This window comes from Triticum dicoccoides, chromosome 5B (genome assembly GCF_002162155.2).
Source record: "Triticum dicoccoides isolate Atlit2015 ecotype Zavitan chromosome 5B, WEW_v2.0, whole genome shotgun sequence".
In the NCBI taxonomy this organism is placed as follows: Eukaryota; Viridiplantae; Streptophyta; class Magnoliopsida; order Poales; family Poaceae; genus Triticum; species Triticum dicoccoides.
Window position 1 is genome coordinate 477,605,592 of NC_041389.1, and position 61,833 is coordinate 477,667,424.

Consider the following 61,833-nt stretch of genomic DNA (forward strand, 5'->3'; position numbering starts at 1 on the left):
TATTCATGCCATGTTTACAATAATTTTATATGTTTTTGGCATGATTTGCATGGAACTAATCCAGACTGACGTTGTTTTCAGCAGAACTACCGTGGTGTTGTTTTTTGTGCAGAAATGAAAGTTCTCCCAACATCGTGAAACTTTTTGTGAATTTTTTATGAACCAGAAGACTACCAATGGGCCAGAGCAGCACCTGGGGGGGGGGGGTGCCCCGAGGGGGGCACAACCCACCAGGGCACGCTCCGATGGGTTGTGCCCACCTCGGTGGCCTCCCGCACCCCCTCTTTGCCCTATAAATTCTCAAATATTCCAAAAACCCTCGGGGAGACCTTAGATCAGAAGTTGCGCCACCGCAAGCCTCTGTAGCCACTGAAAACCAACCGAGAGCCTGTTCCGGCACCCTGCCAGAGGGGGAGATCATCACTGGTGGCCATCTTCATCATCCCGGCGGCCAGCACGATGAGGAGGGAGTAGTCTACCCTCGGGGCTAAGGGTTTGTACCAGTACCTATTCGTTTAATCTCTCTCGTGCGATCTCTTGATGTCACCATCTTGCTATATCATGGGCTTTGTTAACATAGATGGATCATATGATGTTTGTCCCCTCTCTACTCTTGTTGTGATGAATTGAATCTTTACCCTTTGAAGTTTTGTCATGTCAGATTGAATGTTCAGATCTCAGAACACATGATGTATCTCTTGCGGTATGAATACTTGAGGTGACAATGGGGTATCATGTTGATTCACTTGATGTATGTTATGGCACTCAACTTGCGGATTCTCGTGGTGACATTGGGGTAATCCATGCATGGGGGTTGATGCATGTTTTTTATCTTTTCTTCGATAGAAACTTTGGGGGTCTTGTCGTGGAAATATCACATCAGATGTCCTTGTGTAAGGACTTAGTCGTGGAGCCATCGCGACGGGTTAGCTTAAAGGGGTTAAACCGGACTAAGGACACGAGGGATTTTATACTAGTTCGGCCCCTTCGATGAAGGTGAAAGCCTACGTCTAGTTGTGATGGGATTATTAGGGTCTCGCTAACCAGGGAGCTAAACAAGCTATGCCTGGCTATCGAGTTGTGTTTCTTATCCTTGAACCGCCGCTGGGTCGTCCCCTTATATACACGGGTTGACGCCCGGCCGGTCTACAGAGTCCCGAGGCCGACTCATACAAGTGTTTAGCTCGGTCTCTCCCTTCCTTATCTTACAACATAAGTTTACATGACTATGGCGGTTTACCACTATGGGTCCTAATCCGCCTTTGGGCTCCGGGCCTCTAAGTTTCATAGTAAAACGCCATCTTCTGAGTCTTCGTGGGCTTCAATACGGTTGAGTGTAAACCGGCCCCTCCTGGGCGGTTTATACTCAATAGTTATATCCCCAACATTAGGCCCCAGAATGATTTGAATTTATTCATGTCAATCTTTAGTACTTAGGAAAGTCCCATGAACATCTTCCCTTGTTTCCCGTAAACCACCATGACATCTTCTTCATAAACTTTGTTAAACCGCCGTGACGTCATCCTCTGGATATAGCAATGGATCATCATGACGTCATCTCTGTAAAAAATGAATAAAAAAGATTCCTCTTATTAATATCATCCCGGAAATCGAGGCGATAGCTGCGCCACTCGCCGCTTTTTGACTCCTTGATTTTCGCGCCGGTCCTTATCCATTTTCCTTATAAATAGACCCGGGGTCCCTTTCCTTTCTTCCCCTTCCGCACTTCTTCTTCTTCCTCGCGACGCCCCAGCTCTGAAGCTCCGCCGCCGTCCTCGACCTTCGAACGCTGCATCAACAGAGGCCGCTGCATCAACCTGGTTGTACCAGAGAATTTCGGCGTTCCTCCGCTGTCCTGCGCATCCGGTAAACCTTCTCCCTCATAACCCTAGATCTTTCCCTTAGGGTTCCTGTTTGCATCTGCGTTCATAGGTACTCATCCTAGTCTCTTCGTATTCACTTCCGCCATAGTTTTTTGACTCAACCGTAGCATAAATCCCGTGCGGTAGTTGCTCCGCATCCAATTTAGTACTTAGTAGGTCTTCCTCTTTGTATGGACTCTCTTGATAGAACGCATGAACTTCTCTGCTCTGTTTAACACCTTTATAAATCGCAGAATTTTTTTTACCGAACCTTTGGTAGATCCGAATTAATTCCATCACCGTGCGAAACCTGTTTCTGTCAACACTTAGCAGATTTCAAACCCAAGCCCTTCTGCCTATGGGCGGTTTAACCTTTGATGACCAATCCGCCATATACCATTAGCCCTCTCTTAAACCGCCAACCAAACTTGATCAGCAATTCGCCGGTTTAACACTCGAAAATACACTTAAACTGCTTAATTTGTAAACCGACATTTTTTCTTTCAGCTTTCCTTTCCGAGATGACGAAACAATTTGCTGCTTGCAACTGGGTTCCATCCCGGATTACGGAGACACAAATCAATGGATATGTCACCACTGGCGCTTTAGCTTCTAAAAGGATCCTGCAATGGTGTGTTCCGGATTCTGAATGCCCTCCTGAACCTCAAGATGGAGAAGTGATTGTTTTTATGCAACACTTAGACCGGGGATTCAGCCCGCCCGGATCAAAAATTTTCCGGGATGTCCTCGCAAGCTTCCAGCTCCATCCACAAGACATTGGACCGAATTCCGTGTCCAATATATGCAACTTTTAGGTCTTCTGCAAAGTTTACCTCCAAGAAGAGCCATCTGTGGAGTTGTTCTGGGATTTCTTCCACTTGAACCATCGCACAGAGTTCTCTGATGGTCCCAACAGAGAGTTTGGTGGCGTTTCAATTCAGAAATAGAAAGAAGTTGACTTCCCACATGCAAAACATCATAGCCATCCTAAGGATTGGAACCAGACTTGGTTTTACTACCGGAACACTACCCCTGACGGAGAAAATCCTCTACCGGGCTATCGTCCACACCGGCTTAGCAACAACCATCCATTACCATCACGCTTATCCGCCACAGAGTGAAGGGCTTTTGCTCCTCAAATCACCAAGGTCCGGGCCCTTATGGCCAACGGTTTAACTGGCATTGACCTCGTCTGCTGCTGGGTATCGTGGGGTATTTTGCCTTTAAGCCGCCGTCCCGGATTGATGCATGAATACACTGGCAATGTAAAAGACCCTCAACGCTATCATGAAGTGGAAATGACAGAGCTTGAAGTTACTGAATCTACAAAGAAGATGCTTGATGAGACAATCTCTGCATGTAGTCAAACCGGACTGGCACCTTTTTGCGTCTCCAATCCTCCACCAGCGGTAAAATTTATCTTATTATTCACTGATTCGCCTCCGTTTTAACTGTGTGTTTGATATTGCTTTGCCTTACTGTTACAGGCCAACAGCTCCTTCTGGAAACGTACTAAACCGGCCAAGTCTTGTCCAAAGACCAAAGTTACCAAGAAGGTTTCCAAGAAGAAAACCGCTGAGTCTTCTGATCCGCCAGAAGATGAGGAATCAGATGCAGAGGTAAAGTTGACTAACTTGATTCCTTATTTGTTCATTATATTGACAATGATTGTTTCCCAGGAGGAGGCTGAGGCGAGCCACGCAGATAATGCTGAGGTAATCACTCTTTCTTCCGATTCTGATCTTGTGCCGGTTCAAAAAGTTCGCCGCACAATCCGGAAAGTAAAACTATCTCACCCTCTTGCTCATTTGGATCCAAAATTTTCTGTGAAGTCACAGCAAGCTGCAAAACGTCATACAACCCGGCATAGCGGTCAGCAAATCACATCATCCGGTTTACTAGATACACCAAACTGGAAACGTCGTCCAGAGGTGACTTATTCTCCTGAAAAGCTTTATCCTTTGAAGGGTTTCTTCTGATGCCCACTCAATCCATCTGATCCAAATTATCAGGCATCCTCCAACTCGTCTGGCGGTTCATCAACCACTCAGCTGCTTCCCCTGAAGAACGTTGCTGGGTAAGTACATTTTTGCATTGTTTCTTTCCGGAACATGCGTAGGTTTATTATATTCTAACTTTGAATGTTGTAGCGCCAAGGCCCGACTGAGTAAAAAGGCCAAGACCAGCGGCCATGCTGACGAAGTTGATCCAGAGAAGAGCCCTGAAGACGAGGGCGAAAATCTTGAGACTGCCACAGACCACTCTGCTTCGGAAAATCCAGGTGCTGATGCTAATCCGCCAGAGGCTGAACCGGAGATACAGGTCGATACATCAACTGATGCCACCCCTCCAAATCAAACTGCTGATCCGCCGAGCCCTACTACCAAAGCGCCAAGCCCGACTAAGGAGAATATCAATCCGTCAAGCCCCGCCAAGAATGATGACGTTGTTGTTACTGGCACGGCATATACCGCCCCAGGCAATCCAGTTGTTTTATCCAAGCATACCGCCAAGGATGAATTTGCCTTTATGAATAAGGGGAAGAGCAAAACTGATTTGTCAGACTATGCCGATTTATCTACCCAAGACCTTCATTCCGGCTTCTTGAACCGTCTCTTCACCAGCCGAGACTATGAGGCCGGTTTGGTAAATTTAATGAAAGAGCGCTATGAGGTAAACCGTTGGGTCCTTTACTCTACCTTCATTGCATTGTAGCCCCCAAGGGCCGGTTTGGCTTGAGAAAATCAAACCGGGACTTTGCATATTTCAGACTGTACTTGTTGATTTTCCTTGTGCATTTCTGATCAAACACACATTAGCCCCCAAGTGCCATGATTAATACTTGTATTAATCCGTGGGACTTCAATAATAATAAGAAAAAAGTAATCCTCATTAGCCCCCAAGTGTCAACTGTATAACTGGTTATATGCTTGGGACTTTGAAAGAAATCATTGATATGCACTTCTTGCTGTGGCAGAATGAAATAAATCAACATGTCTCTCAGATTGCCGATCTTCAAGAAAATGTGAAAACCCAACAAGCAGAAACCACCAAGGCCAGGGATGAATTGAAAACTGCCTTAACCACCATGGAACAGCTCAAGGAGTGGTTCAATTCTGAGCGGACCAACTGGGATACTGAAAAAGCTGGGTTGCTGAAGCGGGCGAAGGACGCTGAAGCAGCTCTTAAACCGGTGACAGAAGAACTTACTGGATTAAAGCGCCAAATCAATGCCATGACTTCTGCAATATTTGGTAAGTATTGTTTGCCAATGCTTTATGAACATTCCGCTTTAGAATGTTGCCGATTTAACTTGAAATCCGTAAACCGCTGTAGGTGGCCGCATTGCTCAGTTGGGCTCTGATATGCGGAAGAAGCTCAAGGCCGCCTATACACTGATTGAGCAGTTGTATACCGGTGCCCAACGGGTTATCTGCGCAACTTCTTATGACAATGCAGCCCCAACATTGATCAAGGACACTCTGGCCAAGTTATCTACAACGCCAACAGAGATAGAAGAGGTGAAGCGGTCCGCTGCCAGAGTTGGCGCTTTGTTAGCACTGACCCGAGCCAAGGCATGGATAGCTGACCTTGATCCGGTAGATATCGCCAAGGGCTTTCCTAGTGAACAGGAAAATGGGGCAGTGTTTGACAATGATACCCTCAAACGTGTGACAAGAGAGATGCGTCCTCTGGCGAGTTAACTGGCAGAAGAAGCAAACTTGACGGTTCACCGGTCCTTCTATGATGTTGACAACAAACGGGTTGAGGCTGTTATTCCGGAAGTGCAAAATCTTATTCCGCCAATCCGTAAGCATACTTACGCCCCTGACGTTGATCCGACTGATCTTATAAGTGAAGAGGCTGTCTTTCAGGCCTTAACCCGGATTGACTGGACCACCGCTGGTTTCCAACCATTGGAGGAGGATGAGGAAGTTGAACCGACGCCAGATGATCCATCTACCTCACGTCAACATGGTGATGATGCTTGATCCGGCAAATCCGGTTGATTTTGCACAAAAACTATTCCATATTTTGGGCTGTTTAAGTGCCTTGTAATAGGGTAGCAAAAATACTTTGATCTGCTGCCATCGTGTAGTGGGAAATACTTTATGTGATCCGTCATTTAAAATTTCAATGTTGGCTCATATATCATAAGATGCAATCCCTATGTCTGCATAAAAAGAATTGTCCTAGCGGCTTACCGCCGGACGGGTCATAATGCCCAAGGCAAAGCCTGATTGATAATCAAACTTGACAAAATATGAAATAACTCATACCTGTGATGTGATATCACGTTAGTTGGTTTACCAACTTTTGACTGTAATAAGGATGAAGACCCAAATCTTGAAGTTTTTTTGTACAACTTCACCTTGTACTGATGGTGTATAAGAAGTCATGCCGGGCTACGATGAACACCAGATGATCAAAAACTGGCGACAAGTAGTCAAAGCCAGGCCGGGTTAATAAACTCTGGTTTAATAAGGTTCGTCAACTTTTAGTTGAGACCCAAGCCGGGTTAACAAACACCGGGTTGAAATGATGACTTGAAAAGCCGTACTAGATCAAAGATGCCGGTTTAACATAAAAGTTAGCAAAAAGAAACAAGTGCAAATAAGACCATGTAGTCGAGGCTTTTCAAGGGCCGCCAGGCCCAAATTTGAGGCTTTTCATGGGCTGCCAGGTCACTGAGTTAAACCATTTGACAAAGCCTTTTAAGATGGCCCTCCAACTAACCAATCACCGTTTTAACTTTGACAAGTGCAGGGTCTCAATGAGAGTAACTGTCAAACGTTCGGAGGGTCGTGCCTGGATGACCTGGATAGGAGTGGCTTACTTGATGAAGGCAGGTTAACCCGGGGTTTTAGGTAAATATACCAGGCTTCCAAGCCGTGGGGCGATACCCAGCTACAAGGGTCCATTCAAACTCCTGAGTATTTGACACAAGGAGCCCCCAAGTAACGTGATGAGCTGTGCTCATTAGGTGCCCATGTTTGAGCTGTGCATAGCATCCAGACTCTCTTTGGCCCTTCGGGTGTGAAGCTCCCGAGCTGTATTGTGGCATAATAGCCGGTTTAATAGGTAGTACTCCACTTTGACAGCTGAAGCCCCCATGCAACTCAAAAGATATTTTGAGAGAAAAACAGCAGAGACCCTGCTTATAGCAAGGATGCTAGTTTATTTTATTGATCATAATAAATACATTGTCGAAATATGTACATAAGAAAAGCCTATGTCTCAAGTATAGTAAGGCCGCAGGAGATCTATGTTCCACGGCCGCCGGGTCTCCTCCTCAGAAGTACGTGAGTTGTCTCGAACGTCAATGAGGTAGTATGATCCGTTGTGCAGATTTTTGCTGACCACAAAGGGTCCTTCCCAAGGTGGGGATAACTTGTGCATGTCGGTCTGATCCTAGATGAGCCGGAGCACCAAATCGCCTTCTTGAAAGGTTCTTGTTCTAACCCGACGGCTATGATAACGCCGCAAGTCTTGCTGGTAAACCGCCGAACGGGCTAAAGCCATATCTCGTTTTTCATCCAATAGGTCCAACGCCTCCTGGCGTGCTTGCTTATTGTCCGCTTCAACATAATTAGCAACCCAGGGTGAATCATGACGAATATCACTTGGTAAGACCGCCTCTGCCCCGTACACCATGAAGAAAGGCATGTAACCCGTCGATCTGTTGGGAGTGGTGTTGATGCTCCATAACACAGAAGGTAATTGTTCCACCCAACAACCTGGCGTCCGCTTTAAAGGAACCATAAGCCGGGGTTTAATACCCTTCAAGATTTCTTGATTAGCTCTCTCTGCTTGACATTTGGTCTGGGGGTGCGCCACAGATGCTAAGTCAAGCCGGATGTGTTCTCTTTGACAAAAATCTTCCATCTCACCTTTAGAGAGGTTTGTGCCATTATCCGTGATGATGTTGTGTGGGAAACCAAAGCGGAAGATAATCTTTTTGAGAAATTGAACCGCCGTAGTCGCATCACACTTGCTGACAGGCTCCGCTTCAACCCACTTGGTAAATTTGTCAACTGCCACCAGCAGGTGAGTCTTCTTATCCTTGGAGCGTTTAAAGGGTCCCACCATGTCAAGCCCCCATGTGGCAAATGGCCAAGTGATGGGAATCATTCGTAACTCTTGAGCCGGAACATGAGCCGTGCGTGAAAACTTTTGACAAGCATCACACCGCTTTACCAGATCCTCCGCATTAGCATGAGCTGTCAACCAGTAGAACCCATGACGGAAAGCCTTTGCAACCAAGGACTTTGAACCGGCATGATGACCACAATCCCCTTCATGAATTTCCCGTAGGATTTCTTGGCCTTCTTCAGGGGAAACACAACACTGAAATATGCCTGAAACGCTGCAGCGGTGTAACTCGCCATTGTGAATAACCATGGATTTGGACCGCCGAACAATCTGCCGAGCCAGGACTTCATCATCTGGTAACTCACCCCGGTTCATATACGCCAGATACGGAACTGTCCAATCCGGCACAACGTGCAAGGCGGCCACTAATTGAGCCTCCGGATCAGGAACAGCCAAATCCTCCTCTGTAGGCAGCTTAACAGACAGGTTATGCAAGATATCTAGAAAGGTATTGGGAGGTACCGGTTTACACCGTGCTGCTTCATTTTTGCGCCGGTCGATATGCTCAACCTGGTACCCTTTGAAGTAACCCACCACAATATCCACCTCACGTCTGTAAGCCGCCATGAGTGGATCCTTAGAATACCAAGTACCAGAAACTTGCTGAGCCACCAGATCAGAGTCTCCAAAGCATTGCACCCGGCTTAAGTTCATCTCCTTGGCCACGTGGAGTCCATGAAGCAGAGCCTCGTACTCAGCTGCATTGTTAGTACAAGGGAACATTAAACGGAGGACATAACGAATCTTATCACCTTGAGGGGAAGTAAGAACAACACCAGCCCCCGAGCCCTCCAATTGCCTGGACCCATCAAAGTGAATAGTCCAGTATGTATTATCCGGTTTGTCCTCCGGCGCCTGCAACTCGAATCATTGATAAAATCCACAAGTGCCTGAGATTTTATAGCTGTTCGAGGCACATACTTTAGACCATGTGGACCAAGCTCAATTGCCCATTTTGCAACCCGGCCAGTTGCCTCCCTGTTCTGAATTATATCACCCAATGGAGCTGAACTGACCAATGTAATGGGATGGCCTTGGAAATATTGCTTGAGCTTCCGGCTTGCCATAAAAACCCCATATACAAGCTTCTGCCAATGCGGATATCGCTGCTTTGACTCAATAAGCACCTCACTAATATAGTAAACCGGCCGTTGAACCGGGTACTCCTTACCAGCCTCTTTGCGCTCCACCACCATTGCCACACTGACAGCACGAGCATTAGCAGCCACGTACAACAATAAGGGCTCCTTGTCGACCGGAGTAGCAAGGACTGGCGTTTCAGCCAACTGGCACTTCAAGTCTTCAAACGCCGCATTAGCCGCATCACTCCAGACAAAGGTGTCTGTTTTCTTCAACATCTGATACAGCGGGATCGCCTTCTCTCCCAAACGGCTGATAAACCGGCTTAGTGCTGCAATCCGACCTGCTAAACGTTGAACATCATTGATGCATGCTGGCTTAGCCAAAGATGTAATCGCTTTGATCTTCTCCGGATTAGCCTCTATCCCCCTGTTGGACACCAGAAAACCTAGAAGCTTGTCCGCCGGAACACCGAAGACACATTTATCCGGATTGAGCATCATCTTGTAGACCCATAGATTATCAAAGGTCTCCTTGAGATCATCTATCAATGTCTCCTTTTTCCTGGACTTTACCACAATGTCATCAACATTGGCATGAACGTTGCGCCCAATCTGAGTGTGAAGACAATTTTGCACATAGCGCTGGTAAGTCGCCTGGGCACTCTTGAGCCCAAAGGGCATAGAAACATAGCAAAAGGCTCCAAAAGGAGTGATGAAGGCGGTCTTCTGTTGGTCCTTAACTGCCATTTTGATTTGATGATAGCCTGAGTAAGCATCCAAGAAACTCAAACGCTCACATCCCGCCGTCGCATCAATGATCTGATCAATACGTGGGAGAGCAAAAGGATCGGCCGAACAAGCCTTGTTTAAATCGGTGTAATCCACACACATGCGCCAAGTGCCGTTTTTCTTAAGAACAAGCACCAGATTAGCCAACCACTCAGGGTGAAACACTTCAACGATAAACCCAGCAGCCAACAACCGGGCTACCTCTTCACGAATTGCCTTGCGTCTTTCCTCGCTAAAGCGACGAAGAAATTACTTGACCGGTTTAAACTTGGGATCAATATTGAGAGTGTGCTCAGCAAGTTCCCTCGGTACACCTGGCATGTCAGAAGGCTTCCATGCAAAAATGTCCCGGTTCTCACGGATGAACTTGATGAGCGCGTTTTCCTATTTCGGATCCAGATTTGTGCTGATGCTGAACTGCTTGGATGAATCGCTAGGAACAAACTCAATAAGTTTGGTCTCATCAGCCGGTTTGAAATGCAGGGTTGGGTCGTGCTCAGTGGTGGGCTTCTTCAGAGGCGTCATGTCTGCCGGATCAACATTTTCCTTATAAAATTTTAACTCCTCTGTAGCACAAACCGACTCAGCATAGGCCGCATCACCTTCCTCGCAATCCAAAGCAATTTTATGACTTCCGTGAACCGTAATGGTCCCTTTATGACCCGACATCTTGAGCTGCAAGTAAATATAACAAGGCCTTGCCATGAACTTTGCATAAGCTGGTCGCCCAAACAGTGCGTGGTACGGGCTCTGGATCCTCACCACCTCAAGGGTTAATGTCTCAGACCGGGAATCGTGTTCATCACCAAACACAACTTCCAAAGCGATCTTGCCAACAGGATATGCCGATTTTTACCTGGTACCACACCATGGAAAACAGTGTTGGACGGTTTAAGACTCTTGTCTGTCAACCCCATGCAACGGAAGGTTTCATAATACAGAATGTTGATACTGCTCCCTCCATCCATGAGTACCTTGGTGAACTTATAACCTCCCACCTGAGGTTCCACCACCAACGCCAGGTGACCCGGATTGTCAACCTGGGGCGGATGATCCTCTCTGCTCCATACAATAGGTTGCTCAGACCACCGCAGGTAACGTGGCACCGCCGGTTCAACAACATTAACATCCCTCTTGTGAAGCTTCTGATCGCGTTTGCACAAACTAGTGGTGAACACGTGATACTGCCCACCATTCAACTGCTTTGGGTGACTCTGATAACCCGACTGCTGCTGATTTCCTTGATTACTCTGCTGGTTATTACCACTTTGATTGTTCTGGTTGCCCTGGTTATTCTGAAATCCGGAGTTTGAACCGCCACCGCCATGAAAGCCTGGACCTGACCTGATCATACCGGAAAAGATCAGAGTTTTTGAACTCCTTCATAATATTACAATCTTTCCAAAGATGTGTCGCAGGAACCTCCTTGGTCCCATGCTTTGGACAAGGTTGATTCAACAAACGTTCCAGATTCATTGCGCCGCCACACTGGGGCGGGTTACCCTTTCGGCGCTGCACATTATCATTAGCTACAAAATCTGAATCTGCTTTACGCTTACCATTATTCCCATGACCTCCTTGGTTGTGCTGCTGTCCCTTTGCACCATCATTCTTCTTTCCCTTCTCCGGTTTCTCCTCATCAGAATCGGGATCCTTGGTATTATCAGAATCGGCATACTTAACCAAAGCGGCCATGAGGGTACCTATGTCGTTGCAGTGACGCTTGAGACGTCCCAACTTCATCTTCAGTGACTTAAACCGACAATTACGCTCCAAGGTGATGATTGCTGAGCTGGCATTAATATAGTCCGATGAGTGCAAGATTTCTGAAGCCCGGTGCACCCAATGAGTTGTTGATTCATTATCCCCTTGTACACATGCGTCAAGATCCACTATAGACATAGGCTGCTTACATGTGTCCTTGAAATTGGCTACAAACCGGGCCTTCAACTGGTCCCATGACTCGATGGAGTTAGGTGGTAAGTTCTTCAACCAAGTCCAAGCTGTTCCCTCCAACATCATCGTGAAGTATTTTGCATATGCTGCTTCATCAACGTCTAGCATTTCCATTGCCATTTCATAGCTTTCCACCCACGCCTCGGGTGGCTGATCAGCAGTGTAATTCAGCACCTTGCGCGGACCCTTGAAGTCCTTAGGCAGTCACATGTTACGGAGAGCCGGAATAAGGCACGACACTCCCCACGAGCTGAAAGCAACTCCGACACCTCGGTCTATTGATGCTGCTGGCTGAACCGGGGCGGGTTGATATCGACCCGTATGTTGCGCTGCTAAAGCGGCCTCCCTTCATGCCCTGCCATTATCCACCACGTCCTAACCGTTCAAATCACCATGCACCAGATTAGGCCCTTGAGGGACAATGCGGCGCCGCGGACTGCTAGACACCTCCGGTTCATTGATATGCCTGCTATAGCTTTTGCTTGGTCGTGGGGTTGAGTGAACCCTGTCTCGGCTGTACGAGTAAGCTTGTTGCTGTGTCAAAGCTGTTTGAAGAAGATCCCTGGCCCGCCGTGTCTCAACCGCTGCCGGCGATTCACCTTCGATCGGAATAGCAGCCAACCGGGATGCTGCTGCTATCATATTATCCAATGGGGTAGAAAAGTGACCCAGCGGTGGTGTGGTGTACCGCGGCGGGTTGTCCGTACGCTGAGGTGGCCCCATCATCTGAGGTTGATCCGGAGCCCCGATCCTTGGATCGGTATTCCGGTTTACTGCTGGCGGGTCACTAGTTCCTGCCCCCGGCGTCCCAAAGAGATTCATTGCATTATAATCCGCTGGCAAGCGAGATTGATGTTTCCTCCTAGACACTTGATTTAAAGCGTTCTGATCCATCAAAAGATGATAATTCTCAGCTTGAATTCTTTGCGCCCGGGCGTCTAAGGCGGCCCGCAGCCATCCTGGTTTCCTCAGCTGCTAAGTCCGCTTTGGCTTGTGTTATCTGATCCTTCAGGCTAGCAATGTCCGCATTTTGCTGATCCCGCGTTGCTGGTGTAACTGTAGTGGTTAGCAAGACCGCCCAGGCATCCATCAAACCGGAGAGAACTTGAGCCGGCCGGCGCACGGAGCCTCCTGCCCCTGCTACCGGTCCAGACGCCGCTGCAGTAGAGTTTTGCAAAGTTGGTTGTGTTCCAGCCATGAAGATTCCAACGTGGTTCGGCGTTTCAAGGAACTCCGGAATACTGGTGCCATCGGAATACCCTTCAAACACGCCATCCTGAACTTGGTACAAGGATTCGGTTTCACCAGATGATTCACCGTCGGAATAAGTGATCGTGTCACCCTCAGACACCGGTTCAGATCCGATCCCATGGACACATCCTACGAACGCACGCTTCACGGGAGTCTGAACCCGGGCGGGACTTGCACGCTGAGCCGTCTCGACGAGGTCGGTGCAGATGTCCGGCTCAGGGCCCGATTCGCCGATCTTGCCGATGAAGACGTGAATTCCACCGAAGGGGACCCAGTACCCGCACTCGATTGAGCCGGCCTCGGGGCCCCAGCCTGCATCGTCGATGTAGAGCTTGCCGCGACGACTTTTGGTCATCCGTCCCGTCACATATCCCTTGAGTCCTTCAAAGCTGCCCTTCAAGAACTCGAAACCATCGTGCGATAGCCCCACGATGGGCGCCAACTGTCGTGGAAATATCACGTCAGATGTCCTCGTGTAAGGACTTAGTCGTGGAGCCATCACGATGGGTTAGCTTAAAGGGGTTAAACCGGACTAAGGACACGAGGGATTTTATACTAGTTCGGCCCCTTCGATGAAGGTGAAAGCCTACGTCTAGTTGTGATGGGATTATTAGGGTCTCCCTAACCAGGAAGCTAAACAAGCTATGCATGGCTATCAAGTTGTGTTTCTTGTCCCTGAACCGCCGCCGGGTTGTCCCCTTATATACACGGGTTGACGCCCGGCCGGTCTACAGAGTCCCGAGGCCGACTCATACAAGTGTTTAGCTCGGTCTCTCCCTTCCTTATCTTACGACATACGTTTACATGAATATGGCGGTTTACTACTATGGGTCCTAATCCGCCTTTGGGCTCCGGGCCTCTAAGCTTCATAGTAAAACGCCATCTTCTGAGTCTTCGTGGGCTTCAATACGGTTGAGTGTAAACCGGCCCCTCCTGAGCGGTTTATACTCAATAGTTATATCCCCAACAGGTCTCCTTGTAGTTCTTTGTGTGGATTGAATATAATGATCATGAAGTTGTTTGATGCATATCGTAGAATTAACTCACAGATTCTTGTGGTGACATTGAAGTATCTAGGTGACATTAGAGTTGGTTGATGTGTGTCATATGGTGTTATTTTAGTATGAACTCTTGGTTAGATTGATCAAAAAGAATAGCTTTGAGGTGGTTTCGTACCCTACAAACAATTTAAATCTTTTGTTCTGTGCTAACACTACAAAAAAACACTTCCATGATGATACGTGTTTGTCACAGTAGGTCACATTTTCTGTGATGCATGTACATCCATGACGATTTTATGACAAAATCAAGATAATCATAGCTGTGTTGTCGTAGAAGTGTTCCATGACATTACCAAAATTATCATCACGGAAGTGTCCACTTCCAGGACGATAAATCACGCGTCATAGAAGTGCTTTCATCAAGGGTGACCGACACGTGGCATCCACCGTAACGGAACACCGTTAAGCTATCGGGTCTGGTTTTGGATCCGATAACCCGTTAACGGCCCCGACCAATGGGGATTTTCCACGTGTAAAATCATCATTGGCTGGAGGAAACACGTGTCGCTCACCGTTGGGACAGATGTCATCCACTCATTGGACAAAAGGCGCCTATGATACATCGACACGTGGCATGGCCCAACAGAGGCCCATTCCTGTGAAAAGGCCGGCCCGTTTGACTTGGTCAAAAGGTGGCGGGCCGGCCCACGGAAAGCCTGTTAACGGCCTATTAGCATGTAGCCCATTTACAAACCGCTAACCCAGGGCCCGTTACGGCCTATCCGAATTAGGCCCATTAGCGTCATCTAGGCCGTCCAATATGATTCCAACCCGTTTTAACTTCCATCCCATGTATGGCCCATGACGTCTTTCGGCCCATATGAGGCCCTTTGTAACTCTTGGCCCATTAACGGCCCATGGTGAAATTGGCCCAGAATGAACAGTGTATCACTTTATACCCATTAACGACCCATTATTCCATTGGACCGTTTCCAGCCCATATTATATTTCGGCCTTCTCAGGGCCCATTTATTCTTGGGCTCATTTCCAACATTCGGTTACTTACGACCCGTTACTGTCATTTTCAGCTTGTGGGCCAAATTCAGCCCGTTGTTATAGTCGGCCCATTTGTGGCCCGTTAATACGTTGGGACGCTTTCATAGCATCATCAAATACAGCCTATTAATGACGGCCCGTTATGGTTGGCCCATGAACGAATGATTCCAACTCTAGCCCATTTACGACCATAATGCGGTCTGTTATTAGCCCATGTTTGGCCAATCCATCCTACGGCCCATATAAGGCCCTGATACGTTTCCGTCATATCTACTTTTCCAAACACTTTTGCCCTTGTTTTGGACTCTAATTTGCATGATTTGAATGGAACTAACCCGGACTGACACTGTTTTCAGCAGAACCGCCATGGTGTTATTTTTGTGCAGAAATAAAAGTTCTCAGAATGTCCTAGAAATCCACGGAGCAACTTTTCAGAATTAATAAAAAATATTGGTGAAAGAAATAGCGTCAAGGGGCCCACACACTGTCCACGAGGGTGGGGGGTGCGCCCCCTCCCCCTGGGCATGCCCCCTGTCTCGTGGGCCCCCTGGACATCCACCGACCTCAACTCCAACTCCATATATTCTCTTTCATGGAGAAAAAAAATCAGAGAGAAAGTTTCATCGCGTTTTATGATACGGAGCCACCGCCAACCCCTAATCTCTCTCGGGAGGGCTGATCTGGAGTCCGTTCGGGGCTCCGGAGAGGGGGATTCGTCACCGTCATCATCATCAACCATCCTCCATCACTAATTTCATGATGCTCACCTCCGTGCGTGAGTAATCCCATTGTAGGCTTGCTGGACGGTGATGGTGGATGAGATCTACCATGTAATCAAGTTAGTTTTGTTAGGGTTTGATCCCTAGTATCCACTATGTTCTGAGATTGATGTTGCTATGACTTTGCTATGCTTAATGCTTGTCACTAGGGCCCGAGTGCCATGATTTCAGATATGAACCTATTATGTTTTTATGAATATATGTGAGTTCTTGATCCTATCTTGCAAGTCTATTGTCACCTATTATGTGTTATGATCCGACAACTCCGAATTGACAACAATCGGGATACTTCTCGGTGATGATCGTAGTTTGAGGAGTTCATGTATTCACTATGTGTTAATGCTTTGGTCCGGTACTCTATTAAAAGGAGGCCTTAATATCCCTTAGTTTCCATAAGGACCCCGCTGCCACGGGTGGGTAGGACAAAAGATGTCATGCAAGTTCTTTTCCATAAGCACGTATGACTATATTCATAATACATGCCTACATTACATTGATGAACTAGAGCTAGTTCTATGTCACCCTATGTTATAACTATTACATGATGAATTGCATCCGACATAATTATCCATCACTGATCCAATGCCTACGAGCTTTTCACATATTGTGCTTTGCTTATTTACTTTTCCATTGCTACTGTTACAATTACTACAAAACTGCTATCGTTACTTTTGCCACTGTTACCATTACTATCATACTACTTTGCTACTAAATACTTTGCTGCAGATACTAAGTTATCCAGGTGTGGTTGAGTTGACAACTCAACTGCTAATACTTGAGAATATTCTTTGGCTCCCCTTGTGTCGAATCAATAAATTTGGGTTGGATACTCTACCCTCGAAAACGGTTGCGATCCCCTATACTTGTGGGTTATCAAGACTATTTTCTAGCACCGTTGCCGGGGAGCATAACTCTATTCTTTGAGTCACTTGGGATTTATATCTACTGATCACTATGAGGAACTTGAAAGACGAAAGAACTAAGATTTTCCCTCAACTACGAGGGGAGGTAAGGAACTGCCATCTAGCTCTGCACTAGACTCTCCTTCCATTTTGAGTAAGCTTGCGACACCTAAACCCGCTACTGCTATGAATTCTGATATGTCGCATGTTATTGATGATGCCACTTCTGCTATGCATGATACTTATGATGAAACTACTTCTATGCTTGATACTACTGTGCCATTAGGTGAATATCTTGATGAACAACTTGCTAGGGTTAGAGAGAATGAAATTATTGAAGATGAAATCATTGATGATAGTGATTATGAAGGTTCTCCCCCTAAGTATGAATTGCCTGTTGTTCCTGACGGTTATGTCATGGATGAAGAAAATACTAGAGATCTTTTTGCTTGCAATGATAGATCTGATCTTAAGAAATTACTAGATAAACTTAAACAGAAAACTCTGAATGCTAGAATGAAATATGACCCTACTTTTGCTAATTCACCTATCTTTGTTACTGATAAGGATTATGAATTCTCTGTTGATCTTGAGATAATTACTTTGGTTGAATGTGATCCTTTTTATGGCAATGAATCTGAAACTGTTGTGGCACATCTTACCAAGTTGAATGATATAGCCACCCTGTTTACTAATGATGAGAAATCTCGCTATTATTATATCCTTAAGATATTTCCGTTCTTATTAAAGGGTGATGCTAATACTTGGTTTAATTCTCTTGATCCTGGTTGTGTGCGTAGTCCCCAGGGTATGATCTATTACTTCTCTACTAAATATTTCCCTGCTTATAAGAAACAAGCTGCCTTGTGGGAAATATATAATTTTGTGCAAATCGAAGAAGAGAGTCTCCCACAAGCTTGAGGGAGGCTCCTCCGATTACTTAATGCTTTGCCTGATCATCCTCTTAAGAAAAATGGAATACTTGATATCTTTTATAATGGACTAACCGATGCTTCCAAGGACCACTTGGATAGTTGTGCTGGTTGTCTTTTAAGGGAAAGAACAGTCGACCAAGCTGAATTGTTATTGAATAATATGTTGACTAATGAAAATAATTGGACTCTTCCTGAGCCAATTGAGCCAACTCCCGAGCCTATTCCTAAACCAACTCCAAAGAAGAGGGGTGTTCTATTTCTCAGTCCTGAAGATATGCAAGAGGCAAAGAAATCAATGAAAGAAAAAGGTATTAAGGCTTAAGATGTTAAGAATTTACCTCCTATTGAAGAAATACACGGTCTTAATATACCGCCTGCTGAAGAAACACATTGTCTTGATAACCCAATACAGGTAGTGAAGGTAAATTCTCTCTATAGATGTGATAAAGTTGAAATCCCGTCTACTAAGTTTCATAGCCAATGTTTGGATGAATTTGATGACTTTATGGCTAGGCAAGAAAGTTTTAATGCTTATATTGGAAGAGAATTAAAGAGTAATGCTTTCATGATAGAACACCTAAGTGATTATATGGCTAGAGTTAAAGGTGAACTTAAACTCATTAGCAAATATGCTTCTATGGTTACTGATACATCTCCAATGTATCTATAATGTTTGATTGTTCCATGCTATTATATTACCTGTTTTGGATGTTTATGGGCTTTATTTTACACATTTATATCATTTTTGGGACTAACCTACTAACCGGAGGCCCAGCCCATATTGCTGTTTTTTTGCCTATTTCAGTATTTCAAAGAAAAGGAATATCAAACGGAGTCCAAACGGAATGAAACCTTCGGGAGCGTGATTTTTGGAATAAACGTGATGCAGAGGACTTGGAGTGCAATCCAAGAAGCAGCCAAGGCGGCCACGAGAGTGGAGGGCGCGCCCACCCCTACAGGGCACGCCCCTATCTCGTGGGCCCCTCGGGTGGCCACCGACGTACTTCTTCCTCCTATATATACCCATGTACCCCGAAAACATCCAGGGAGCCACCGAAGAAATATTTCCACCATCGTAGCCTTCTGTATTCGCGAGATCCCATCTTGAAGCCTTCGCCGACGCTCCGCCGGAGGGGGAATCGACCACGGAGGGCTTCTACATCAACACCATAGCCCTTCCGATGAGTTGTGAGTAGTTTACCACAGACCTTCGGGTCCATAGTTATTAGCTAGATGGCTTCTTCTCTCTTTTTGGATCTCAATACCATGTTCCCCCCCTCTCTTGTGGAGATCTATTCGATGTAACTCTTTTTGCGGTGTGTTTGTCGAGATCCGATGAATTGTGGGTTTATGATCAAGTTTATCTATGAGAAATATTTGAATCTCCTCTGAATTCTTTTATGTATGATTGAGTTATCTTTGCAAGTCTCTTCGAATTATCGGTTTGGTTTGGCCTACTAGATTGATCTTTCTTGCCATGGGAGAAGTGCTTAGCTTTGGGTTCAATCTTGCGGTGTCCTTTCCCAGTGACAGCAGGGGCAGCAAGGCATGTATTGTATTGTTGCCATCGAGGATAAAAAGATGGGGTTTATATCATATTGCATGAGTTTATCCCTCTACATCATGTCATCTTTCTTAATGTGTTACCCTGTTCTTATGAACTTAATACTCTAGATGCATGCTGGATAGCGGTCGATGTGTGGAGTAATAGTAGTAGATGCAGGCAGGAGTCCGTCTACTTGTCACGGACGTGATGCCTATATACATGATCATGACTAGATAATCTCATAATTATTCGCTTTTCTACCAATTGCTCGACAGTAATTTGTTCACCCACCGTAATACTTATGCTATCTTGAGAGAAGCCTCTAGTGAAACCTATGGCCCGCGGGTATATCTTTTATCATATAAGCTTTCAATCTACTTTTATTTGCATCTTTACTTTTCCAATCTATATCATAAAATACCAAAAATATAATTATCTTAGCATATTATCTCTATCAGATCTCATTGTCGCAAGTGGCCGTGAAGGGATTGACAACCCCTTTATCGCGTTGGTTGCGAGTTCTTCGTTTGTTTGTGTAGGTACGTGGGACTTTTGAGGAGCCTCCTACTGGATTGATACCTTGGTTCTCAAAAACCGAGGGAAATACTTACGCTACTATGCTGCATCACCCTTTCCTCTTCAAGGAAAACCAACGCAAGCTTAAGACGTAGCAAGAAGGATTTCTAGCGTCGTTGCCAGGGAGGTCTTCGCTCAAGTCAAGACATACCAAGTACCCATCACAAACTCATCTCCCTCGCATTTACATTATTTGCCATTTGCCTCTCGTTTTCCTCTCCCCCACTTCACCCTTGCCGTTTTATTCGCCCTCTTTTTCCCAATCTCCTCTCTTTTCCGCTTGCCTTCTTCTTCCTCCCTCTTTTGCTTGCCTTTTTCTATTTGCTTGTGTGTTAGATCGTTTATCTTGTCGTTATGGCTAGTCCCATTTCCGCTCCTATGTCTCTAGAGTTTGAAGTTCTTCACTTCAAGCAAAGGAAAGGAGAAAACTTAAAAGATGCTTGGTATAGGATGATGGGATCTTATCGAAATTGCACTTTAGAGGTGAATTTTAGAATTCTACTTCGCAATTTTTATGTTGGGTTAAATATCCCCCATAGACAACTCTTGGATTGCATTGCTAAAGGAAATTTATTGAAATTGATCCCAGTATTGTGCATGAGATTATAGAGGGAATAGTGGGAACACTACCTCAAAAAGGGGGATCAAATCCTACCCAAGAAGAAACTCAAGTGTTTGAAAAGATTTGTGAAGTAACAAAAATATTACAAAAGTCCCTTGAACCTCTTAAGAGTGTTAGCGGAAATCTTCACCGCATGAATATGTTGATTACTCTTTGCAATAAGCGGTTGGATTCTTTAGATCTAAAAATTTCAGAGTATGAAGGGAAATGCAAAGAGCCTCCCGGATTTGAGCATGATTCCGCTAAAAAAAACTGAAAATCAAAGATGACACTACTTAGATCTATCTTTGCTTTTATGCCTAGCCAGGGGCGTTAAACGATAGCGCTAGTTGGGAGGCAACCCAATTTTCTTTACGTTCTTTATTTTTGTTCCTGTTTAGTAAATAATTTTGCATCTACTTTCTGTTTAGATGTGTTTTCATGTTTTATTTAGTGTTTGTGCCAAGTAGAACCTATAGGATAACCTATGGTATGAGTTAATTTGATTCTGCTGAAAAACAGAAACTTTGTGCTCACAAGAAAAAATTCAATAAATCACAGAAACGTGATTTTGCATTGATTCTTTTTGCTTATGATCAATAGACAAATTTATTAGGACGTCCTATTTTGGTAGGATTTTGGAAGTTCCATAAGTAACCGAAAGTTACAGATTTCTACAGACTGTTCTGTTTTTGACAGATTCTGCCTTCAGTGTGTTGTTTGCTTATTTTGATGCATCTATGGCTAGTATTAAGTGGTATGAACCATAGAAAACTTGGAATATAGTAGGTTTAACACCAATATAAACAAAGAATGAGTTAATTACAGTACCTTATGTTCTGGTTTTTCTTTCTTGCACTAACAAAGCTTATGAGATTTCCTGTTGAGTTTTGTGTTGTGAAGTTTTCAAGTTTTGGATAAAGATTTGATGGACTACGGAATAAGGAGTGGCAAAAGCCTAAGCTTGGGGATGCCCATGGTACCCCAGGATATTCAAGAATAGCCAAAAGCCTAAGCTTGGGGATGCCCCGGGAAGGCATCCCCTCTTTCGTCTTCGTTCATTGGTAACTTTACTTGGAGCTATATTTTTATTCGCCACATGATATGTGTTTTGCTTGGAGCGTCTTGTATGATATTAGTCTTTGCTTTTTAGTTTACCACAATCATCCTTTCTGTACACACCTTTTGGGATAAGCCTACTTGATTGAAATTTATTAGAATACTCTATGTGCTTCACTTATATCTTTTGAGCTAGATAATTTTTGCTCTAGTGCTTCACTTATATCTTTTAGAGCACGGCGGTGGATTAATTTTGAAGAAATTGTTGATCTCTCATGATTCACTTATATTATTTTGAGAGTCTCTTAGAACAGCATGGTATTTGCTATGGTTATAAAATTGGTCCTAGAATGGTAGGCATCCAAGTTGGGTATAATAAAAACTATCATAGGAAGTGAATTGGATGCTATGATCAATTTGATACTTGATAATTGTTTTCAGATATGGAGGTAGTGATATTAAAGTCATGCTAGTTGGGTGATTATGGATTTAAAGAATACTTGTGTTGAAGTTAGCAAGTCCCGTAGCATGCACGTATGGTTAAAGTTGTGTAACAAATTTGAAACATGAAGTGTCCTTGGATTGTGCATCCTTATGAGTGGCGGTCGGGGACGAGCGATGGTCTTTTCCTACCAATCTATCCCTCTAGGAGCATGCGCGTAGTGCTTGGTTTTTGATGACTTCTAAATTTTTGCAATAAGTATATGAGTTCTTTTGACTAATGTTGAGTCCATGGATTGTACGCACTTTTACCTTTCCATCATTGCTAGCCTCTTCGGTACCGTGCATTGCCCTTTCTCACCTTGAGAGTTGGTGCAAACTTCGCCGGTGCATCCAAACCCCGTGATATGATACTCTCTATCACACATAAACCTCCTTATATCTTCCTCAAAACAGCCACCATACCTACCTATTTATGGCATTTCCATAGCCATTCCAAGATATATTGCCATGCAACTTTCCACCATTCCGTTTATCATTGTGACATGCATTACTTTTGTCATATTGCCATTGCATGATCATGTAGTTGACATCGTATTTGTGGCAAAGCTACCATGCGTAATTTTTCATACATGTCACTCTTGATTCATTGCACCATCCCGGTACACCGCCGGAGGCATTCATATAGTCATATCTTGTTCTAGTTTCGAGTTGTAATTCATGTGTTGTAATCAATAAAAGTGTGATGATCATCATTATTAGAGCATTGTCCCCAAAGAAAAAAAAGAAAGGCCAAAGAAAAAAAAAGAATGGCCAAAAAAAGAAAGGCTAAAGAAACAAAAGAAAGGCCAAAGAAAAAAAGAAAAAAATGAAAAAAAAAGAAAAAATAAAAAAAGGAATAAAAGAAAAAGGGGGCAATGTTACTATCTCTTTTCCACACTTGTGCTTCAAAGTAGCACCATGTTCTTCATATAGCGAGTCTCATATTTTGTGCTTCAAAGTAGCACCATGTTCTTCATATAGTGAGTCTCATATTTTGTGCTTCAAAGTAGCACCATGTTCTTCATATAGCGAGTCTCATATTTTGTGCTTCAAAGTAGCACCATGTGTTCATATAGAGAGTCTCATATGTTGTCACTTTCATATACTAGTGGGAATTTTTCATTATAAAACTTGGCTTGTATATTCCTACGATGGGCTTCCTCAAATTCCCTAGGTCTTCGTGAGCAAGCAAGTTGGATGCACACCCACTAGTTTTCTTTTCTTGAGCTTTCATTCATTTATAGCTCTAGTGCATCCGTTGCATGGTAATCCCTACTCCTCATGTTGACATCAATTGATGGGCATCTCCATAGCCCGTTGATTATCCTTGTCAATGTGAGACTTTCTCTTTTTTTGTCTTCTCCACACAATCCCCATCAATATTCTATTCCACCTATAGTGCTATATCCATGGCTCACTCTCATGTATTGCGTGAAGGTTGAAAAAGTTTGAGATTATTTAAGTACGAAACAATTGCTTGGCTTGTCATCGGGGGTGTAGAATTTGGGAACATTTTTGTGTGACGAAAATGAAGCATAGCCTAACTATATGATTTTGTAGGGATGAACTTTCGTTAGCAATGTTATTTTGAGAAGACATGATTACTTTTATTAGTATGCTTGAAGTATTACTATTTCTTATGTCAATATGAACTTTTATTTTGAATCATTTGGATCTGAACATTCAAGCCACAATAAAGAGAAATACATTGAGAATTATGCTAGCTAGCATTCCACATCAAAAATTCGATTTTTATCATTTACCTACTCGAGGACGAGCAGGAATTAAGCTTGGGGATGCTTGATACATCTCCAATGTATCTATGATTTTTGATTGTTCCATGCTATTACATTACCTGTTTTGGATGTTTATGGGCTTATTTTACACATTTATATCATTTTTGGGACTAACCTACTAACCGGAGGCCCAGCGCGTATTGCTGTTTTTTTGCCTATTTCAGTATTTCGAAGAAAAGGAATATCAAACGGAGTCCAAACGGAATGAAACCTTCGGGAGCATGATTTTTGGAACAAACGTGATCCAGAGGACTTGGAGTGCAAGCCAATAAGCAACCGAGGCGGCCACGAGGGTGGAGGGCGCGCCCACCCCTACAGGGTGCGCCCACCCCTACAGGGTGCGCCCCCTATCTCGTGGGCCCCTCGGGCAGCCACCGTCGTACTTCTTCCTCCTATATATACCCACGTACCCCGAAAACATCCAGGGAGCCACCAAAGAAATATTTCCGCCACCGTAACCTTCTGTATCCGCGAGATCCCATCTTGGAGCCTTCGCCGGTGCTCCGCAGAGGTGGAATCGACCATGGAGGGCTTCTACATCAACACCATAGCCCTTCCGATGAGTTGTGAGTAGTTTACCACAGACCTTCGGGTCCATAGTTATTAGGTAGATGGCTTCTTCTCTCTTTTTGGATCTCAATACCATGTTCTCCCCCTCTCTTGTGGATATCTATTCGATGTAACTCTTTTTGTAGTGTGTTTGTCGAGATCCGATGAATTGTGGGTTTATGATCAAGTTTATATATGAGAAATATTTGAATCTCCTCTGAATTCTTTTATGTATGATTGAGTTATCTTTGCAAGTCTCTTCGAATTATCGGTTTGGTTTGGCCTACTAGATTGATCTTTCTTGCCATGGAAGAAGTGCTTAGCTTTGGGTTCAATCTTGCGGTGTCCTTTCCTAGTGAAAACAGGGGCAGCAAGGCATGTATTGTATTGTTGCCATCGAGGATAAAAAGATGGGATTTATATCATATTGCATGAGTTTATCCCTCTACATCATGTCATCTTTCTTAATGCGTTACTCTGTTCTTATGAACTTAATACTCTAGATGCATGCTGGATAGCGGTCGATGTGTGGAGTAATAGTAGTAGATGCAGGCAGGAGTCGGTCTACTTGTCACGGACGTGATGCCTATATACATGATCATGCCTAGATAATCTCATAATTATTCCCTTTTCTATCAATTGCTCAACTGTAATTTGTTCACACACCGTAATACTTATGCTATCTTGAGAGAAGCATCTAGTGAAACCTATGGCCCGCGGGTATATCTTTTATCATATAAGCTTTCAATCTACTTTTATTTGCATCTTTACTTTTCCATTCTATATCATAAAATACCAAAAATATATTTATGTTATCATATTATCTCTATTGGATCTCACTTTCGCAAGTGGTCGTGAAGGGATTGACAACCCCTTTATCGCATTGGTTGCGAGTTCTTTGTTTGTTTGTGTAGGTACGTGGGACTTTTGAGGAGCCTCCTACTGGATTGATACCTTGGTTCTCAAAAACTGAGGGAAATACTTACGCTACTGTGCTGCATCACCCTTTCTTCTTCAAGGAAAACCAACGCAAGCTCAAGACGTAGCAGTTACCACTCAAGCAGAGCAAGTACTGAAAGCTCAGAATGAATTGCTTGATGAATTAAATAATAAACATGATTTTGCTGTTAGAGTGGCTACTAGAACTGGTAAAATGAATTAGGAACCTATGTATCCTGAAGGCCACCATAAGAGAATTGAACAACATTCTCAGAAAAATAATTTAGATGCTCCTAGTCCTTCTAAAAAGAAGAAAAAGAAAAATAATAGGACTTTGCATGCTTCTAATGAACCTAATGTAGAAACACCCAAGAATCCTAATGATACTTCTATCTCTGATGCTGAAACACAATCTGGAGACGAACATGAACCTAATGATAATGCTAATAATGATGTTCATGTAGATGCTCAACCTAGCAATAACAACGATATAGAAATTGAACCTACTGTTGATCTTGATAACCCACAATCAAGAAATCAATGTTATGATAAGAGAGACTTTGTTGCTAGGAAACATGGTAGGGAAAGAGAACCATGGGTTCAGAAACCCATGCCTTTTCCTCCTAAACTATCTAAGAAAAAGGATGATGAGGACTTTGAGCGCTTTGCTGAAATGATTAGACCTATTTTCTTACGCATGCGCTTAACCGATATGCTTAAAACAAATCCTTATGCTAAATACATGAAATATATCATTACAAATAAAAGAAAAATACCTGAAGCTGAAATCTCCACCATGCTTGCAAACTATACCTTTAAGGGTGGAATACCTAAGAAACTTGGTGATCCCGGAGTACCCACTATACCATGCTCCATAAAAAGAAATTATGTTAAAACTGCCTTATGTGATCTAGGAGCCGGTGTCAGTGTTATGTCTCTTTCCTTATACCATAGACTTGAATTAAGTAAGTTGACACCTACTGAGATATCCTTGCAAATGGCTGATAAATCAACTGCTATACCTGTCGGCATTTGTGAGGACGTGCCTGTTGTTGTTGCGAATGTTACTATCTTAACAAACTTTGTCATTCTTGATATTCCTGAGGACGATAGTATGTCGATTATCCTTGGCAGACCCTTTTTAAATACTGCAGGTACTGTTATTGATTGCAACAAATGCAATGTCACCTTTCATGTTAATGGCAATGAGCATACGGTACACTTTCCGAGAAAACAACCTCAAGTTCACAGCATAAATTCTATTGGGAAAATTCCATCAATTATATTTGGAGGTTTTGAATTTCCTCTTCCTACTGTAAAGAAAAAGTATGATACTCTTATTATTGGGGATGTTCATATCCCCGTTGAGGTAACCTAGTGTCAATTCGAAATTTCTCCGGTTCCATGTTATTCGGAATGGGTTTGTTAACAAGACTTGATCAACCTTGTTAGTAGATTCCTTTTGATGATCATGAGATGGATGAAACTAGAAGGCACCACCTTCTGTACCCTTCTTTTAGTTCCTGTTACTTAGAATAAATAAAGTAGAAATAGTATATTTTGTCTGTTTTCTGAATTATCTATGCAATAAAAAATATCCCGAAAATAAAAGTTCTCCAAATGCCATGCCAATTTAATATGATTTTTTCTGGAATATTTGAGAATATTTGGCACTGAGAACACATCAGGGGAACAAGCACCTGGCCTCGAGGGTCTAGGGCGCGCCCACCCCTACAGGGCACGCCCCCTGCTCCATGCCTTACTCGGTGATAACACTTTTAGTATGGGTGCCGTTATTGCTAAACCGTTAAGCCTAAACCGTACAAAGGGCCCCCTCTTTGGAGGTATCTATGTTGCACGCCTTGCTAAACATTTCAAGGTACCTATTAGGCATGATGAGAAAGAGGAGACACTGCTGCCCCTTACCTTTTTAGATTACAGGAGCATGGTACCGCATGAGTTTATTGTTGGCAATGATGATAAGATGCTTCAGTATAACCTGAGATTTAATAAGAAACACAATGAGATTATTACCCTGCCTGCACCTTCATTGTTTGATTTAACCGCAGGCTATTACCTTGTTTTGCCGGAGGCCGTTTACCGCACCGAGGCCAGACATCATCTCCAGAGCCTGAGCCGGAATCACCACTGGACCCCTATCGTCCATCATCTTATCAGTGGGATCCGGAGGAGATCGCCAACCAGTGGCAGTACGATGAAACTCCTCAGTACACTGGGGAGAGTAGCCGCTATCCTTGGGCATAGACCAACTTAGGCCAAAATCCTAAGCTTGGGGGAGTACATATTCCTCACCAACTTTACATTCATGTTCACACACTCATTCTAGTGTCAGTGCTCATACTCTTTCATTGTACTATCCATGCTAGTTTAATTTCTTTTTCTAGTTTTCTTCCTGTGTGTTTGATAAACCCTAAAGAAAACCCAAAAAAATTAGTTAGTTTAATTTCCATGCCTATGGTAGTAATAATTAAAAGAAAACCCAAAAAGATTTCTTGTTCTTCTTTTGCTTGTTGGGAGCTTTCCCTTGTAAATAGTTTCATTTCCGTTCTTTCCTTTGGGGGTCAAGAGTAGAAGACCATAATGAAAATGTTTAGTGGCTCTGATACGCATGATTGTTGATTTAACAAAGAGCCCATATTACCTTGTCTTCTCCCTTGAGTTGAATGCTTGTAGATTCCAGCTTAGTCCAATGCACATGCACTATTATTATTATACACACTGTTCGTCGTGCAAGTGAAAGGCAATAATGATGATATATGATGGACTGATTGAGATGAGAGAAGCTGGTATGAACTCGACCTCTCTTGTTTTTGTAAATATGATGAGTTCATCGTTCCTGATTCAGCCTATTATAAATAAACATGTTTGCAATGCCAATTAGAGATTATAGTTACTTATGCCATGCTTAATTAGCTAGGAGCTTATAATGGTTTACCTTGCATGCCAACATGCTATTAAAATGGTTGTGATGTGGTATGATAGGGTGGTATCCTCCTTTGAATGAATTGAGTGACTCGACTTGGCACATGTTCACGCATGTAGTTGAAACAAAAATCAACATAGCCTTCACGATATTTATGTTCATGGTGGATTATATCCTACTCATGCTTGCACTCGGTGTTGATTAATTTTAATGCATGTTCATGACTGTTGTCGCTCTCTCGGTTGGTTGCTTCCTAGTCTTTTGCTAGCATTCACGTGTACTAAGCCGGAATACTGCTTGTGCATCCAAACTCCATAAACCCCAAAGTTATTCCATATGAGTCAACCATACCTTCCTATATGCGGTATTTACCTGCCGTTCCAAGTAAATTTATATGTGTCAAACTCCAAAACTTCAAATGAAATTCTGTTTTGTATGCTCGAGCAGCTCATGTTTCAACTAGGGCTGTCTGTATCTTCCATGCTAGGTGGGTTATTCTCAAGAGGAGTGGACTCCGCTCCTCATTCACGAGAAAATGGCTGGTAACTGGGATGCCCAGTCCCATGATCAAAAAGATCAAAGCAAATCAAAATAATTAAACAAAACTCCCCCAGGATTGTTGTTAGTTGGAGGCACCCGTTGTTTCGGGTAAGCCATGGATTGATGATTGTTGGTGGAGGGGAGTATAAATTTTACCATTCTGTTTGGGAACCGGCTATAATGTGTGTAGCAATTAAGATACCGAGATCTCATAGTTGTTATGTTGACAATGAAAGTATACCGCTCAAAATGTTATTTATCTCTCTATTTCACAATTGAGCTCTGTTACCTCTACAAATCTCTGCTTCCCTCTGCGAAGGGCCTATCTATTTACTTTTATGTTGAGTCATCACCCTCTTATCAAAAAGCACCCGCTGGAGAGCACACTGTCATTTGCATGCATTACTATTAGTTTATATCGGGTATGACTTGACTGGATCTCTTTTACCATGAATTACAATGTTTAGTCAGTCCTTGATCTTTAAAGGTTCTCTGCATTTATGTTTTGCGGTCTTAGAAAGGGCTAGCGAGATACCATCTTGTTATATCATATTATGATTGTTTTGAGAAAGTGTTGTCATCCGAGATTTATTATTATTTGCTCGCTAGCTGATTATGCCATTGATATGAGTAAATATGAGACCTAAGTGTTATTGTGAATATGGTTAGTTCATAATTGAAAACTTGAATGCTGGCTTTACATATTTACAACAACAAGAGCAAATAGAGTTTGTAAAAGTTTTTCTTTATCACTTTCAGTTTGTCAACAGAATTGCTTGAGGACAAGCAAATGTTTAAGCTTGGGGGAGTTGATACGTCTCCGTCGTATCTACTTTCTAAACACTTTTGCCCATGTTTTGGACTCTAATTTGCATGATTTGAATGGAATTAACCCGGACTGACGCTGTTTTCAGCAGAACTGCCATGGTGTTATTTTTGTGCAGAAATAAAAGTTCTCGGAATGTCTTGGAAATCCATGAAGCAACTTTTCAGAATTAATAAAAAATATTGGCAAAAGAAATAGCGTCAAGGGGCCCACACCCTGTCCACGAGGGTGGGGGGCGCGCCCCCTCCCCTTGGGCGTGCCCCCCTGTCTCGTGGGCCCCCTGGACATCCACCAACCTCAACTCCAACACCATATATTCTCTTTCGTGGAGAAAAAAATCAGAGAGAAAGTTTCATCGCGTTTTACGATATGGAGCCGCCGCCAAGCCCTAATCTCTCTCACGAGGGCTGATCTGGAGTCCGTTCAGGGCTCTAGAGAGGGGGATTCGTCGCCATCGTCATCATCAACCATCCTCCATCACCGATTTCATGATGCTCACCGCTGTGCGTGAGTAATTCCATCGTAGGCTTGCTGGACGGTGATGGGTTGGATGAGATTTACCATGTAATCAAGTTAGTTTTGTTAGGGTTTGGTCCCTAGTATCCACTATGTTCTGAGATTGACTTTGCTATGCTTAATGCTTGTCACTAGGGCCCGAGTGCCATGATTTCAGATCTGAACCTATTATGTTTTCATGAATATATGTGAGTTCTTGATCCTATCTTGCAAGTATATAGTCACCTATTATGTGTTATGATCTGACAACCCCGAAGTGACAATAATCGGGATACTTCTCGGTGATGACCGTAGTTTGAGGAGTTCATGTATTCACTATGTGTTAATGCTTTGGTCTGGTACTCTATGAAAAGGAGGCCTTAATAGCCCTTAGTTTCCATAAGGACCCCGCTACCACGGGAGGGTAGGACAAAAGATGTCATGCAAGTTCTTTTCCATAAGCACGTATGACTATATTCGGAATACATGCCTACATTACATTGATGAACTGGAGCTAGTTCTATGTCACCCTATGTTATAACTATTACATGATGAATTGCATCCGACATAATTATCCATCACTGATCCAATGCCTACGAGCTTTTCACATATTGTGCTTTGCTTATTTACTTTCCCGTTGCTATTGTTACAATTACTACAAAACTGCTATCGTTACTTTTGCCACCGTTACCATTACTATCATACTACTTTGTTACTAAATATTTTGTTGCAGATACTATGTTATCCAGGTGTGGTTGAATTGAAAACTCAACTGCTAATACTTGAGAATATTCTTTGTCTCCCCTTGTGTCGCATCAATAAATTTGGGTTGAATACTCTACCCTCAAAAACTGTTGCGATCCCCTCTACTTGTGGGTTATCAGGCCCATTGATGATACGGCCCGTAGAAGGCCCATTGTGTCTACGACTCGTAGAAGGCCCAAGGTTTGTACTACCTATAGAAGGCCCATTGTTTCTACGGCTGGTAGGAGGCCCAGTGTCACTACAGTAAATATGTAGCCCATGGTTATAGTGGCCTAGTTTAAAAAACAGGTTATTGCGGCCACTAGCAAACCGCGGAAAAAGAACTGCACTGACTACAAGAAAACAAATAAACAAGATAACAATGAAATAAATAAGCAAGCAACTTACGCTAGACTATCACAGCTATTACACATATTACATCAAGTGGGCATCAAAGTTCGCCACCAATGCAAATATAGGGAACAAAGTAGCATATAAATGCCACAACAAAACAAGTCCAGAACTGAAACTACTTCAGAAGAGCTCAAGAAACAATATCCTGGGTACCCATAATGCTGACAAGATGCTTAGCAAGGTTATTAACTTTCTCTTGTTTGACGGTTAAATCCTCCAGCGCTTGCTGTTGCACAAGAAAGTATGCATCTGAATTTTGCAGGGACTTCCTCAGTCCTTCGGCTTCTTTCTGCAGCACAACTGACTGATGCCTTTCAGGTTGTAGCTAAGACTGAAGAAGCCGAAGTGATTCAGGCAACGAGTTCGAAGAGCTTGTGCCAGCGGTACTGGCCAGTAACTCGAACACTACATCAACGCAGGACTGTGGGGTTTTCTCACTGTCTACAAGATCATTTTTATCACCTCTCTTGGAGACCAACAGGGTTGTCTCACTATCTTGAACCTTATCTGCATTACTTTCTCTACCATTGCATAGTGGGGTGCTCTTCTCCAATATTTTGTTTGCATACTACAAGAGAAACAAGCAGACACATCACAGGTTTAGCATGTAGTATACGAAACTCATTTTGGTAAAATGGTTCAGTAGTAAGGTGGACATGATAACAGCATGAAACAAATATATATCTATGTACTATGGTCACTATATTGTCCATATCATTCTAGTTTATGTTGCCTAATCAAGATAGAGACACAGTTCAACTCATATATTTTTAAGACACAACATCATAGACATAATATAAGTGTGAGAAACTACACAACATTGGCAACACTTGTAATGTGCATCATAAGAGAACATAACTGTTTATACAACTTAAACTAAAATCAACATAGAGCAAGAAGTTAGAACATCAATCCAGTTAAAGAAATAGGTTTAAAACATACTTGTTGCGCCATTGGAGTTTCAATTGGATCCTTCAAATTCGAAAGTAGTTGGTATGAGTAAATATAGTGATGCAACAACAAAGGAGTATGGACCATAGCTACGGAATCTGACCTGAGAACAATTGCTCTTCTACTTTAAATGTGGAGTTTGGGTTAGCTGTGGTGGCCTTCATGCTCTGGGCACTGCAGTTGCTTTACAAACTGCTTGTGTGGGGGTACTCTGTGGTGGACATGGTGCTTTGTTAACTAGAAGTTGGTTACTATCTGCTGGGGTTGCGGTTAGATGGGTTGTAGCTGGTTCTCTGCCCAACGGTGTAAGTGTGCAATCTGTAAGAGTCTCGATTATGTGTGGTGGGGCTAGTTTGTGGGCCAGTACAACCATGGTTCTATCTGCATCGACGGGTAGCATTATCTTTTGTGAAGAATGGGTTTTTGCTCCCTTAGATACTACCATCACCCCCTCCAATTCAAATGGCTGATAAACAAGAAAAGAAATTGAACGTACAGACATTGTATGATAGACAGATGTGGTAATTCACATATATGTTGTCTAACCAAATAGGACAACATGACATAATTTCACATATATGATGCCTAACTAAACAGGATAGCATGACGCAGTTTCAGATATATGATGGATAACTTAACAGGATATAATGGCATAATCTAACATATGATGAGTATCTAAACAGGATGACATGACAAAACTATATGATGTCTTTCTAAAATAGGTTGGGATGAAATAATTCACATACATGTTGTCTAAATATACAGGATGGCATGATGTAATTGACATAATTGATTTATAGACTAAGCAACTGGCACTCGCATGTATGATCTCTAAACTAAGCAGATGGAACTCAATATTGTGCATATGATGTCTAAACTAAGCAATGCAAGACACCATATGCATGATATGAGAAATATAAACATTGCAACTTAGAGCATACACCTCAGGTGGGATATAGGACTGGTCATCCGTCTCTGAATCCTCCTCTGAGGAGCTCCCTGTAACCATTGAGATATATGCTTCAACAGGTACCATTACCTGCTCTGAAGACCTTGTTTTCGCTCCAGATTTTTGCATAACCGGCTCAAATGGCTGATACACATGAAGAGTAGTTCAATATACACAGATTGTTGACAAATGGAATACGTAATGAAAAAAAGATGGCATGAGATAATTCACATATATGATGCCTGGCTACATGGCGGTGCATAATTCACATATATGATAACTGGCTGAAAAACATGACATTGCATAATTCACATATCTAATATAGAAAGCAAAACATGAGGCATTCACACAAAGTATGTATAATCTAAGCAAATGGCATGGCAATGCAAGACACCATACACATGATATGAGCAATATAACCTTGCCAAGTTAGAGCATGCACCTTAGGGGGGGATACGACTGGTCATCTGTTCTGAATCCTCATCTGAGGAGCTATCTGTAACTAGCAAGAAATCTACATCGACAGGTAGCACTGACTGCTCAGAAGACCTTGTTTTCACTCTTTCCCATGACCGACTCAAATAGCTGATGCACAGGAAGATTAGATGAATGTATAAACATTGCTCACAAATGGAATGCATTATGAAAAAAATGGCACGATACAATTCACATATATGATGACTGGCTAAACAGGATGTCATTGCATGATTCACATATATGATGCTTGTCTAAAGAGGATGTCATTGCATAATTCCCATATACTCCCTCCGTTCCTAAATATTTGTCTTTTTAGAGATTTCAAATGGACTACCACATACAGATGTATATAGACATATTTTAGAGTGTAGATTCACTCATTTTGCTCCATATGTAGTCACTTGTTGAAATCTCTAAAATGACAAATATTTAGGAACGATAGGAGTATGATATAGAAACCAAACAGGTGGCATTCACACAAAGCAAATCTAAACTAAGCTGATGACATATAAGATGTATAATGTAAGCAATGCGAGGCGCCATATGCATGATATGACCAACATCAGCATGCCAGGTTAGAGCAAACACCTCAGGTGGTAAACAGGAGTGGTTGGCTCCTTCTGAATCCCCATCTGACGAGTTATCTTCCTCTGGAATACAATCTGGAATGGCGGGAGGGGGGGGGTGCACTTCGCCCACCATGGTGCGGCGTCTGCATGACATTATAATCCCACGCAACGGTCTTCTATTTTTATCTACATGTTCAGTATGATTGTGTACAATATCTGACATGCATAATAATAAAAATAGTTAGATTTTGTAAGGCCTAAGGGGTGCATGCAAAAATCAAGACCGATGGTAGCAAATGAGTGGATGGATCCAAAACTAAAGATAGCAGATAGATTATAGCTCCAGTTTAAAAAGATAGACAATGGATCATCTATTGTTTGTTGCCGACCCAACATGAACCACATAGAAGACCCCAGATGAACCAGATAGTAGACATGTACTATTCGTTGCTGCCTCAATATGAGACCCACGAGCATTTTAAAACTCAAGTTTGAATGATAAATTAGCAGGTAATAATAACCGATGTATAACGTAAGCAAACACGAAAGACTGCAACCTCTCTTCCGGAGCTGTGTAGTCCTCAGGTTCATCTGCTCAGTCGATGATGGTAATGAAGTTGGCGTGGCTGCCGGCAATGGGAAATGATCTGAGGCGGCGAAAGAAAGTCTGCAGGGGGGATCTCTGTTGCAGTGAACGCTTCTGTCGATGGTGCACCTCAGGTGGGGTGGATGACGACACCGCAGGAGCAGGACATAACACACAAAGTTTTCTTTAATGCCTATCTGAAAATGAAGTAAATCTGTAAGGGATCCTTAGAATTGGAGGATTCTATAAATGCAGGGACAGGGAAAACACAGGAATAGTATAGGAATGCACGTGCAAAACAGAGCATTTGGAAACATAGGATTTCAGTCAACCTGGGTGTTTGGTTCACATGAATTGGAAGCACACACGAATGGAGAAACATGGTCAAATTAAAGTAAAACCACGTGAACATGAAAAAATAAGAATCTTATTATGCAAGTAATGCAATTAGTTCTGTTCTTCATGCATATTAATTTGAAAAGGACGTCCAAGTGAATATTAAAATTCCTACGTTTTTTCTTTGAAAGAGACACCAAAGGAAAAAATCCTCCACTTTTGCTTTGCTCCACTCCTTCTAACCAAATGCACGAATAGTAGTACCATAGTAGTTCCATAGCAAAGGATCCCTGAGGGATCAACATGAATGCAGAGTAACAAAGTGACGCGATGAGTGTACAACCTCTTTGGCATAGCCTTGTGGACCTCAGCATCATTGGGTTGGACGTGGAGGATGGTGATGCTGGTGTGACTATCGGAGGCAGGGAAGAAGATCTGAGGCCTCTAGAAACGGTGCCGAGGGTACTGCTCTACTGTAATGGACGGTTCCGTTGCTGGAGCAGCTCCAATGAGGTGTATGGCGGCGAGGCTAAAGCAGGACAAGACATACAACGTTAATCTGAAGTGGGACTCTAATATCATCTGCAATAGATGATGTAAAATACATCACCAAAAAGTGCTAGATGTAAAACGTATCATCTGCGCCACATCGCTCGGACATATGCTGTAAGTACTGTTCACTCTGAATTTAACTGAAGAAACTAAACTTTACACTCAAAACTGAATTTTACTGTCGAAACTGATTGAACTAGTAGCAGCTCATTACAATAGATGTTTAGGGCGTTCGAGCACTAGTAGCAGAGAAGCAGTGATCTAAATCAACAGATGTTCGAGCAGGGAATGCACTAGCAGAGAGCAAGTCATGCAGTAGCACCGCGAGCGAGTGCTAAAGTAGCAACTCCTGTAGTTGCCGGAGGTCGTGCAACAGCAGCAGCAGCGCGAGCAAGAGCAAGAGCAGAGCACCAGCATGAACTAGAGGAAGAGCGGAGCAGTAGTGCAATCAACAGCAATAGCAGAGCAGAGCATCAACACGAATGAAAGCAAGAGCAGTTCAGCAGCGCCATCGACAGCAAGAATAGAGCCGCATCGCGACAGAGAGCCGGAGCAGCTGTATCTAGTGCCAGTGTGGAAGTCGCCATCGAGGAAGCAACGACATGGGGGAGAGACACCATGGATGAAGTTGCCGGCGACAACGCCGTCGATGGAGACCCGCCATGGCTGCGTTATCGAGCACCGGCAGCCCCGTGAGATCGAATAAAAGATAAAATGCAGCGGGGAGTGCAGAACCTCCTTGGTGGCGCCGAGTTGGCCTCGGCTTCATCAGAGGAATTGGTGAGGCTGCTACGGTTCCAGTGGGGCAGGTCAAGACGACGCTGTGGGGATGGAGGTGGCACGATAGACGAGGCGAACATCGGGGCAGCTCCTTGGAGGTGGAGGACGGGGCGGTTGATCCGGCGGAATGACGAGATTGATGATGGATCCTCATCCGGTGTGGTGGATGAGGGACGACGAGCTGTTGCGGTGGACGATGTAGTCGGGCAAGAGTCTCCGGCTGGGCGACGGTCGGGAGGCCGTCGGAGGAGCGTGAGGTTTCACGGGTTTTGGCGGCCTCGGTGTATGAATGGGGGGAACGAAGGGGAAGGGAGGGGGAAGCCATGGCTTAGGGACGCGTGATACATCCATTTTGCATCATGCTTTTATATCAATATTTATTGCATTATGGGCTGTTATTACACGTTATGTCACAATACTTATGGCTATTCTCTCTTATTTTACAAGGTTTACCATGAAGAGGGGGAATGCTGGTAGCTCGGATTCTGGCTGGAAAAGGAGCAAATATTGGAAACTTATTCTGCACAGCTCCAAAAGTCCCGCAACTCCACGAAAGTCATTTTTGGATTTAATAAGAACTTATGAGCAAAGAAAGTACCTGAGGGGGCCCACACCCTGGCCAGGAGGGTGGGGGGCGCGCCCCCCTATTGGGCGCACCCCTGTCTCCTGGGCCCCCTGGTGGCCCTCCGGTGCCCATCTTCTGCTATATGAGGTATTTTACCCTGGAAAAAATCAGAAGGAAGCTCACGGGACGAAACTCTGCCGCCATGAGGTGGAACCTTGGTGGGACCAATCTAGGGCTCCAGCAGAGCTGTTCTGCCGGGGAAACTTCCCTCAGGGAGGGGGAAATCATCACCAACGATCCTCTCATTGGGAGGGGGTCAACCTCCATCAACATCTTCACCAGCACCATCTCCTCTCCAAACCCTAGTTCATCTCTTGTATCCAATCTTGTATCAAAACCACAAATTGGTACCTGTGGGTTGCTAGTAGTGTTGATTACTCCTTGTAGTTGATGCTAATTGGTTTACTTGGTGGAAGATCATATGTTCAGATCCTTTATGCATATTAATACCCCTCTGATTATGAACATGAATATGCTTTGTGAGTAGTTCCGTTTGTTCCTGAGGACATGGGTGAAGTCTTGCTATTAGTAGTCATGTGAATTTGGTATTCGTTCGATATTTTGATGAGATGTATGTTGTCTCTCCTCTAGTGGTGTTATGTGAACATCGACTACATGACACTTCACCATTATTTGGGCCTAGAGGAAGGCATTGGGAAGTAATAAGTAGATGATGGGTTGCTAGAGTGACAAAAGCTTAAACCCTAGTTTATGCGTTGCTTCGTAAGGGGCTGATTTGGATCCATATGTTTCATGCTATGGTTAGGTTTACCTTAATACTTGTTTTGTAGTTTAGGATGCTTGCAATAGGGGTTAATCATAAGTGGGATTCTTGTCCAAGTAAGGGTAGTACCCAAGCTATAGGATCGGAAGTATGTCTAGAGGGGGGGGGGTGATTAGACTACTTAACCAAATAAAAACTTATCCTTTTCCCAATTTTAGTTCTTGCCAGATTTTAGCTAACTTAGCACAAGTCAAGCAATCTTAACACAATTCAAGCAAGCATGCAAAGAGTATATGAGCAGCGGAAAGTAAAGCATGAAACTTGCAAGAATGTAAAGGGAAGGGTTTGGAGAATTCAAACGCAATTGGAGACACAGATGTTTTTGTCGTGGTTCTGATAGGTGGTGCTATCGTACATCCACGTTGACGGAGACTTGAACGCACGAAGGGTAACGGCTGCACGAGTCCACGGAGGGCTCCACCCAAAAAGGGTCCACGAAGAAGCAACCTTGTCTATCCCACCATGGCCGTCACCCAAGAAGGACTTCCCTCACTAGCGGTAGATCTTCACGAATTAGGCAATCTCCTTGCCCTGACAAACTCCTTGGTTCAACTCCACAATCTTGTCGGAGGCTCCCAAGTGACACCTAGCTAATCTAGGAGACACCCTCTACAAGAAGTAACAAATGGTGTGTTGATGATGAACTCCTTGCTCTTGTGCTTCAAATGATAGTCTCCCCAACACTCAACTCTCTCTCACAGGATTTGGATTTGGTGGAAAGAAGATTTGAGTGGAAAGCAACTTGGGGAAGGCTAGATATCAAGATTCATATGGTAGGAATGGAATATCTTGGTCTCAACACATGAGTAGGTGGTTCTCTCTCAGAAAATATAAGTTGGAAGTGTAGGTTCGTTCTGATGGCTCTCTCCACGAATGAAGAGGAGGTGGAGGGGTATATATAGCCTCCACACAAAAACTAACCGTTACACACAACTTGCCAATCTTGGTGGGACCGAATTGAGAAACTCGGTCGGACCAATTCAACAAATCTAGTGACCGTTAGGATTTTCGGTGGGACCGACATGCAACTCGATAGGACCGATATGGTTAGGGTTAGGGTATAACGTAATCTCGATGAGACCGATTACACAAACTCGGTGAGCCCGATTTTGGTAATAAGCTAACCAGAGAGTTGGTTAGGTAAACTCGGTGGGACTGGTTCGCTCATTTCGGTGAGACTGAAATGTTACAAAAGCGAAACAGTGAGTTTACATTGCAATCTCGGTGGGACCGATCGCTCATCTCGGTGGAACCGAAACGTTATGAAGGGAAACAGAGAGATTACAATCCCATCTCAATGAGACCGAGATCCCTATCGGTGAGACCGATTTGCCTAGGGTTTGTGGCAGTGGCTATGACATCTGAACTCGGTGGCACCGGATAGAAAGAATCGGTGGGGACGAGTTTGACTTTTGGTTTAGGTCATATGTGGATGTGAGAAAGTAGTTGAGGGTTTTGGAGCATATCACTAAGCACTTTGAGTAAGAACCTCATTAAGCAACACCTCATCCCTCCTTGATAGTATTGGCTTTTCCTATAGACTCAATGTGATCTTGGATCACTAAAATATAAAATGTAGAGTCTTGAGCTTTGAGCTTGAGCCAATCCTTTTATCCTTAGCATTTTGAGGGGTCCACTTTTCTCATCCATGCCATGCCATTCATTGAGCTTTTTCTAAAATATTTATCTTGAAATAGTGTTAGCTCAATGAGCTATATGTTGTTAGGAATTACCAAAACCACCTAGGGATAGTTGCGCTTTCAATCTCCCCCTTTTGGTAATTGATGACTACATACAGATCAAAGCTTCGACAAATGATAATAAGATTGAAAAACGTTGTCGCTTTGAGAAGTATGTGAAATGTGAGAGCTCCCCCTAAATTTGTGCATAGTTTAAGATTTGCTTTGGACTGCAAATCCACAATGAGTTAGGATCATGAGTTACTCTCCCATGTCACATACATCCTGGTGGAGCGCTCAAAATGATAATAATTAAAATACATGCACTCATCACCAAGCAAAGTGAATGATCATATAGAGATAAAAGTATAATGTCATCCAACAAGCATTAATGTAGCATATGATCAAACACATGATCATCCAAGTATCACACATGCATAAAGTATATCAAACAAGCAAACAAAGTTCAACCACCAAAACAAGAGAGAATAAAAAGACAACGCTCTCTCTCGAAGCCTATGATCTATACATTTTTCTCCCCCTTTGGCAACAAGTTACCAAAAAGTTCATAGAAAATGCATAGTTCTAAATCGACTCTCAGGCTTGGTCTTCAGCTGGTGGTGTAGAGATAACGCCAAGGACGAAAGCATCGGTTGATGAAGTTGGAGCTAGTGGAGTAGGTGTTGGAGCTGGTGTCACTAAAGCTGTAGCTGGTGCAGATGAAGTTGCTCTTGTGTCTGTAGTAGGCACTGCAGCTGATCTCTGAGCTCTGGGCACTCTAGCAAACACATCAGTGGTTGTCTTGCCCTTCCTCTCCTGCATGTCATCTCAGTGACCTTCACATCCAAGTCATAGAACTTCTGCTCCATGATCCTCTCCAGGCTCTCCTGGTTTTGAGTCAGGGTGGCCAAACCCTTCTCAATCCTTAGAGTGGAGGCAATCAAGTAGCAAAGATGATCTTGCTTGCTCTTCAGGAAATACTGAGATGCTTCATCAATGGTTGGCATCTTGGCAGCCTTTTCAGTCCTTGCCTTCTCCTTCTTTGCTTGTGCTTGCACCAAAGATGGTTCATCTTCATCCATAACCACTGTGTTGTCCTCAAAATCTGGATAGATAGGCATGTGATCCTTGTCCAATAGGTATGTGCTAGTGCCCATCTTGGAGTTAATTAGCTCCTGGATCTGTGGGGCATACCCACAACTTCTCTTCTGGTCAGCAGCTGTCCTCTTGATAGTTTTTACTATGAGGCTCATGACCTTGAATTTTTGAGGCACATCAAATATGTGAAGCAGATTGATAGCATGAGCTCTGATCATCTTGTGATCACCTGACTTAGGCAAAAGAGTGTGCCTGAGGATCCAGTTGATGGTTGGCAGTCCTGACAGAAGGTAATGTATTGATCCAAACTTGTGTGTTTCAACAGCAGCATCTGGGATCTCCTTGTACATATGTGCCATAGAGTTGTGATCCTTCTTCTTCTTGGCATAGACATCCAAGTCATCCTGTTTCTCCTTAGGTGCATTGATCAGATTAGCCCATTCTTCAATAGTTGATTGGTACCTAGTACCTTCAGACATCCATACTATCCTTCCATCTGGATAGAAGTGTGCTCTGGAGTAGAACTACATTATAAGTTCATCATTCCACTTTGTAAGCTTCTGCCCAACAAAGTCATCCACTCCACAAGCATTGGAACTGTCATACACACCAGGATAGTGCTCTTCATTCTCCTTGATATATTTCTAGTCCACCCATCTCATGTCACAGACAATTGGCTTCTTGTCAAGCAACACTGTCTCATAGAAATCCTGTTGTTCCTTTGTATGGAACATGTAGTCCACAGCAGTTCTCCTCTTGACTGCATAGGGATCAGTCAACCTCCACTGTCTGAGTCCTACATCCTTTCTCAGCTTCATATCCTTAGCTACAGGAGGAGCATCATTATGATCTGGAATTTTGGGCTTCAACTTTCTCAAGACATGTTCCTCATCACCTTCTTCTTCAACAACAACTTAAGGCACTGGGGCCTTGTTCTTCTCTCCAGCAGGATTGTTCCTAGTATTCCTCTTGGGTGCAATTTTAGGCTTTGGAGCAGCTGCCTTGGGTGCTTCTTTGGGCTTTGATGAAGCAGCCCCTGACCTAATGGCATCAACCATAAGCTTCTGAGCTTTAGGTGTTGGTGCAGCAACCTCTTCTTCTTCATCTTCAGAGTCTCTCCTCATAGAGGGTTTGCCAAGTACCTTGGCAGTAGTGGTTCTGACTCTCTTCTTCTTCTTTTCTTGGCCAGCAGCTTCATCATCAGACTCAATGGTGAACTTCATGGTTTCAACAGTGGCAACCTTCCTAGGTTTGGAAGTGGGAACTCTCTTAGCAGGTGCTTTGGTCCTCATTCCAGGCTTAGTGGCAGCAGCTGTGCCATATTCCTTCTTGAGCACCTTCTTCTTGGAAGTGGCCTCATCCTCTACAACCACATAGTCTTCATCTTAAGACTCTGAGGTTTTCTTCTTTCTAGCCCTGGTGGCTGCCTTAGGCAAGTTGCTGGGCGTGCTTCTGCTACCATCATAGCTGCTAGAGGGACTAGTGCCCTCACTCATGTGAACCTGCTCCTCAGACTTGTTATGACTGTCACTTTGATCAGACATGTTGCAAACACTGACAACAGACCCTGTGAATAGATATAGATGAGGTAGATAGGATAAGCATCACAAAATACAGAGGTTTTTGCAAGAGAATGAGTTAAAAACTTAGTTTTAGTTTTCCATAGAAAGCATTTCGGATCTACCAATTTGTAAACTCGGTGATACCGAAGCAGCTGTAGGAACCTAAACTTGTGAACTCGATCAGACCGAGTCACAGCTCGGTGGCACCAAGACTGCTAGGGTTTCACAAAGTCCTAAACTCGGTCACACCGATTTGCAATTCTCGGTCGGACCGGGAATCACATGTGCAATGGCCTTGGCCAAATCGGTGGAACCGATTTCTAAAACTCGATCGGTCCGAGATGGTTTTGGCGGAAACCTAACCCTAAATTTTCAATCCAAACCTAATCTATGGAGCATTTTTACTGGATAAAGTGATCTCAATCGTGGCAAGATACATGGCGAAAACAATGTGCTAGGAATCGAAGTGAGATTAGCACAAGGATCAAGTCCATACCCTAGTACGGCGATGGACTTGCACTACAAGAAATATGTCAACTAGTGACCTTCTGTCAGTGACGCTGGAATAATTGGTCATCGATCTATGACCATTTTAGACCAATTGGTCAAAAGCTGTTCGGGGGCTCCAAAACCCTAAACCATTGCGACCATTTTGGTCAGCAAGGTCATAATTTCCTTCCATGAAATGGTCACAAAGCAAACAGTGCTAGTCCGCTGCCTTATTTCTAGTTGTTAACGACCAATATAGATGGTCATAGCCTTGTAGATTGTGGTGGGTTGTGATGACTAGGCGCCATCTCATCAGTTTTGCCTATGTGTCATGTCCATGTGGCAGTTTTTGCCCTAGGTTGTGAAGCAACCTATATTTCTGTTATTCCAAAAATTCCCAAAAAATTCTCATAAATGTTTTGGATCATGTCTTCATCAAATATGTCAAAAACATTCCTTGCCTAGTTCAAAAATAATTCGAAAATATTCATTTTCCTATTCTGTTCAAAGCAGCACTTTGTGAAGGAAGTACCACTTTGGCATGTCCAAATGGTATCCATTTTCTACAGTGCTTTCCTATGCCCAAATAACCATCCTCCACCAAATGCCAGCTCAATCCATTCATTATTTTGAGCCCAGCTTCAACATTCGTATTTATGTCTAGTGTGGTACTTTGTAAAGCAAGTACCACCTAGGCTCCTCCTTTTGAGGTGAAAATTTGTGAAGACGGTCTTCTTAGTAACTGATCATCCTCAGCCAAAACTCACGCCCATTAGCCATGTGCATTTCCCGTACCGCAAATCAAACACTTGGCTGCTTATTCATGTTTGAGCATCAATCGGTCTCCTCGTGAGAATCTTATGTTGTGATTTTCTTCCTAGCACCTACCTGGGGAGTGCCCAACCCACTAGACATGCCTAGGCCGCCCAGAACACATGGCAATGCCACGGTCACGCGGTGACCACGCGGCGGGCATGCGAGCTTACGCGCTCTAGAGTTGGGGCCCTCGGCCACCGTCCAAACCTCGATGTCTCGCCATCAAACCATTGATTTCTGATTAAATAGATACTTATTTACCTAGAAATGATTTTTGGAAAAAATAAAGAGCAAACTATGAGGCAGTTGCAGTTCAAATTTGACCCGCTTCGAGCTGAATCGACGGGAATTTGTCTTTTTCACCAGAGGTGGATCAAAAATTTTGACACCCAACCATTTTGTCAATTGTGCATTAAATATGGCCTAGTATTTTATAAAATTTATTAGGTCCAATTTTGCAATAAATATATGGTAGGTCCTTCACAAAAAAAAACTCATTTCAAGCACTCGGAAAATGGAAAATGGTTTTTTCGTCCAAAGAAAATGAAAACCTCCTTAGGCAACATTGTTTGCCATTCCAATATGCACCCTTGTGCACAATATGAGATCGTTTGAACAAACTATGCCATGAATGTGGCCATAAGATTGATTATTTGGCTTGAAAGCCATGAATCTTCACACTTGATAGCTCATTTATGAGAACACTTTTTAAAAATAATTACCATATTACAAGTTTATTATTTTTTCTGGAAACTTGGTCACATATAATGACACAATGCGAAGGTTTTCCAATTTTTTGATTTTTTTGAATATTTTATGCCGGTTTCAAAATGCGGTCAAAACAGTGGGCTTGACCGTTCCTAGCTAGTGGTTGAATCTTGGAAAACTTTTGATGTTTCTTTGATTAAATAGATACTTATGTACCTAAAATGTTTTTTGGCAAAAATAAATAGCAAACCATGAGGTAGCTGCAGTTCAAATTTGACCCGCTTCCAGCTGAATCGGCGGGAATTTGTCTTTTTCATCAGAGGTGGATCAAAAGTTTTGACACCCAACCATTTTGTCAATTGTGCATTAAATATGTCCTAGTATTTTATAAAGATTATTTGGTACAATTTTGCAACAAATATATGGTAGGTCCTTCACAAAAATACCTCATTTTGGGCACTCGGAAAATGGAAAATGATTTTTTTGTCCAAAGAAATTGAAAACTTCCTTAGGCAACATTGTTTGACATTCCAATATGCACCCTTGTGCACAATATTAGATTATTTGAACAAACTATGCTATGAATGTGGCCATAAGATTGATCATTTGACTTGAAAGCCATTGATCTCCACACATGATAGCTTGTTTCTGAGAACACTTTTAACAATAATAATGCAAAACTCTTGGTTTGTCCATGATGAAATAGCTACTTTTGTAACTAAAAATATTTTTTTGAAAAAAATAAATAGAACACTATAAGACACATGTAGTTCAAATTTGACCTGCTTCTTGCCGAATTGGCTGTTTCGCAAAATAGCTAGAAAGATCGGAAATGCAATAGAATTGGTAATCATCCATGAAAGGTGGTCTAACTTAAGTGAAAATCTTAGTGATGCCATTTTGCAAAATATTTTGGGTAGCTGCTTCAGCCCCCTGTTTTTAGCACCAAGAAGAGTAATTTTTAATAGTTCATTTTTCGAACCAATCAGGACACAGCCCACGGATCACCCCCTTTATTCGATCTGAGCCGTCCTTCCTGCTTGTCCAGCGTCTCTCAATCCCCTCCTTCCTGAGAAACCCTAGGGCACTGCTGCCTCTCTCTCCCCGAGCCAAATCCCTCCTCCGCCGCACCTCCTCCCCCATCCATATCCAGATCCCTCCCCCACCCCTCCTGTCCACTCCCGCAGCCGACGCCCCACCCTCACCGTCGACGACCCATGCCGCCGCCGCACACCACCGCGCCCTCCCCTCACCTTGGCCCAATTTAATCCAACCCTGCACGCACACCGCTGCCGCCGCCGTCTACCCCTTCCTCCCTCCCCTCCCTCACACCCATGGCATTCGCGCTCAAGTCCTCCACCACCCCCGCCATCGCCACTCCCTCCTCGGTGGCGTTTCCCTCCTTCTCAGCCGCCTTCGCGGCGCCGAGGGGCCGCGCCGGCGTGGCCAAGAGAGTCTCTCTCTGCGGGGCCACTCCCGCGACCTGCTACCCCGCGCCTACGTCAACTCCGGTGCTGCTCCACCCGCGCCCGTGCGACCCGCCGCTCCCGCCCCGGCGCCGACGCCGAGGCTGTCCCCGCCCACCATGACTTGGATGCCAAGTGGAATGCCTGCCTCGACCTCTCCATCCGTCGCATTGCCTACGCCCCTCGTGGTGAAGCTGGATCTGGGCGATGGAGGGGCGCTGCAGCAGTGGTTCGGCGTCGTAGTAGCTTTGTGGCGGATCTGCGGCGATGCCGTCGGGCCTTCGTGTGTGTCCTGGTCGCGCTCCTCTGCCTCTTCTATGACGCCGCCTTCGGCCTTCGGCTCCGGGCTTCGCAGGCCGAGGCGCCCGTCCCCGCCGACCTCGCGCTCTCCTCCCTCCCGATCTGCATACCCCAGCTAGTGTCGCTTCGTGCTAATGGTGCCTGGTTCGATTTGCTGACTCGGTATGCTGTGTGTGCAGGTGTGAGACGCGAGGCACTCAGAGCTGATCTCGTGCCTGGAACGGGGCCTCCAGCACCAGCCCGCCCACGCCCCGCCGCCTCAACTGCCTCATCCCCCTGCCCGCTGGCTACCTGGTGAGACGCGACGACTATCGATGAACCCCCCTTCATTTGTTTTTCGTTGCTGCAGATTGTTGCTCTATTCTGTACTCCTACTGTCAGTAGCTTCATTTACTGATGAGAAAGTCAACAGGCAGGTGATAATCTTGCCAGATTTGAAGTACTGTTACTGTCAGTAGCTTGTGTTAATTTTGGAGTGGTAGCTTCAGTAGCTTACTCTAGTACTGTTAATGGAGTATTGTGAATGGAATAATGAAGCTGCTGCTGATTGTTAAGTTGAATATTCTTTGTTGCTGCTGATTGTTAAGTTGAATATTCTTTGCTGCTGATGATGATTGTTGCTGCTGATGGAGTACTCCAGCACAATGAACTGGAGTAATTTTTTCAACCACTATCTTTGTTTTCTTTTGGCTCCCATGATGTTTCATTACCTACAACTGAGGACATCTCTTATAATACTCTCCGCTGGAGTACAACTGATGAGTAATCTTAGGTTATCTTGCATTTTCTGTTAATTTTCTTGTGATTGGATGTTTCTGACTTCTTAGAATTATCTCTCTTGCAACACACTGTTTAAAGAATGAAATTGGCAGTGTAATTGAAGAACCATAAAGAAAAACCAACCATATTTTTTCTTTTAATTAACTTCAAATCATTTTTATAATTTTAACTACAACATTTTCTATTAATTAAGATAAATTGAAACCTTTTCTTTTAATTAACTTAAACCTTTTCAGTAAAATTAAGATAAACTGAAACCTTTTCTTTCAATTAACTTAAAATTATCTGAACCATTTGTCCTCTCTTACTCCCTTCTTTTTTCGTAAAGTGTAGGAGTGAAATAAACCGAAACCTTTTCCTTTAATTAACTTAAATCTTTTCAATAAAATATTTGTTGGCTATGATATGAAATTTAATCTGTACTAAAACTTTTTTAATTACAATATACTGCAGGACTTGCAAGAAGTAGTGCTTGCTAGCAGTTTAGTGTAGGAGTAGTGAAGGGGTAGTGTAGGAAAGTTTCCATTAAATTAGATTGCTGATACATATTGCTGTCAAAATATTCAGACTAAACTTCAGCAGTAAATTAGGAGTACTACAGATTGCTATCAAAATAAGTATAAATTCAGTCAGATGTGTGCACAGATTGCTGCTACATGTTCATTTTGGTTATTTAGTGAGATAATGGTCATTTTGGAGATGCCATATGAACATTTTAGGGTCATTTTGGAGTAACAGTAATTTATTAATGCTAAACTTTGACTATTACTTTGTCAAGACTCCCTGTGTTTATGTTGGAAGTTTATGATGAAATTGTGTTTATGGTCATTTAGTAATTTAGTTAGATACTGTGTCAAATCTGTGGAGTACTGGAACTGGGGCTGGTAGTATTGTGTCATCCTCTTCTCTTCTCTAAAACTGTAGCATTTCTGTTTAAGTGCATCTCTATGAAACTACAGTTTACTTTCAGAGGAGCACTACAGTTTCTTCTCTTCTCTTGTCATGAAATTGTGTTTATGTTGGCAGTTTATGATAATGAAATTGTTTTATGTTTGCAGTGTTTCAAGCGACTTCATAGCGAGTACCAGGAGAGGAGATGAATCTGAGGTGAGCAAAATTGAAAGTTGTGCAGCAAGTACTCCTGCGGGCAAGCAAAATCTGTTTTAGCCTGATGCACGGGCTTTTTATCGCATGCAGTCTTAAAACTCTTTTATTTCTGTACTGATGCAAATACTGCTTGTGTAGCTGTACTAGTGCTAGTTTTTGAAAACCACAAACTTGCCTATAGTTTGCTAATATGTGCTAGTGTAGCTGTACTGATGCAAATTTACAACAATATTTGTCGAAGGTGTACCAGAATGTTGTGCATTTTTATTGAGAATATGTTTTTTTGTCTTGTGTATATTAACTGTCTATATGTGCTCGTATATTAGGGCGATGTCACAGCAGGATATATCTCGTGCAAGGCTCTGGTTCTTTGAGGGCCAGAAGAAGATCTTTCTTTGTAGTGAGATCTCACTTCTTCCACGGATACAAGGTCATAGCATCTAAAAGGCCCTCCCTTGAGTACCTCCCTTGAGCACTTTTTATGATGTGTGCTCTTGCTGCCGTTCATGAGCATGCACCTGAGTGTTCCTTTGTGTAATGTTTAAACTCGTGCTTTTTAAATATGCAGATCAGGGGAGGACATCATTTGGTCGTCCACTCATTGCCAGGGAGAAAAGATTTATCTGTCTTGACCCTGGGGTTTTCTTTTCTTTCAGCTTGTAAATATGCTCGGTGAATTAGCAAATCCCATGTGTAATGTGTTTTTTTCTTGTCTAAACCTCCTTAGATATGACCTACTGCTGAACTTAGTGCTAGATGAAGCAGTCGAGTCTAAAAGAGTAGGCTTTCTATTTTTTCTAATGATTGATAGTTTCTACAGTTAGAGCTTAGGATGAGAGTTATGACTTATTTGTTCAGCATAGAACATTTTGTTCTCCTAAATTTTTGTCAAGGCTAACTTTGTACTAGAGCACTGCATGGAGTACTAGATTATGAAAAATGCAGATTTTATGTTTTCTTTAAACAGCATGATCAATGTGGCTCTTTTGCATTTATAAAGAGATAATGTCCCTCCTTTTTTCTACAGTGTCGTGTGTAATAATCCTCATCTTGCAATTTCTACAGTGGCGTTTATCTAATGCATGTACTTGTACTGTCTCTCTGGACTGCTACTTAGCTTTGTTTCCCCAAGTGAAAGCAAGTCTTCATGCAGTCCTTTTGACATGAAAGAATAGTGTTACAAATCAAATTTTGTTTTGCTTATTCTGCTAAGGTTGTTTGCAATGGTTATACATATGTTACACAATTTTTGCTGCTGGCTAATCAACTTTAGAGATGGTAACATGGTGCTGCACTCTGAGGATCATCTTATGACACACAATCAATTTTTGGTGTGCTCAAATTTTTAATTTTAGTGATAAGGAAAGATCCCACCTAGTTTGCTGGCTCTCTCACTTGAGTGGGTATAATAGTAGTGGCCTCCTGACTTGTAGTTGGGTAGGTAGCTAGGAAGACTCATGGTGCTGGATGGGAGCAAAAGTTTATATGCATGGATAATGAACTTGCACTAAATGGACACAAATAAAGAGCTGAGTATTAAATTAACTTGTACTAACTGGAAACAATATTCTGTATGGTGTACATAAATATCGAGTTGATAGCTGATCTGTAGTGACCCCTTTATCTACACACATGTTTGGTTTATAGCAGTGTAGGGGTTATGCTACTACTGATGTGGTTTATGTGCCTGCTTTTAACTTTGCTAATTGAAATGGGCTGCTTTGTTTCAGAGGAGCGCTGCTGATCTGATGCTACGGGTTCTGCAAAACAACCCTGACATGTGGCTGCAAGTGGTGCACATCCTACAGAAACCAAAACCTCAACACGATGTTCCCTCGAAGTAAGTCTCTGCTCCTGAATGCCTTGTTGCAAATGTTTAGAAGGTAGTTTGCAACTGAATGAAGATTGATTGATGTCTTGGCTGCAGCTGGTCTTGGATTAGCATGCATGTTTACATTCAGTACTGCCAGCACTGGCCATTAAAAACACTTGCTATGTGGTTCACCTATTATATTAGGAAATGCAGCTGGTCTTGACTCTGTTCATTCTCTGCTTGCCAGCCCTCGTAGACTCCATTTGTTCTGTAATAATGATATTGTGGTAGCTTAACATGTTAGAAACTGGGTGGTTTATTATTCTGCACTGAAATTATATATGATGATTTATTGTAACTTCTGTGTGTAATTGGGCTCGGTTTGTGACCTGTGTTGTTGGGTGTAATGAGCAGGGGAGGTTTCCCATGCCGAAATTGATTGGCAGTGGATGACTAGTCATTTTTTTGCCACGACATAGTATTCAGATATTTGCATATGTTCAACCACAATTATTTCGTTTTCTCGTTGGATCCAATGAGAGAGAACAAGATTAGATTAAGATTTATGTCCTTCCTTTCATGTGCTGCTTGTGCCTATCTTGACCTTGTCACGTTATTATGTTTCTAACTTCCCATGACTTATTATTTGTAGATATTGGCCTTCATTCTTCATAAGTTGGGTGCACAGGAGCTCTAGGAAGAAGAATCCTAAAGAAAAACCACACCCAGCAATGCGTTTTAGCTCGCTGGAGCTAGTTATGTGTTGTGTATGTTTAGTTGTATTTTATAGCTGAATACCAGATCTGTACTATGTATGATTGTAATGTACTTTGCTTGGCTGTTGTATGAAATATTATGCCTTATTGGCTCTTTGAATCAAATTATCTAATTGCACAAATATAGAACTGACGTGTGGTTCCCAAACAACAATTCTTGTAATTGGTTCCCATTTGACTATTGGGACCTACTTTAAAATGGAAAAGAAACAAAAGAAAACTAACAAGTGGGCTAGAAAAGGCCGAGGCCCAAAAAACATGAACTGTAAAAGATTGTGGCCCAAAAAATGAAAGTCTGTTGGGCTTGGCCCATGAAGCTAACAAAAATATGCAGAAAAAATTCACTAAATTGGCTGAATTAATGGGCTCGGCCCATATAAACACCCAATTGGACCAGGCCGATTCTAATTTTTGACCTTTTGAATTGGTCGTAATTTTGCCACGTCAGATTGCCATGTCGGATCCGACGTGGCTTGGGCAGACAGCTAGTGACCAAAACAAAAGGTCATGGGTTCAACAACCTTCTATTTTGGTCGTAAACGTCTACGACCTTCTCACAGAGAAGGTTGCTATAGTCAGTTTACGACCGCCAGCTTTTGACCTTCTGTTTTTGGTCACAAAAAGGTCACAAATGAAAAACCATGACCTTTCAGTGACCAATAGTGGTGGTCACAAGTTGACATATTTCTTGTAGTGTTGCTATGGCGGCAACGGCGGAGATGATTCCCGTTGACGGCGGCGGAGACCAGCGGCGGGAGGCAGTTGGCGATGAGGAGGATGATCCGGAGACCCAGGAGGCAGAGCGGGCTGAGCGCGGGCGAAACAGTTTGGAGAAATTTCCAATTTTTTTGCCCGTGGATATATATAGCCCGACCCTGTCGGTGTGACCAAGTGGAACAAATCGGTGGCACCGAGATGCATTACTGCAAGCAGTTACTGCAACTTGGTGTGACCGAAATGTTCAAATCGGTTTCACCGAGATTGAAAACCTAGATCGACTTAGTGATCTCGGTATGACTGAAATGGAAGAATCGGTCAGACCGAAACGCACAAATAAGTTTTGGAAGTTTTAAGTCCATGACGAATCGGGGACTCCGAGTGCTCCTCACACAGAGTGGTTCGAATCTTACTTGATCAAACTTTGTGATGTAGCAAGAATAGAGTTTGAGACAAGGAAAGCACACATAGCTAGAGAAGGTTCTTAGGCATTCTTGTCCATCCACTTGGCAAAAGAAAAGAAACCAAACAGTCAAAACAACAAGTGGATGTCCTCGAATGAGTGAAATATGCAACCAACATGCTCACACAACAAAATGACAAATGAAATATGTGGCAAAGCATGCACAACCATTCTAGCATATATCAAGCAATTGGCAATGACTAGGTCATCTATATATGAGTATATTGACTTAGGAGTCAAATGTGAACATTTGATCATAGGTCATACTCATCGTTTAAGCTCAAGTGGGGTTACCACTTTTACATAATGCATTGATGTGTTCACACCATTAGAGTTGCTTTAACTCAATTCTTAGAGTAAAGCTCCCCCTAGATGTGAGATCCCCCCTTAGAGGGATGAACTAACCTTGGGTTTTGTCGATGATGACTTCATGTAGGTGTTGAAGATGTGGATGCTCAATGTTGATGTAGATCATTTGGAGCAATCCTTTGGAGTGAGTTGCACTTTCAATACCTACACGGGTTAGTCCCACAAGGAACAAACAAGGATATCCATAGACATAGAGTGATGCACACACAAAATGATGTCTATGAAATCATTAGGTTACCTTGTCCCTTGTCTTACCAACAAGAGGGTTTGTGATTCCATGAACTAGTGCAAGATGTGGAAGTTGATTGCACTAGTCCTTGCCAAAATGATATGAGTGAAGTATGTTGGCAGTCACCCTCAAGAACTCTCTAGTTCTTCTTCTTCGGGATCCACACCATCTTTATGGGAATCCTTGGGGTTGTAGTTGTACTTGATGAAGTAGAACTTGACGTAGTCTTGGGAACCCACATGACCAAGGCCTTGGGAGCTTCTTCAAATGCATCAATCTCCTCTTGAAGCTCATCCTTGCCTTTTTGCTTGTGGTCTTGTGGTGGAAGATCATCTTGAGCTTGTGTCCCTTTGAAGGAAGTAGGGTCATACTTCTCTTGTTGAGGAACAAACTTCGTCTTGGGGTATTGATCTTCTTCCCACTCAACTCCATTGGCATTGAACTTTCTTTCAAAACCAACACCTTGGTTCTTCCGGTGCCTTCCTTGCTTGCGTACAATTTCCTCGAATTGCTTGCTCCCGGCAAGGCTCTTGTAAACACCTTTCTCTATAATTCCCTTCAATAAGCTATTTTCTTGCTTAAGTGTAACTTGTCTAAGAGAATCATTAGTGGAATCAAGAGAACTACTAGAAGCAACAACATTTGATTTAACATGATTATTGTTACTACTAGAGGAAGAATCCTTCTTGTTCTTGTTACTACTTGACTTGAGGCATGTAAGTAGATAAGAGTAAATGCTTGGCAATGTAAGAAGAACTTTTCTTGCGAAGATCATCATTGATTGCCTTTAAGAACTCAGGCTCTTGCTCAAGGTTGAGCTTTTCAAAGCGTAACTTCTCATGAGTCCTTAAAAGTTCTCGATGATCCCCTAAGATAATTTCATGAGCTAACTTAAGAGTGTTTAGTTCTTTAGTTAGGAGCTCAATCTTCTCTTTATCATCGTCATTCATTTTATCTTGATTAGCATGATTAATTGACGTTTCATCATAGTATTCATCAGAGTTGTCAATAAGTAAATCATCATCACCTAGCAAGTCATCTTCATCACTATTGAAATCAACATACTCGGGGTGTGTTACTTTTGGGCCTTTAGCCATGAATCATCTTCCAAGTCCCTCTTTTGGTGAATCAAATATGTCATAGGAGTTGGTTGACACAAGTGCTAGACCGGCAACACCTTCATCTTGAGTATGTTCGGAGTCGGAGTGATAGCTTCTCTCAGAGTGATTATTGGAGTCGGAACCGGATACCCATTCACCAACATGAGCTTGATGTCTTCGTTTTGTGTAGCTCCTTGATGACTTGTTCTTGCTTTTCGAATCCTTGCTTCTCCGGGATGTTCTTCGTTCATAACGATCATCTCTACTTCTTCTCTCTCTTTGTGGTGATTCTTCTCTTCTACTTCTCCTCTTAGGTGATTCTTCTCTTCTTTTGTAGGGAGCCGTACACTCATTGGAATAGTGTCCAGGTCTTCCACAATTGTAGCAATTGCGCTCTCGACTAGAAGATCTTTTGTCATTGTAGGACCTTGACTTGGAGCTTCTCCATTTGCTTCTACTTTTGTAGAATTTGTTGAAGTTCTTCACCATTAGGCTCAATTCTTCATTGAAGGTTTGTTTCTCACTCGATGATGTGGGGGCTTCACATGAGGCTTTGTAAGCACCACTTGACTTGTTGTGGAGCTCCTCCGTATCCTTGAGTGACATCTCATGAGCAACAATTCTTCCAATGACTTCCGTTGGCTTGAGATTCTTGTAATTTGGCATCATTTGGATCAATGTGCATACGGTATCATATTTTCCATCCAATGCTCTTAGGATCTTCTTGATGATGAATTTGTCGGTCATCTCTTCACTTCCTAAGCCGGCAATCTTGTCGGTGTACTAGATTAGGGGTACCCTAGTACCCCGAACTTGTGCACGGGCAGTTGCAGCACCCCGCGGCAAAGGCTTGCCGGGTGATCGCCAAGATCCCCCAAGGTTCCCTTGGAGCCATCCAAGAACAAAGTATTTAAGCTAAGGAGACAAGACCCCGGCAAGAGGAGCTTGCCGGGAAGGCCAACCAAGACGCTCCAATGAACTTGCCGCGACGCGCCACGCGCTCCGGCAAGGCAACAAGGCCCCGACAAGAGGAGCTTGCCGGGAAGACTAACCAAGGTACCTCGAAGCCCGGTGAGCGACAAACTTCCGGACCCGACAAGATAACAACAGCGGCAAGGCGCTTGCCGCGGCAGGCGGCCACTCTGCGTCCACACTCCAGCGCATCCACCAACGTGTCGCTCTGGGGGCCTTTCCGGGCGTGCGTGGCGGGAGGCTGTGCAGCCAGCGGTGCACAGTGGCATGCGAAGCTGACAAGATCGCCATCGTGGCGAACGGTGGCGCCCCTAACGGTCCTTTTCTGCACTGTTCGGGTGACTCAGACGGGCATTTAATGCCCTTGTCCCCTACCGTCAGGGTTAGGTAGGGTGCACTGTGCAAGCAACTGTATCAACTACCTCGCTTTTTACGTTTTTACCCTCCTCTGCGTTGCCACCTGTCGGTGACCCCTTTAGCGTATAAAAGGAGGCCCATGCGCAACATAGGGGGGGTTCGGCTGATAGGTTCGGAGCCTCAGGCAGTTTGCTTCGATCCATTGGTAGCCCAGAGAACATCACACCCGCGCTTTGGAGAGCAAGAACACCAGATAATACAACCAGACAAGCAGCAGTAGGAGTGTTATCTCTCCGGAGAGCTCCGAAGCTGGGTAAACTGCTCGTGTGCCTCGCCTCGATCTGCTCTTCGTGCGATCTCCGCCCCCCGCCGAACCGAAAGGGGCCCGGTCCGCCGGCCCCATAGGTGTTCGAGGATCAGTTTCCCCGACATCTTTGGCGCGCCAGGGGTAGGGGGTGTCGAGATTGTGTGAACCATATCCGGCGTCACACGAGCTAGATCCTTATTCCCTTCATCAACATGCCACCGAAGAAGAAGACTTCGGCGGCAGCCGCTCCATCCACGTCACTTCCGCCACCGTTGGAGCAAACGAGTGGTGGGATGGACGCCGGCGGAAGAAAGGACGTCGATGAGGAAGCTCATGATGCCGCCAGGTCCAAGAACAAGGCTGCACAAACCTCGGCGACTGTACATGTTCCACGCCACTCTCAGGAGGCGCAGGATCAACAGCGTCATGGCGCTAGCAGTGCCATACGCGTGATAGCCCAAGACCAAGCTGGTGGATCTCGGGCCGCTCAAGACCAGCATGCACGCCAGCGTGCTGGCACGAGCGGGGCGCGGTCGCCTGGACGGGATACTGCTCCATCTAACATAGTTAGAAGTTCGAGCACGTCCCGCTCCTCGCGCCGTCCGCCACTGCCACCCACTACCCCAGCAGAAGCTTTGGCGCGAGCTCAACTTCTCCTAGATTACCCTCCGACGTCAGACAAGATCGACGAATGGAGAGCCACCATTCAGAGTCTCATCGGCTACGCCAACGGCGACACTCCACGGCGCCCGAGTGCGTCGCCGCCGCGGCAGGACCGCCGGACGCGAGCCGGTGGCGACGAAACGGGCGGAGGTGCAACTACCATGCAATCACCGCCTCGAAGGCCAAGATCGCCGACTCGTCGAATCCACCTCGACAGCGACTCCACTACATCGTCGGATCCACGAGCTCGTCGTGATCATCGCCAAGTTCTTCATGATCGACAACAAGAAGACGCTCGAACCCGCATCGAGCGCCGAAGAGAAGCGCGACGTCAATCCGACAAGCGCGCTGGGCCCTCTGTTGACATGCATGCGCCAGGGGAACCAGGCGATCTGCCGTATGCGGTAGGTTGTCCTGCGTTCACTCGTGAGCTGCGGCAAGTCCAGTGGCCCAGTACAAAGAACTTCAAGCCAGACGTACCGGAGAAGTACGACGGCAAGACGCATCCGTCAGGGTTCCTCAGCATTTACACTATTGCGGTGCAAGCTGCCGGGGGACGAGATGACAAGATCCTTGCGAACTACTTCCCGCTGGTGCTCAAGCCCAATGTTAGATCCTGGCTCATGCACTTGCCGGACAACTCCATATCCTCTTGGGCTGATCTGTGCCATTAGTTTGTCGGCGCCTTTACCGGCGGACACAAGCCTCATGGCCAGAGAGTGATCTTCATTTGCTCGCCCAGAAGGAAGGAGAGCCCCTGCGCAAGTACATTCAGAGATTCAGTAGCGCGCAGCACAACATCCCAGACGTCCACCCTGCCGCGGTGATCAGCGCGTTCCATCAGAACATGCGGAACCGCAGGATGCGGGAGGAAATGGCGATGTGCAAGATCAGGGACGTCAGTGAGTTATATGCACTGGCCGACAAGTGCGCGCGTGCTGAGGAAGGGAGGAGACTCCCCGGAGAAAATATAGGAGCGGGAGGATCTGACAGCGAAGATGCCGCCCCGACAAGGAAAACCCGGCGGCGGAACAACAGAAGGAGGAAAGGCAAAGAAGTGCTAGTTGTTGAGCAGTCCGGCAACGGTGGCGGCGCCAAGGAAGCCAAAGCTGGTGACTCCGGCAAGGAGGTTGCCGCGGAGGTAGCGGTCGCCGACAAGCAGGACGGCACCAACAAGCAGTATTGCAAAATTCACCGCACCAAGGGCCATGATCTTCAGAACTGCAAGAGGGTCGAGCAGCTTGTTGAGCAACAGAAAGCTGAACACGAGCGGCGCGACAAGGAGAAGGCCCAGGAAGGAGCTGGTGGATCCGGCAAGAAACGTCCCGGCCGAGGAGGACGCCGCGGCAAGGCCAAGCAGCGGCAAGGAGACAGACCTCCTCGCGGCCGCGACAAGGATGAAGATGACGGCGACGATGAAGATATGGATGATGAGGAGGCCGATGAGCAGGAGTTCCAAAAAGCTACAGAGGTCCTGTGCGTTGACGGTGGTGCTTCTCTGCATGCCTCGCACCGCCAGCTCAAGCAGTGGCTGCGGGAGGTTAATACAGCAGAACCACCCGTCGAGTCACGCAGGCCTCTGAAATGGTCCAGCACGCCTATCATCTTTGATATTGAGGACCACCCGAATCGCATAACTGCGGTCGGGTGCTTGCCCATGTTGGTTTCACCAACAATCCGCAACCTCAAGGTCACTAAGATGCTAGTTGACGGCGGGGCCGGTTTGAACTTGATCTCCTCCATGGTGCTCAAGAAGCTCCAGATCCCTGACAGCGAGCTCGAAGAGACTGGCACATTTCAAGGAATCAACCCGGGAAGGAGCAAGCCAAAGGGAAAGATCACGTTGCCGGTAACATTTGGCAGTGAGCTGAACTTCAGGACTGAGAGGGTCACGTTTGACGTTGCCGACTTTCCATTACCTTACAATGGAATCCTTGGCCGTCCGGCACTCGCCAAGTTCATGGCAGCCTCTCACTATGCGTACAACATACTGAAAATGCCAGGCCCAATAAGTGTCATTTCTGTCCCTGGCGACAAAAAGGATGCTCTTATCTGTGCCGACAAGATCTACCGGGAAGCAGTAGCCGCAGCAGAACGAAGGACACTTGCCGCTGAAGCTCCCGAGGGGAAGAAGAAGACCAAGTCCGGCAAGAGCTCTGATGGCCACTCCGGCAAGCACACCTCTTCGGAGTGCTGCGCTACCATCGAGGACGCACCATCGAGCTCCACCGGCAGGTGCAAGAAGACAATGGCAGCTCCACCTGAGACTAAGAAGGTGTCCGCCAAAGAGGATGGCACTGGTGGTACCTTCAGCATCAGCGCCACTCTTGACCCCAAATAGGAAAGCGCGCTCGTTGCTTTCCTGCGGGCGAATATCGACGTGTTTGCGTGGCAACCGTATGATATCCCCGGTGTTCCCAGGAAAGTGATTAAGCACCACCTTGCCGTCTGCCCTCATGCGCGGCCCGTCAAGCAGAGAGTCAGGAAGCAGGCAGTTGAGCGCCAAGAATTCATCGCAGAAGAAATCAAGAAGTTGGAAGCAGCAGGCCTTGTCAGAGGAGTACTCCATCCCAAGTGGTTGGCCAATCCTGTTGTTGTGCGCAAAGCTAACGGGAAATGGAGACTTTGTATTGACTTCACTGATGTTAATAAAGCTTGTCCCAAAGACCCATTTCCCTTGCCACGTATTGACCAGATTGTTGACTCCACAGCCGGATGTGATTTGCTTTCATTTCTTGATGCTTACTCAGGATATCATCAGATCTTCATGGCAGAAGAAGATGAAGAGAAAACCGCATTTATCACCCCGTGTGGCACATACTGCTTCGTACGGATGCCTTTCGGTTTGAAGAATGCTGGTTCAACATTCGCAAGGGTAGTTCACCATGCTTTTGAGCCACAAATACACAGAAATGTGGAAGCATACATGGATGACATAGTGGTCAAGAGCAAGGACAAAGCGACCTTGATTCAAGATTTAGATGAGACATTTGCAAACCTGCGCAAGATCAACCTCAAGCTTAACCCCGAGAAGTGCGTGTTTGGAGTCCCTTCCGGCAAGCTTCTCGGGTTCTTCGTGTCTCAGCGGGGAATTGAAGCCAATCCCGACAAGATCAAAGCCATCGAGCAGATCGAAGCACCAAAGCGCGTCAAGGATGTACGAAGGCTTGCCGGTTGCATAGCTGCTCTTAGCAGGTTTATCTCTAGATCTGCTCAGGGCGCCCTGCCATTTTTCAAAATTTTGAAAAAGGCAGGTCCAATGAAATGGACTCCGGAAGCGGAGGCTGCGCTGCAGGACTTGAAGAGATACCTGTCCTCCACTCCAACGCTTGTCGCACCTAAGCCGCAAGAGAAGTTGCTGCTGTATATAGCAGCAACCAATCAAGTGGTTAGTGCTGCATTAGTGGCGGAGAGGGAGGCAAATGATGAGCCAGCAACCACGGCAGATCCATCCAGCAACAAGCAGGAGGCTTCGTCGACAAGCTCTGATCTCAACAAACATGGGTTTGCGCAGGAACATGATGAGATGCCAAGGAGAATGGTGCAGCGCCCAGTTTACTTTGTCAGTTCTCTTCTGCAGGGGGCTAGATCAAGGTACTCTAGTGTACAGAAGTTGCTTTTTCGGCCTCCTTATGGCCTCGAGAAAGCTGCGCCATTACTTCCAAGCACATGAGCTCACAGTCGTCACTCGCTTTCCGCTGAAGAGGATACTGCAAAATCCAGAAGCAACAGGCAGGATTGTCGAGTGGGCGCTGGAACTGTCAAGCTTTGGCCTCAAGTTTGAGAGCACCTCAACTATCCAAAGCAGAGCATTGGCAGAATTCATAGCAGAGTGGACGCCAACCCCAGATGAAGAAATTCCAGAAAGGAGCATCCCCGTCAAAGAGGCAAGCAAAGAGTGGCTGATGTACTTCGATGGAGCCTTCTCGCTGCAAGGCACCGGTGCAGGTGTGCTGCTTGTTGCACCCACCGGAGAGCACCTTAAGTACGTAGTCCAGATGCACTTTCCCAAAGAGCAAGCAACCAACAATACTGCAGAGTATGAAGGATTGCTTGCCGGTCTCAGAATCGCAGCAGACCTTGGGATTAAGAAGCTCATTATCAGGGGTGACTCACAGCTTGTCGTCCAACAAGTGAACAAGAACTACCAGAGTCCGTTGATGGAAGCGTATGTCGATGAAGTGAGGAAGCTAGAGGAGCACTTTGACGGCCTACAAATGGAGCATATCCCAAGAGCTCAGAATGATATTGCTGATGGCCTGTCAAAGTGCGCCGCACTAAAGTTACCTGTGGAACCAGGGATCTTTGTGCTTAAGTTGACTCAACCATCCGTAACACCATCAACTGGACAAAGCAAAAAGAGGAAGTTGGTTTCTGGTGACTACTTTTCGGCAGAGCTCCCCGAAGCCGCCGCCAAGAAAGTCCCCAAGATCAACACCAAGGATGCTGAGGGGCAGTCTGCTCCGGCAAGCCTAATGGTTTGTTCCGTTGAAGCAGACGCTCCCGACAAGTTTTGCTCCGGCAAGCTTGCCGGGGAACATCAAGCTCCGGCAGGGCCGCAAGTCCCTGCCGTAGAAGCAGATGTTCCCGCAGCAGAAGATGTGCCTTTAGTCCTTGTTGTCAAGCCACAGGCTCCAGCATGGGCACAACAGATTGTCCATTTCCTTCAGACAGGAGAACTTCCCGAAGAGCAAGAAGAAGCGGAAAGAGTAGCCTGGCAGTCAAGTATGTACCAGTTTGTCGATAACATACTGTACAGAAGAAGACTCAGCGGTGTGAAATTGAAGTGTATTCGCCGGGAAGATGGACAAAAGCTGTTGGCAGAGATACATGGAGGCATATGTGGCCACCACATAGGCGCAAGAGCACTTGCCGGCAAAGCTTTCCGGCAAGGTTTCTTTTGGCCGACAGCCCTCCAGGATGCAACTGCACAAGTAACCAAATGTGAAGCGTGCCAGTTCCACTCCAAACAGATACACCAGCCAGCTCAAGCTCTCCAGACAATCCCTTTATCCTGGCCATTTTCGGTCTGGGGGCTCGATATCCTCGGCCCCTTCCCCCGAGCTGTCGGGGGCTTTGAGTACTTGTACGTCGCAATCGACAAGTTCACAAAGTGGCCGGAAGTGCAGCCAGTGAGGAAGGTGACAGCACAGTCAGCAGTCAAGTTCTTCAGGTCGATTGTTTGCCGTTTCGGGATCCCTAACAGGATCATCACCGACAACGGCACGCAATTCACGAGCCGCACCTTCATGCAGTACATCCAAGACCTTGGCGCCAGGGTCTGCTTCGCTTCTGTTGCTTATCCGAGAAGCAACGGTCAAGCAGAGAGGGCAAATGCTGAAGTGCTGCACGGACTCAAGACCAGAACTTTCGACAGGCTGCACAGATGCGGAAGGAACTGGATCGAGGAGCTGCCGATGGTTCTTTGGTCGATCAGAACGACGCCAAATCGAGCCACTGGCCAGACACCTTTCGCTCTAGTCTATGGAGCAGAGGCAGTTCTCCCCACGGAACTCGTATACGGATCACCTCGAGTGCTCGCTTATGATGAGCTTGAGCAAGAACAGCTGGGGCGAGACGACGTGCTGCTCCTTGAGGAAGATCGTCTTCAGGCTGCTGTACGAGCTGCTCGATACCAGCAAGCTTTGCGCCGCTATCATAGCCGCAAAGTTAAAGCCAGAAGCTTCGAGGAAGGCGACCTTGTTCTTCGGCGCGTTCAGTCCGCCAAGAATTCCAACAAGTTGACGCCGAAGTGGGAAGGCCCTTATCGGGTGAGACGAGTCACAAGGCCTGGCGCTGTCCGCCTTGAGACCGAGGATGGCATTCCAGTGAGCAACTCCTGGAACATAGAACATCTTCGTAAGTTTTTCCCATAAGGCGCGGTTGCCGGAACCATTTCTGGCAACCACCTTTTGTACAAGTCTAGCCGCTGTTGCATGTAATCCTTTGTACAAAGCCGGGCGCAGATCCCGTGCATAAGTAAAAACCCATGTGCTCCGCACAGCTTGTCCATTTCATGCATTAGTTCCTTTCTTGCATGTGATTATCTGACACTTTGTGCAGGACTTACATCCGGTAAGCAGTAATGAGCCGAAGAGCTCCATTATTATTATTTTCTCTTCTTTCTTTTTCTTTTAAAGGAAAAGAAGGTCCTCTCGCACACAAGTTTGCCGGG

The 61,833-nt window shown here is 44.6% G+C and overlaps 1 protein-coding gene across 1 annotated transcript; it reads left to right on the forward strand.

Moving 5' to 3' along the window:
* Nucleotides 1-45,131: 45,131 nt before the first annotated feature.
* Nucleotides 45,132-50,605, forward strand: LOC119309785 (serine/arginine repetitive matrix protein 1-like). The gene is made up of 6 exons (XM_037585706.1): nt 45,132-45,155; nt 45,323-46,299; nt 47,844-47,892; nt 48,219-48,322; nt 49,623-49,732; nt 50,358-50,605. Exons 1-4 carry the CDS (start codon nt 45,132-45,134, stop codon nt 48,264-48,266), a joined length of 1,098 nt encoding a protein of 365 aa, XP_037441603.1. The 3' UTR covers nt 48,267-48,322; nt 49,623-49,732; nt 50,358-50,605.
* Nucleotides 50,606-61,833: the final 11,228 nt, after the last annotated feature.

What these genes read in the sequence shown, in the direction of transcription:
- LOC119309785 (XM_037585706.1), top strand. Translation starts at nt 45,132, where the DNA reads ATGCCATTTTGCAAAATATTTTGG. An exon ending in CATTTTGCAAAATATTTTGG is followed by an intron (nt 45,156 to 45,322) that starts GTAGCTGCTTCA and finishes GAGAAACCCTAG; the next exon opens with GGCACTGCTGCCTCTCTCTC. An exon ending in CCCTGCCCGCTGGCTACCTG is followed by an intron (nt 46,300 to 47,843) that starts GTGAGACGCGAC and finishes TTATGTTTGCAG; the next exon opens with TGTTTCAAGCGACTTCATAG.